Source organism: Tyto alba, unplaced genomic scaffold (assembly GCF_018691265.1).
Source record: "Tyto alba isolate M040663 unplaced genomic scaffold, T.alba_DEE_v4.0 Super-Scaffold_2, whole genome shotgun sequence".
Taxonomy (NCBI): domain Eukaryota; kingdom Metazoa; phylum Chordata; class Aves; order Strigiformes; family Tytonidae; genus Tyto; species Tyto alba.
The window spans coordinates 41133542-41205630 of NW_024881282.1; the positions used below are offsets into that span (position 1 = coordinate 41133542).

A 72089-nucleotide genomic window follows, 5' to 3' on the forward strand; every position below is an offset into this window, starting at 1 on the left:
AAAACACAGCTGAAGCACTATAGGGGAAACTCCAGACAACAGATGCTAATTTGTGAGCGTGTAGAGCTCAGGTTTTGTTATCAAGAGGAAGTGGTGGTTCTGTATCTGCTTTTTGGTTTCTCTTCCAGTAAATCTGTACCATTTTATCAGAAAGCAATATGTGGTTCAAATATTTATGACATAAGTGTGTAATTAATTCATAAGAGTATCTTTTTTTTAAAAAAAAAAAAAAACAAACAAACAGAAATTATATTGTGGTAATGGAGAAATATTGGCAGGAAAGTATTTGAGAAAAATTGTTAGTAAAGATTTATCTGAAGTTTCTTTTTTCAATTTTTTTCAGATTAGGATAATTCTACATTTTTTTTTTCCTTCTGATTTTTATGTAGGGTTCAGAAAAAATTAGGTACATTAATTTGTACTGCACGTTCTCTCCAGTTCGTTTTGCTACCAAGTGCTAGAGCTGAGTTGGGTAATACATTTATTATTACCCTGGCAGAGGCTGGGAACAGGAAATGAATGTCTGCTGTCAGGGGAGGAATGGTTCAAAGCCCTGCGAGGTCAACAGACGATTTTCCATTTACTGCAGTGGGTTTGGTTCAGTCTGTTTATCTCTGGTAATACATTATGGTTTCAAGTGAGGCAAAAGGGCTGCAGAATCAAATCCATGTATGTGTGACTATGGGAAGACAGTTCGCAGTGTTTAATATACTATATTCAAAAAGCATCTGGGTGCTTTTCTTATCAAAGCATGTGACAATGTTCATGGTAGACATTAGAGAACGAAGTATCACCAAGGAGGAGGGATTTTAATGCAGTAATAAAGAGAAGCAAATAAACTGTATAATCAAATCAGAACTATAAATTGTTAAGGAAAATGGGATTGCGTTTATTATATTCTGGCAGTAAATTCTTTCTTTGATTTATAATGCCAACTGCTACATTTGCAAAATACTGAGTTATATTACTATATCTTTTGGGGAAAATTACTTCACATTGTATGATTCTCTACCTATTGAAACTATAAGCCTAATTAAAATAACATCTTGGAGAGGAGAATAAAATCCTATGTACCTTATTCTTCAAATCTGCAGTATTTGATAGCACTCATAAAAATACTATAATCAGTGCTGCTTTTATTTATTTCATTCACTTTTTCACACTTTTAAAAAAATGCTGACTGTTTATGAGCTAGAATCCCCCTTCCATTGCTTATCTCCGTAAAGAGGTTTTATTTACTTAAAACATACCTTCTGTGCTAAAAATCATTTTTTCCTAATCAAAATTATTTCTACTTTGTAAAGCAAATCTACTGTTAACCAACTCGTCCTGGAGAAAAATGGCTTTAATCTCAGAGACTGCATTAAACTTCAGAAGAAACTGAATCAATAAAGGTGAAGGTCATGGAAACAGATGATTAGAGCAAACAACAGGCTGCCTACTGTACAATAGGGTTATAAAATAAACTGAAACAAAAGACTATCAGAATACATCAAGAATGAACTTTATGAATAGGTTGGTCTTCAGAATGCTGAATGGTCGGATTTATCTCCCACAGGTTTTTTTTTCCTCCTTCTCTGCCTCCCTTACCCCCCAGCTCTCTTCTTGTTTCCTGCTACGTTATAGACTAAATTACCCTGTGGAAAGATCGGCGATCCTTGATTAACTAATGTGTCAGGTTTTCAATGCCCACAAATACCTTGTGCTGACATGTGTGTGATGTGAAATGAATATTGCTCTGAAGGAGGTGAAAAATGGACCATTTTGTTATCTGTGTAGCTGGCCTCTATCTCTCTACACACATGTAATACAAATTCCCACATGCAATTTTTAGCTGATTTTTTGAGTGGGAGTCAGGGAGGAGATTGGGGGATGGGTCTATAAACAGGAGTGAATAGCAGCCACAGTGATGGAGGACTTGGTTTAGATCCTAGAGCTTAATAACAGTTAGGGTTAATAGCTTGAGGTGATTAACTGTTTCCAACCAGTCATTAATCTGCAGGAGGTGTCTTTAGTCTTGTTCATTATTGGTAAGAAATGACACCCTAACATTTTGCTTGAACTTTGTTCTTTTGTTGTTGACAAATGAGTCTGAAAACAAATGTAGTGGAATCAAAACCTACAGCATGATGTCACTTTTCTGGTGCTTATATCAAGGGCTGCCCCGGAGCTGGGGTGGAGCTCCAATCTGACCATAATGGCAAAAATTTGGCTCCTGGTTTTGTACCTCAGTGTCTGTTTTTCTTTCCTTTTCTCCCTCAGTGTACTGCACATCTAGTAATACCTACTACTATTGAAAATTGGGATATTCACTTACCTAAATGTGGATTTGAGTCTTATCTTTGTATTTTAAAAGCAGGGATATTAAATTTTATCCAAAGCTAAATTTAGACTAGTGATATTATCTTTGCCCACTGCCAGCATATTTCACTCATAGTCTGGCAACACCGAAGGGAATTTGCAGGACCTGACTATAGGGGTTTTAATCTCCATTCCCTGCACTAGCCTAAGCCAAGTGAAAATCTTGACAATCCACTTCAGCAGGGATGACAAGAGCAATGCTGGAAATTTCACTGCAGCAGACCCAAAACTGTTGATAAAAACACACAAAATTATTAAGCTAAAGGTGGAGAAGACATCAATCATTTTGGAAAGAGACCGTTTGATTCTTTCCTCAAAGCACAATCTGACCTGACACCAGCCTGACAACATTCTTTTATTCTATACAGGCCCATCACTGTCTCATTCTACAATATTGTTAATAGGGCCAGAAAAAAAAAAAAAAAAATAAAAAAAATAAAGGAACAACAGTGTTAGGGTGTATGAAGGGAATGAGGGAAGGGGAAAATAGAAGAGGTTAAAGGTTTAAATGTACAGAAAGAAATTACCTTTTATATACTAATTTAAACTTGCTCTACTGTTGCAGGTCTGTTTGTCATGTCCACAGAGGCATGTGAACTGGCTCATGCAATTACACTAAGAGATAAAATACGTTAAAAAAAGTTAGCATTATTTTTTATTTGAAATATTAAATCTGCCCTTCCTCTCTCTTTTACATCAGAAAATAAGAGAAAATAAAATAAAAGAATAGAAAATAAAAGAAGAAAAGAAAAGAAAAGAAAAGAAAAGAAAAGAAAAGAAAAGAAAAGAAAAGAAAAGAAAAGAAAAGAAAAGAAAAGAAAAGAAAAGAAAAGAAAAGAAAAGAAAAGAAAAGAAAAGAAAAGAAAAGAAAAGAAAAGAAAAGAAAAGAAAAGAAAAGAAAAGAAAAGAAAAGAAAAGAAAAGAAAAGAAAAGAAAAGAAAAGAAAAGAAAAGAAAAGAAAAGAAAAGAAAAGAAAAGAAAAGAAAAGAAAAGAAAAAGACAGCTCATATTTATGACCAAAAGAAGAGGAATTCCAAGGAAACCTCAGTGCAAAGGAAACTTTGGTGATAACAACGGATGTGTTGTGGATAACGAACAGTAGCTGGTGAGAGATTATCCTGACTCTAGTATTAAATTAGACTTGGTGCAAAATATACCTATCTTTGATGTTGAATTTAAAGCTAGTGTGCTATCAAAATCCGGGTAGAGGCTCTGCTGTGTGTTGGGCTGTCACTGAAACTCAAGTGTCCTATTTGAATGACTGAACATTTTGCACACACAGTAGACTTCTTCCTGTGAGTTGAGGGCTTTGTAAAATTACATTACAAAATCAACATTGACTGTGACACACATTGAATCCCTCGTATGGTGAGCTGAACAGGATAGCATGATGTTGTTTTTCAGCTGCACACTTCAGAGAGATTGACATATAGGTAAGTTTTTACAGCAAATTCAAAAGCACTTAAATGACTGCTTTAGACCTGGTCTGCCTGCTGTTATGATTAAGGACTGTAGTGTAAATAACAGTTTAGTCCTAATGCAGAAGATGTCACAGAGGACAGTGGATAAAGACTGTTTGCACTAGTTCATATCCAGGCACAAGTGGTTCAGATTCACTAGTTTGATGTGGCACAAGTGCTGTTGTGAGTAGGAAACCTCATCACTCATCTTTCTCTAAGGGTGCAGAGACCTGTTGTGCCCAGGAGGTGTTTCTCCATAGTCTCTACAGCAGAGTTTTCAGGAGCACTTCTCTACTGGCTGTCCCCTATGACCACATAAGCACATAACAGCCAGTTAGAGAGGAATTTCAGACCTTTTCTGAGCAACGTAATAATGTATGTTCCTGGACCAGTGGTCTGTGTCTCTCAGCATGTTGTGGGAGGTGAAGCTAAAGCTTCTTGTACTGGACTTATCCTCGGCCCACTGCATTCCCATAGTAATGGCTTTAGCACCTCTGTACAAGTCCGTTTGCAACTTCTGGGCTGTGGCTCATGTCCAGAGGCTTTGGTGTCCTCACCATGTATGCTGAAGACAGAGAAGGAATTGCATGTGCATAGGCTGCTATGTGACAATTCACTGACAAATAAGAAGACATTGGCAGCATGGGAAATGGGGTGACCAGAGCTCTGGAATGCTCATGGCACACATACACATGGCAGGACACATTCCTGGTGGCCTGTTGCCTTGCCTGGCCATGTGTTTTTTGAAGGAAGAGCTACTGCACACTGAAATTTCAGCTATCAAATCAGCTGAAGGTAGCCTGAAGCTCTCCAGAGTGGTGGACACAACAGTGGTGACTTCTGTGGCTCTCCATGCATGAGGATGGAGGAGGTTAGAGTGAGATTTGAGGATAAAGGTACTTTTTAATCTAGTGTTCCTTTCACCATCTCTTATATCAGCTGCCCTCCTTTCCACCCCATTAACTGTATGAGCATACCCTTTTATCAGCTTAAAGGCCTTAAAATACACTATTTCAGATGTGGATTAAGGTCAATGTGCAGCTCTCAGTAACTCATACTGATGAATTCCTCTTTGGGGTGAAGTTGTAGAGGAGTGCTGCAAGGTTGCATAGCTTTTCTATGTCACTTACAGAAATATCAAATAAAAAGATGTAATTTGTCAAAACCTCAATTAGAGTAATACATTTGTGCCTGAAAACAATATTTCCCCTAGAGTTCAGATAAGTTTACTTAGAATTCAATATAAGAATACAGAAGGTATTTACTTTCAGTTTTATAACTAAATCCATGACAATTTATTTTGTATGAAGGTTAAATGACTTAATAATGGAATTCTCAGAATGTTTTCGTATTTCCTGGATGTTGGAAAAGGAGTGTGTTTTTTTTTTTTTTCTCCTAGGTAGAAAAAAAAGACATAATTATGTTCTTGCTTTAGCAATGTAAATGACTTTACTGATAAATGAAAACTGATATTTCAAAGCTGTAGTTTATTATAGCCTGATGGCATGTTAGCCCTTATCATTCAAGGCAGTATTTAACTCTGAATAATATATTATGCTAACTCTGAAACTGTTATGGTGAGATTTTTATGCACCATAAAACATGTCTTACGATCTTCAGCATGCTAAAATGTCAGTCTAACATATTAATCTAACATATATCTTGGAAAACAGTAGTTTTCAAAATCTGTCTTCATATATAGCATTTCTTGCATTTCTTAATGCATGGATTTATGTGTAAGTACAGGATTTTCAACTTCTGAATAAAATAATTATCTTTTTTTTCTGCATGTATAAAACCTAACACAATGAGGACTCAACCATAACTGAGGATCCTAGGTTCTGTCAAAAATTCTTTATTAAATGAACAGTGTTGTTGGCAAAGCAGCCGTGATACTGAAGCAATGTATTTGAATATATTATTGGGTTTGCTATTGGACGTTTCATGTTGTCCCTTTCTGATCTGAAAGTACTGGTCTTAGTTTAGATGTTACTATTTTATTTTGGCAATTCTGAGAAAAATGCATTAGCTAATCTTGAACTGGAGGATCATGGGGAAAAACAAGGACAGGGAAATAGTGTCTTCTGGGCTCAGACTCATGCAGCATGGAATTTATGCAGAGGATAGCAAAAAGAGGTTTATGAGACGCTGTCTCCAGTCAGGTGGGCCAAGTTTGTGTGTATTCACAATTCTGTCCATCCGGTCTCAGAGATACTCTGGCCCTTGTGAGGACCACTGCTGAAGGTGGACATATAATCAATTTGCTTCTCTCAAAACTAGATCTAAAAGATAGGCAGTGTTTCTGCTGACGCAAAGACGTTGGCTAACCATTAGATTCTACTGGGGCAAGCTGACATTGCCATCACACCACTCCTTTTTGTAATGGTCAGGGTGGAAAAAAGAAGCTGTCAGGGAGATGTTGCAACATCCAGGTATTCCTGTGGCAAGTAGAGGATTGATCTGCAAGGCTCACAGCTGGACTACTGCGAAGCAGTCAGTTCAACAGTGCATCCATGGACTACAGCTGGAGTGATCACTCCCGGGCTCTGTTCTGCTCAGATCTGACTTTAGCAAATGGAAGTCCTAAATTGAAGAGTTTTCTCTCATTTATGTCTGCATTAATCAAAATCTTGTAATTCTGGACTTTTGATTTGATGGGATTTGATAGGTCTCATATGAAGAATGGTTTAGAGGCGATCCTTATTTTTTTGTACAATTAATTTTTTTAGTGAGAATGGATAGTTCACAAAACAGATCAGACATATTTAAACTAAACCAAAAAGTCAATGTGCTGTTACATATGTTCTGCATTCTCTCCCTTAAGTACATAGAAAATGAGTAACTATAACCTATACCCTTTCACAATGTAACAGATATTTAAATGAAGAAAACTGCAAAAGGCAAAAACGTTCTTAGTTAGTTATACTAATTAATTAGGCAATGGGATTTGGTCCAGATAACTCTGTAAAGAAAGACAGATTTCATCTGAAGCTAAATGTTGCCCAGCTGCCATATCACATTCTTTCTTTACCTGTAGACTAGATGTAGTATCTTAGCACACTAAGTTCTTCTGAAATAAAAATATATCAACAGCTGTCTTTGAATATGAACTACGTTTTCTGGTTTTCAATCTAAATGGCTTGACTACTGCCATAGTTATCATTATAAGGATATATTATATTTTGTGTCTTACCTTGTTCTGAATGAGAGTTAAAAACATGAGGCCTGAAGGCTCTGTTGAGATCTATATTTACATAATTTGAAGACATGTGCTTAGAAACTTCTATCTAAACATGTTTGAAACTATCTAATCCAAGATTTTTACATTTAGGTGTTCTGAGTTTCTAAAATTTGCCTTTGTAGCTTACAGGAACTGCCTTTGATTATCCTGATTACATGTCTGCAATGATCAGAGACACTATTTTCTGATTTTGAAGAGGTAGCCAAGAGAAAAAAGGAGAAAAATAATGATCAGATACAAAGCTGAAGGTGCAATAATTGAACGGTAGAGCAGTAAAGCTGAAGGTGCAATAATTGAAAGGTAGAGCAGTATTTCTTAGTGTATTGCAAACTGAATGGAGGTTGTGCAGTTTAAAGGAGAGGTTAGAGGGTCTATTGCACAAGAAAATTTCAATTCAGGGCCAGCAGTGGCCACCTGTGGTAGGGAAGATGCAGGTGAAGAAGAGGAAACAAGAAGTGTGATGCATGGATAATAGGCCTCGTAAAGAGAGGATTCAATAAAGCAGCAGCTGGAGAGATGTCCTAGCACTACAGCAGTCTTTGTTAGGTATGCGCTGCTGTACACTGTTGCTCTCATTCCTGTTGAAAAAATCAACAAGAGACTAAGTAGTACTTAGGAAAATTAGATTGCATTTTCCATTTATTAGAGGAAATGTGCTTTTTTTGTTCAGTAGAAAATAACAGAAAAATCTATTTGTTGTTAAGGGGAGTTGTGCATATCTTTTTTTCATAAAACAAATCTCCGATGAGTCTTTCTCATACAGATTTTAGGGAAACAGTTGTCTGGTTATATCTAAGGGAAATTTCTGGATTGGTACTCGCAAAGAACTGTCAGGGGCAGACATAGGCTCCTCCAGTCCAAAGCAAAGATTTGTAATGTGTTCATAATGACTGACCTACAGGAGCTGGATATAAGCAGGCATAAAAATATTTATAGGCAAATGATTTATCCTGAATGTTATTGACACTAGCCAACTGCTGACAAATGGCAGTATGTGAAAATCTGTGAAGATCTAGTCATCACCAAGGAGCTCACTGTTAATTAGTTAATCCAAGCGGATGGTTCTTGAAATGAAGCATATAAAGCATTTGAAAATTTAGATCCTCAAAACTTGCAAAAAGTTGCACACACATATTTGCAAGGGGAGGGATTTCTGAGCTTGAATGCTTGGCATAACTACTGAAAGTGCAAGGATGCATCTGTACCAAGGTCCAAGCCAGGGGTGCACACTGAAATCATCCATGACACTGCAAGCTCTGGCTGACCTCAAGCGGAATATTTTAAATCATTGAACTTCATTCTTCTTCACTTCCTAGAACAGATCACATCATCTACTTCTAAGTGTAGTTTCAGTGTATTTCAGTGGCACAGTATCCAAAACCAAACCAGCCAACCAGCCCCTCTAAACAAACAAGGGAACTTTGTATCTTAAGGTAAAAGAGAGCAGGAAAATTATTCCCTGGGATGAGAACAAGGAAGAAATGAATCACAGAATATTTCCATCAAGAAGTTGTTGACAGTTTGAAGAAGGCAAATAATTCAATGACTAAGTGAGAAGTCTGTTATTTTTCTTTGTTGTATATTCTTTGGGAAGTGTGAATTTTATTTATATACTTTCTGAGTAATAGCAGAGGAGAAAGGATAACTAGCATAATAGAAAGGAAAATGTCTCTCAGCTAGACTTTGTACAGTGAAAGATGTGATCTCAGATAATGGATACTAATGAAGGAAATGGGAACACTTTAAGGGCAGGAAGAAAGAAAGAATGGATTTGTGTCACTGCATGAACAAATGCTTCTATAGCTTTTGTTTCAAGTGTGACCCTAGGGTAATCAATCACGATAAGACTGTCACCCATGCAAGTTTGAGTGTAAGATGAGGCAGCTCCTATATGTTTGGAGAAGGCCTGAAGATGGGAAGATATCCTCCATATGTACTTTGAAGAGGAGAAAAATATTTCAAAATTGAATTCAAATTAGATCATGTGAAGCTTAATTTTTTTTTTTTAATATTTTTTTTTTTTTTTGTGTATATGCATGGATAACGGACAGGAAACCTTATTTTGGATATGACCGTCCAACAAATTAGGTTCCCTGTGGCATAGATCATCATAGCTCTGTTGAAATCAGTGAAGTTATCGCAAGATACCACCAGTCATAGATTCAATCCATAATATAGAGTGACAACGCTTTCAACAGGCTGGAGGTGATATTTGCCATGACCCTCCTATACACAGCTGAACTAACATGAGCCAGCCCACATGTTGTGCCGTTCTTTTTTTTTTTTTGTTTTGCAAGCAAGAAAGAAAGGACAGCAAATATTATGGTCCTCACTTCATCCAGATGGCTGACAATAGAACAAGGTTTTAGCTTGTTTACAAAATGTTTTGGTCGGCTCTGACTAATACTTGGTCAGGGAAATTCTTCAGGGAAGTTTCTACATGGAACAGACACATCATGTAGATGACTAAGTTATTTAAATATCACTCTTCCTTTTCAGTGTGTTACTATGGACAAAGTCATTTGGATGACCCAAAAAGGGGAGATGTTAGAAAGACCAAGGCATCTTCATTTAGGGAAGAGGTGTTAGTTCTGGTATTCTGGCTTATTGAAGTCTGAGGTGCTAAATGTATTTTGAGATTTAAAATACATGATCAGTGTCTGTCATTTCATCTTCCTTTTCTCTCTTCTCTAGGGCAAACAGTTCTTGTTCTAAGATGTTTATGGTAGTTTTGTGTTGTGTTTCAGGTATGCCTCAGGATGCTTAAACCAGAAATTCTTAGTCATGAGCATGAATCTATTCAATTGCCAGTATTTATACATAACATACAGGCACGTGTGTCTGCGGTTATAACTCCTTATTTTCTTCACACACAAATGGAAACCAGATCCTAGCTCTTCTTAGCAACATCCATAGGTAGAAAATGTAGCTATATTCCTTTTTGAAATTTCAAAAATTTTTGTTTCTGTCATGTTTAACTTATGTTGGAGACCAGTTTGGAAAATACCAGTTTTAAAGTGAAAATATATGTTTGTATTTATTATTTAAGAAAAAATATTAATAACAGCTGATCAAGAACTCTTTCATTTTACTCATATGTTTAAAGCTTTTTTAAAACTATTGTTATGTTAGATATGCATTGAATCTTTCCCTATAAGTTAAGCATGACAAGCATAGAAATAATTTTTCTGGCTTAATGTAGCAAAAAATTGTTAAGATGTTACTGACCCTTCTAATTTAAAAACTTCTGCAGCAACTCCTCCTGCAAATAGTTTCATTACCTTAAATTACTTTCAGAAATTGGAGATAACTTGTGACCAAGAGTCTGTGAAGCTGAATTCAGGGCTTATTTTGCAACTAAAATATTAAGTTCTTTACAATATTACAGAGCTTAGACACAGCGATTACAGAAAGAGTGATTTTAACTCTCAAAGTGAGTGATGCATTGCAAATAATTTCAAAGGATGTATTTGCAGGGACCAACATTTTCCAAAAATCAGGATCAATTAAGATGTCTTAAACAGGGATTTCAAGACTCTTGGTTTATTGAAATCCAAGATATGGTGTTCCCAATGGTTTACACACTTTCTGCTCTGCTGTTCTAAATGGCCAACTGACCTTGCTTCTCAGTGCCCCGTTTTGTCAACTAGTAACATAACTACTAAAACTGTTGCAGTATTTTGGGAACAGTATCTTTGGGTTTTGACTTTGGGATGGTATTGATACTTCAAAATCTTGAATCATGACAAGATATATTTTTGATGGATGCTACTTTTTGGATATCCCTTTGTCTGTTTCTACAGTTTTTTGAAGGCCACAGGAGGATTTTTGCTAGGCACAAAACTAAAAAGTTCCTGTTTTGTTTTCCTACATAGTATTTCTTAGCATGGTATGAAACACAGTAAAACAAAGGGAGAGAAAATTCCTCAATGTATTTCTTTCTTGCAATTTCTCCAACAAAACTGATTCAGTACTCATAAACAATTAGGTAAATCTTTCTTATTTCTTGCCACCTAAAGGAATGATCTCCAAGCCCTGAGGCTGGCTTCTTCCTGCCCTAACAGGGTACAGACATCTGTCAGGGTAAATGTAAAACCTCAGAAAGTACGTGGGGAAAAGTTTCTTTCTCTCCAGAGTGGCTTTTACATTTAAGACTTATCCTCCTTAATTGCTAAAAGAAATCCCTACTTCTGAAGAATCCTAAGCAATAACCAGAACAGGGAAAAATTGTATATAAACATATCACCTAATACTTTTGTTAAATATGTCACTTAGGAGGAGGAAAAAAAAAAAAAAAATGGAGGAGAAAGAAATCTTTGGTAATTTCTTTTTTAGACATGTATTTGCACCAGGGAGGTCAACATCACATTCCTTTAGGTATGAAAACTGCTAGACTAAAGTCTGAGTGCTCCTCTCTCCTACAGTCAAACACAGCAGCTACATGAGCTGGAAAAGCATTGTGTAGGCCATAAAATGGGACATACAAATAATCACACTTTTCTTTCCAAAATCCTCTCTCCTCTACAACAAAGGTCAAGCAGAACACCTCTTTCATCTCCTGGTGTTCACAGCTGAGGACATGCATGGTAATCTTACTCAATACTGAGCAGTATTCCTAAGAACACATTATTCATATTTAAGCACTGGAGCCTTATAGAGCAGCTGCTCTGTAAATTCACCAGAGGAAGGTGAATAAGTCCTTGTATGGCCACTGTATGATATGTAGACCTCTTGGTGCTCTCTTGATGTGCTATTCTGAATTTGAGGTGTCAGTGATTAAAAGTCAGTGTGAGATGGCTATGTGCAGCTCAGCACTGATGTGATGCAGTAGTTAGTTCTAATGGCATTGAAAAGGTGCCAAAAGAACTGGGGGCCCTTTGGCATGTTCTTTACTCTGGTGTAAAATTGTATTTGTTTTCTTGTGCCTATTTTTGTACCCTCTCTGCCTTCTCACCTTCTAATATTTCTCTCCTTCCCTGGTTTTCCTGCCTCTTGATCTTGTTTCATTTCTTGTTTTGCTGTCTCAGACTTGTGCTGGTGATCCTTCTTCTTCTCTTTTTCTGTATTAGCTTTGTGCTCTCTTACTACTAAGGGATGCCTTGCAGTTGATATTAAAATGAGATTAGTAATACTCCCAAAACAGCATGGAGCATGCTACACTTAGCTAATCCAGCCCTTCCCCTGTGCTCTGTAGATGACAGCAGAACAGAGCAGAGAGGTGCTCCAATGACAGCAATGTAATAATCCACTGCCATAAGGGGTATAAAGTTTTTTTTTGTTTTGGTTTGGTTTGGTTTTGGTTGGTTGTTTTGTTTTGTTTTGCTTTGTTTTTTGCTTTGTCTTTTAAAGAGGGCTATTATTTTTCTGTTTTAATGTTTTTAGTGCTCCCTTTCCCATCCTACACTGCCACAAGGCACACAGATGCAGATGTGCCCTACGTTCTAGGGAGGGCGTGTTTTTACAGTCAAGGTGGACTTTAAAATTACCTCCACATTCCATTCCATCATTCTTGTAACATTGCACGAATGATATATGTATTTTATACACAGAGGTGGCAGTATTATTTTAATGTCATGATTTCCTTGGTGTCCTGTAACAGCTGTGTCAGGCAGCAACTGTCTTTACAAGGATGTCCCTTGAAAATGAGATCTTTAGGTCTCCTTTGCAAATAAAATCCCTTCGAGGGAAATACAAGCAAACCAATCTGCTGATCTCTTTGGCCAAAGATATGAAAGCTGAAAGGGTTGACTGGGCACAACTTTCTTAGCAAGCACAGGTTAAGCAGAATCTGAACTTAAACCTAACAATGAAAAAAATGTATGTACAAGGAAGAAGGGACTGAGGGAAGCTGAAAGCAAAGTAGTGACAGGCCAGATCGCCATTCAGGAAGAGAATAACAGCTTTTTCTTTGCATCTGTGCATGGTCTCACTCCTACACCTAAGGAGCTCATTACATCCTTTAGTAAGACTAATGTCATGGTACAGAAGGATCTATAGCTGAAGCTCAGATAAATTCCTTGTGTCTTCTGCCCTTATCTGTGCTCCCTGAAGTACCATGCTGCTATGCAACTGCTCTGCCACATTTCAATTTTTTAGATTCCTCCCAGAAGTAATTGCAGAAAAGCAGTTCCTCCACTTCCAGGTTTGAAGAAAATACAGATTCTTAAAGGGAACACGGTTTTATTTGACTTGATGAAGAAAAATTATATAAGTAAACCCAAATATGGAATCGCAAGCAAAACTGACCAATGCTGTGTTTTGGCCATACCTTAACATTTGAGTGACTTCAACTGCTTATCAGTAGCATTTATAACTTTGATAGATACATCTCTAATAGGAAATTGTTTTGTATGAAACAATTTACTTTCCCAATTTACATATCACACTGTAACTATTCAAGTTAATGACAACATATCTACAACAATGTATTTGGCCTGAGAGAGGAAAAAAGAATATGCAACACATGGAGTTACACATGGTCTGTGTTTCAATAATGTATGTAAGTTGAGAAGTGCCTCAGTTTCTGGGATCCAAAGTAAGTAATTTCTCTTAAGTAAGTAAGCTCAATCAGATCTTGATGTTTCTGAAAATGCAGAGACATCCCTCTGGAAAACAATTGATTGACTGTCACCAAACAACTTTGTTTTTTTTGGGGGGGGGAGGTGATGTTGGTGTTGTGCTGTATGTAACATATAATTGTATTCGTGCTGTTTAAAAATAGAAGTATTTGGCATATGCCTTTACCTGTGCTTACTTCATTATCTGTCTTGCCATTCGAGATAAGCTTCAAGTATTTACAATTGATGCTTCCATTTAAGAAGTAAGCTCTACAAACAAGTGTGGTTTTCCTGTATAATATTCCATAAAGGCTAAAGGTTAAATTGCCACAATAAAACACAAGACTGAGTGGTTTTCTTGACCATCTTCATTGCTGCTTTAGCATTCTCTAAAAAACCAGTCCTGCGTATAGGTGTGTTATGGAAGGAAGAACAAGCTTACCTGCCACACAGAATTCCTTGGGCCTCTGATTATCCATGTTATTTATTGAGCCTTATAAATTCTATGGGGTTTTGGGTACTTTACATTTATGTAACATTTTTGCAGTAGGCCATCTTATCTATTTCCCAGAAAATATTTTTTATGTTGTCTATCTCATTAAAGGGAAGGTTTGTTTTCTCATTAACTCCTAAAGAAGGCAGAACTAATCAACTGTGCTTTTTATCCCACTGATTAATGTCATCTATAAATTGTGTTGGAAGGCTAATTCCTTGTTTCTGCACTAGAGAACTAGAGAAATAATGCAGGTCAAGGACAAAGACATATCCTATGTAAGCAGATAGACTCCTGACAGCATAATCTGTAAGTGGAAAGTTAACACTTGGCTCTTTGAAATAAGTTTTAACCTGACAACAGCAATAAGCTTCTCAGAACTGGATCTGAGAGACTGAAGAGTCAAAAAATTAATTAGTGTTCTGCTCAGACAACATGATTTTGGTGCTATTGAGCACGCAGTCATTCTTCCCTGATCCTGCTCTGAAGTAATATGCCTAGAAAAGTTATATGAAATATGTGTCTCTACTAATCCTGAATAAACCATAGGAATGTTTATAACTATATAAAATCAGTCCTGGTACAAATTTAAGTCTTTTTAGCTTTATTTCTGCAGATAAAGACAGTATCTCTGAGTCTTTTGAAAATCAGACATACGTCTAAAACATTGGCCCTTTGGCCATAGATCTCCCAGCTGTGGTACCAGTACTAATGATTAAATGATTCCATGACTGACTAAGATCTGGTGGATAATGCCCTTCCAAATTTAAGGGGAATGGTCTCACAGTGATCTGTGAAGTGTAAGGACAAAAGGCTCACCCTAATACAAACACAGGAGGGAGCCCAGTTACCTCACCCCTCTTCCTCCTCCTCCCCCAACATCACCTAGAGCAGCTGTAAAGTGCATTCTTTTGATATGTTCTTATCCATCTGCCTTGTAGTGTTAGCCTGCTTTCTATCAACCCTGCAAGTGTGAGGGAACTTGTACAGCTCCTTGTCTGGAGGGGTGGTGCCTCTTGGGATAAGAAAAGCCATTGGACCTGCTGCTTGGGGGCTGGAAGTGTGATAGCAGCAGCATATTTAAACATGACTCTCCTGCAGGATGAATCACTTTATCAGCCTGTTTAGACGTGAGTCATGGAGGCTAGTGAAAGGGTTCCAATGGCTTGCTGCTTTAATAAATTGTCTTTTGTAAAGTAATTTATGTTCCTGGTTTGTACCTTTTTCACATTTCTCAGGAGAAATCTTAGCTAGTAAACACCCTGGACCAAGAAAAGGTTGTAACGTATCTCTTGGGTATGCACTTTTTGTTCCAGGGTCTTCAGGAATGGTTGATTTACAGTAGAGGAAGAAGTAAAGCTGGGGGATTTTGTCAGCCCTGTAAGAAATCTAGGTTTCTTTTTTGCTGTGGAATTATCCATGAAAGATTATGTGGCCCACGTTGGAAAGGTTATAAAGCAATGCTGATGGGACTGAGAGGAAACCAGGAAAAAAATGTTCAGGGTACAGGTGGTGATTGCACAGAATAAGTGTACAATTCTGCCTCTGCACAATGAACAAAATGGGGAAAACTGAGTGGAATGCCCCCTTCTTCTCTGATCTGGCCCCGTGGGAATTTCTTGAGGCAGTGCTCTGTGTGTGGCCCATAACTCTACCCAAGTGGACTCAGGGCTAGGCTGGAGCTGGAGGGCATGTGTGGCTTTGGGATCAGCCTTTTCATAGGTCTGCTCAGCAGGGAGGATTTGGCAATGGCAGGTAGCGCTGCACCAGGAGGCTGGGTGAAGCTTGGCAGCTGCCCTGCAGTCCTTCCTCTCCCATGGTAAATGCATCTTCCTGTTGGGATTCTTTCACTTGAGACCAACTGACAGGGCTTTTATGTATTTGTTGACTTTTGTGCTATTTGCATGAACACATGCTATGCCGTGCCATGCTGTGACTAATGCCCAGGGTATGTGATGTTCATAACTGGGTGTTTGTACAGGGCTGCTGCCCTTGAAGTGGCAGCTGGACAGCTCTGCTGCCTGAAAGCCTGCACAGAAAGGAGCCCTTTTTTGGGTACCTCAGATACAGGATCCACACCTCACACCCTACACTATCACGAGATAGTTTGCGATGATAAACCAAACCAGTGCCAAACACTGCTGTGTGAACGGGCAGGAGTGCACCTGCCTGGTGTGCACATGTTTGCGTCTTCTGTTTATGCAGGAATATGTGCTCGCAGAAGTGTCTGGGGTGCTTTCAGCCCTTTCTGCCAGCTGATGTGGGAACAATACTCTACGAACACCTGTGGGAGCAGAAAGTAAATAAGGAGTGCTTGCACGTGCTGCTGGCTGATGTGCATCCTCCGGCACTCAATGCAGTAAAGATTTACTCTGTGAATTTTGCAGTGTTGTAGCTGGGATGCTGTAATACAGCTTGTCATGTCTTTAATCAGCCAGTTATGAACAAGAAATAATTGGTGTTCCAAAAATGGTTTTGCTTATATTTTTTAGTTATTTGTTCAGCAAATGCTTTTATTTCCAGGGCCCTGCTAATTAATGAACCATCAATTTAACAACTGCTTTCCCCTTGTTATTTTAAGAAATACTTTTAAATGTGCTACCCATTTGCAGCTGTAAGCCATAAATATTTCCTTTAAAGGCTTGAACTGGAGAAGTCTGTACTTTAGGTTTCCTTTCCAAACTGAAGAAAATGCTTTAAATGTGTTTGCATTCCTTATTTGCTGTCTTATGAATTGCTCTCTATCACTAGATAAAGCTGGATGTTTCAGCACACTTCAGTCTTACTGCAGCTCAGGGCTGAAACCTTCTATCTAATTCAGGAACTTTTTATTTATTTCTTTTCCTCTATAGGGTTCACAGCTAAAGTGGTAAAGTCATCTGCAACTCTGGCAATAGCTGGGTTTGCCTGCTAGCCAGGGCCAAAGTCTGGATCCATTCAAGTCAGGTAAGCTCCACATTTTGTGCCCTTCTACCAAAACTGGACAAACTCCTGAACCACTCCTACCTCCCATCATGTAAGGCGATCAGAGACTATAAGCTTAATATCTAAAGGAGAGGGATTTGTTTTGTGCATGGGTCAGCTAAACATTATTTGCTTAGATGATGGTTACCCCAGTTATGGGTTTGCAAGTAGGCGTATTGCAGTTGGCTGCACTTTACCTGGAATAAAACCAGTTGGATCCCTAGCTGTGACAGTACCTGAGGATTAAAATGATGTCCTGTGGTTTTAGCATCTGTGCTCTGAAAAGAGATGCTGGAGCATATATTCTAAATGTATAATCAAGGAATGGGAAAAGATTAACAAGCAATATCTGTCTTCTGTAATCAGCTTTGGAAACAACAATAATAAATCTTACTTGCTTGATTATTTGATGAGGTCTAATAAATATTTGAACCAAATAGTAAGATGCATCTATAAACAACTGAAAATGCAAGACTTCAGATAATCTTATCTTCAAGAATTGATAGCAGCTAAACACTTCCTCTCATGCCTTTTCACCTTTTATTGACCCACTTTCCATCTGTGTACCACCTCTCTGCTGGCTGTCTCCTGACATAAATAATATCTTGCTGATGGGGCAAAATTAGGATTTTGTGAAGCTTTGTCTGGCTGACCTGAATGGGGCTATGCCTATGCTATCTGCTTTGTCAGATGGTAGGCTACTTAATGCTGTTTCCCTGGTCTAGACAACTGTCTCCTGAGGACTGGTTCTCCCTTAAAAATCCAAATATAGTGGGAAACAAATTCTCATTTATTGTCTCCATAACCGTCAGCAAGTATTTGAGAGCTATGGTAGCACAACTGCCACTTGGTTGTTTTTGCAGATGGAGGAAAAGGCTTCATGCTCACTTAGCAAGAGAAACACTTGAAATTGTCAGGGCCGTAATTAGGCCAATATAGTCACATAAAAGCTGAGTATTTTTCCCTTGATTTACTGGCCTAGTCCACTCTGCATTTGTAGTAGCTTTGAGTAGTTTTGTAATAGTCCTTAACAGTCCCATTTGGAGAAGATATAGAACACCAGTCAGTTAAGAACACAATTTAGTTCGTATCTTGCACACATGTGACAGCAGGACAATTTAATACATTTTTCCAAACTCTTTATGTAATCTAAATAATGGCAGTATTGTTCCATTCTTATGTTTTTGAAGATCAACATGCAAACCAAGAAAAATACTTTCCTATTTTAAAGAATATTGATGGGCAAAAAAAGTAATGGTGGTGTGCAAATGTGAACTCGTATATGCATGTTGTTCAGGGTTACCTCATTTTCCCCTTACCACATGTGAAACAAAAATGCAAGATTAATGCAGGAATTGAAGCAGTATCACCACCAGAACAAAATGGTTGGAAAAATGATTACTGTGATAAACACAATATTTAATGGCTGCCAAAATCACTTTCTCTGTCCTTCACCATGAATGGGAAGGAAATGAAATCTGGGTCTAGCGAGAAGCAGTATGTTCTTGGAGACTGACCCTGGGTCAGTTTTGGAGTCTTGATCTCAACATTTTTCAAAATCACTAGTCTTTACTTAGATTGTAAAGCCACAGTTTTCCCATCATTTGGTTATGAAATGGTTCACAAGAAGCATAGCTAAAATCCAGTTCAGAATCTTTGATAGCAGCATATGGACCTTACAGCATTCCCAGTCCAAATGCTGGTCATGGAAGAAATTCCAAACTGGGCATGGTTTTGGTTTCATTATGAAACCCTTTGAACAGTCTTACAACTCTATTTGGGTAATTTTTGCCCATGTTGAATAATTTCAGAACTATTTTTTTCCTGAAGATAATAATTTTTCTTACTGTGTTAAAACATCGAGAAAGTAACAGATGTACTTAAAGCATGTTTTGTTATTAGTACATAAACCAACAACCAAGTACTTTACTAACAACACAATTAAGTATTTTCCATTAAACATTTGAATCTCCTGTCCAGTAGTGTAGGCTGTTGACATAAAACACAACAAATGTGCTGGATATAAACTAAAGAAGTTGAAATTAACTCCCACTGAAACAGCATTCACTAGATCTGGCCATAGTATATGGGTTTCTGTGGGGGGGGAAGGAGGGAGGGAAGGTCAGTCAGTTGGTCTGTCCTCATCTTGGCTGCATATATTTTGAGCAAATTCAACATAAAATTCTTTCTTAAAACAGTAACTTGTGTTCTGATTCAAAAGCAAAAATTAGACTTGATGCCTTCACAGATATGCTTACAGTTAGGTAAACCTGTACACTTTGCAGAAACAAAAACCTGCAAAACAACCTTCAATTGATTATTAAAAAAATAGTCAACTAAAAAATTCACTTTGGTTTGTAACTTGGTTTTGAAATCATTTACAAAGCCATGGTTAAAGTCCTACTAGACAGGCTATAGAGCTCTGCACTATTAAATACACTTATTTTAAACTGGGTTAGTCTGTCCTTCGGGGCAATGCCACAATAGTTAAGGCAGTGCCAAAGAATCACACGGTTGCAGAATATTTACTTGGAAATAAGGTGTGTATTGAAAGCCAATGTCAGCGGTTTCAAGATCCTGTCTTCACCAACCCCGTGATTCCAGGCAATGGGAAGCACACCTGGACAGGTTTCCAGGGGCATAATGTGAGAGGCATTATGCAGGGGGTGGGAAAGGCTTAACCTCATATGGCTGCACAGTTCAAAAAGTGTGTAATACTTGCTTTTTTTCTTTCTTTCTTCTTTCTTTCTTCTTTTTTTTTTTTTTTTTTAAAAAAAGGGTTTAACTTTGTTGTGTGAACAGGCAATTGGATGCATCACAGGAACAGCTTGTTTCCTTTTAATGGAATGACACAGCACAGCAGTTCCCAGGCTGTAATATGTTGATTAGGTTTGTGTGTAAACTGCAATCAGGTGATAGCTGAACTGGTTTGAAAGTATAAAATCAGAGGAGGAATACATTTAAAATGCATAATTAAGAAAGCTGGTATAACCAGGTGTCTGAGCTTCCAGTGCAGTGTGTGCTGGGAATGATCTGAGAGCTGCTGATAAATTTAAGACTGGAGAAAAAGAGTCGAGTTGCTGCCTCCCTCCTTGGTTGTACAGTGCTGAGCACTGCATGTTATAAATAATAGATCTTTCTACAGAGAGTTAACTTATTCCTTAATCACCATGAGGGCTGCGGTTGTGTGCTTGAATCCCAGTTCAAGCATTTGCAGCTGCTCTGACATGTACTTTCTTTGTGCCCTTGGAAGCCAGCCACCCCCTCCCCAAAGAGCAGTCCTTATTTTTTCACTTCCCATGCTTTCCCTGTGCTTGGGCTCTGAGGGGAAAGTTTCAGTCTGGTTTAAGAAAAATCGCTACATTTGACTTGAAATATTCGTTCTGTCTTAGAGAACACGCTTTGTTACAAGAGCACTTGAGCACTAGGAAAATCTGCTAGTATTTAGAAAATTTACCTCTGCATATGAGAGAGTGTGTGTATGTGCATGCATGTGTTATTTCAAGATAACAAACCACGATCTAGAAAACTAAAGGGTCACTTGAAGCTTGTCTTCTTGTTAGCAGCAGTTGTTTTATTTTTCTTTAACTGAGCAATAGAAAATTTTTAAGAACATATATACTGGAAAGCAAACATGACTCTACCTCAGCCTTCCTTCTGTAAAAAAGTGTGAGCTGTTACCACCTCCTCCATGAAACATGTCTGTGCTAGTGTGCAGCTGGCTGACATTTGTGCTATCTATGCTGTTGTCATTTTTGATTGTTGGATTAAACTTTGGAAAAGGCGGGGGAGAGTGTTTTTGTATGCCATTTATATAGGTCAGAAATTGTTTTCTTTATGTGCTTAATATAAGTAAGAAAAGAATATGAAATTAATTTTGGCAAATACTGTATGGATGTCTAAATTCTTGTATAATCATTCAGTAACTTAAACACCCTGCAAAATAATAACATGTCATGGAACTAGTCAAATGCTTTATTTCTGAATTAAGTTCTGCCGTGCACACAGCTTTTTTACTTTTAGACCACTTCACGTGAAAGAGAAGAAAAAAAAAGTCCATGTAAATAGAGAAAGAACTTGTTTTAACTTCCTGTATTTTGGGCATGGGCATGCTGGTGTCTGCAAATATTTCAGTGATGTGGGCATATATTTGTTGCATGCAGTATCACTCAGTCACCCCAACTCGCACTGTGAGATACCTCCACAAAGTTCAGACAGGAAATAAGCAACTCAAACAAATTTGCAAAGAAAACCACTTCGACATTCATGAAGTAAGAGCTGGTATTGTTTTGCATGTGAATGTGTGCATACATATTTTATCTCAGACCATCAAGTCAGAGCTCTGACAACACTGAGGGTAAGAGGAAAGTACAGGTGTATTTTTGTTACTGAGGATGAGGCTGAGGGAAGACTTTGATTAATGCTCGTTTGGCTGGGAGAACACCTAAAGATACACTTCTAAAGATCTCGTTAACATGACCCAGTTGAGTTGCAATGCATCTAAGGAGTTTGACATTTAGATGTGCATGCAAGCATGTACAACCTCAATATGATACAAAACTGGTAGTCAAATCCACAAGGGTTAGGCTAGTTAACACCTACAATTTCCTTTAGGCCTCTGAGAGCAACTGTTTTTTTGTAAACAGAGTGAAAATAGTGTCTTCCTAAAGCTTCAGTGAATATGGTATTGTCTGCTTTCTGCTGCTAGGAACTGCATTATGTGAATGAGTTATAAATTGTTAATTTACTTTGTGCAATGTATGCAGTTATACAGGTTTTCCTGTGTTTCATCACAGAGTTGGTTTCTTTATAGAATACATCCTATCTGGAGCTGAAGCTGTTGCTTGTTGTCCCGATAATGTGCTTTCAGCTGTTCAGATGCAAAAGGTCTTGCTGAAAGAAGACGTAATTTTATTCGTGGTGTATCCCTGGAGTGTCCCCTCAGTGGAAGCATATGGCAGCTATTCAGATGTGAGAATAGCAGTTTTTTGCTTGGATCAGCTGGTGCTCATGACACGTCTGGACATCAGTTTCTGAGTAAATACTTTTTCCTGTTCCAAGAACACACTGGTATGGTTAAAGCGAGGGACTTAAGGCTGATATGTTCCTATCAGTGGGAGGAGTGCCTGTATTTGGGTTCTCTGATGACCCAGAATCTGTCTCAGTCTGGGACTGCAGATAGGACGATGGACTGGCTGATTTTCTCTGGAGATCTGGACAGTCATGTTAGGGGAGCTATAATGTACAGCAGTACATTATGGAACATAATGTTTGGAATGTATAGAATATAGAGAAACCTCTTTTCTCTGTAGTGTATAATGGAAAGATCCTGGTTTCTGCATTATTTCTGGAACTTGGAACTCCTCCCCAAGAAGATGTTTTCTCTCTTGATCTGAATCAGTGGGAAGGATCAGTTCTCCAGAAAAACTATCTCCATATGACTCTGTGATATAGGGGCCACACAACATTGTGGTGTACCCATATCTACTCGTGGACTCCTCCCAGGTTTTACAGCTACAAGAAGCTGAACTCAGTTCCCTCAGGACATACAAGGTGTAAACACCACTTTCTGACTTTCAACACTTTCTCAGTATTTCCACACCTGCAGAAGCTCCACCTAGAACTCAAGTCAGAATCACATGGGAGGATAAAATTATGTGTGGTACTGCAGAAGAAAATGGATCTGGGGAGGGAGGCAAGTATTTCTACTTCCCTCCTCTTGTATTTCCATGGTGTCACCTTCCCCTTGAAGCCTACCTGTGCCCAGGACCAGGCTGATCATCACTGGCAACTAAGTAGGTCCTGAATAAGTAAGGGCTCTCCCCGCCCCAGCAAATATCTGCTCTTTGCGCTGCCTGAGATGCCACCCAGTCAACACGCTGGTAAGAAACTCCCTCCTCCATCCGGCTCCAGCTCTTCCCTCCCTGTTCAGATGCCTCCTATGGCTCAGAAACAATAACTGGTTTAGCAATAAACTTTCACTGTTTGTAATTCAAATGATTTCAAAGGCTGCTTCATTGCCATAAAACAATTTGAACAAGCTTTTGAGCCTTTCAGGATATTCATACCCTTCTAGCAGCACTCAGCTCTGTTCTCCCAATTGCCTCGTTCCTTGCCGTTATTGAGGGACAAATGGTCAAGGCAGGGCTGTGAGCTGATAACTGCTCCCTCATCTAAAAGCACATCTCCTCTGTGTCCACAGCAACTGCACATGTAATGACAGCGACAGAGGGGTGACGGCTACTTAGTTCAAGCTTGGCTGGCTTTTCATTATTTTGAGCAGGAATCTCCTGGCTTATGCTGGAGATGAGTGGATGTTTTAATGCTTAAACAAAAGGCAGACTGCCTGATCTTCAATTTTCCTAGATTTGAAGTGAATTAGTTTCTCTTTCTCACTATTACTACCCCGCTAGTTTTTTAGTGTGTGAACTGTATTCATAGTAACCATGGATACATCTGTTAAAGGGTCTCAAATTTGGCACTCAGAGTCACCAGCCATTTCTGAATAATGCCATCAAAAATCCAAATTTTTCTTAACAAAGGGAAAACAACTCAGAATGTACTGTAGGTATCGTCTGATGACTATACATTAAACATGGGATACAATTTAAACTTTAATAATAAAAGAAGGAAACATTAAAGTATCAGGCTTTCCCTCCACATTTGTTCAACTAAATACAGTTAATAAAACTAAGTTGCTAGCTTTCTCTCCACTTTTGTTCAGCTAAATACAGTTAATAATAAAACTAAGTTGTTAATAAGGATTGGATGCAAAGCAATTTAATATTAAAAATGTTCTTCAATAGTAGATGATGCTTACGCATTCTTGCAAAACCAAATAATTCATATTTGATTCACAACTTACACCAACATTCATTAAACCTAAGTGTAATTTTAAAAAAGCATTCTTATGCTTTTTAGGTACTGTCAGTTGTCATCTTGTGCTTTTTTTGTGGTCCTAAACAAAGAGGCCATGTACACTTTTAGTGAGCAAAATGGATGATAGAAGTATGGCCTTTTATTTCAAAGCAAGGAAATGTATGCATATATGTAAAATGCAGAAGAGATGATTTCATGATAAGAAGCCCTATTTCTATTAATGCCTTGTCATAATTTTTTACTTTGTTTACTGAATCTAGCCAGCTCTATTGTTCCCTCTAAAAATGACAGAAAGCAGAATGTACAGTGAATGAACTGTGTGCTGCTCCCTGCATTGCCATATAACATGGTCTGTTTCTGAGCTCTCCAACATCTACTCCTTGAGTTGGATCCCAAATTTGTCAGGGGGTTTAAACACCTATTCCAGTCTGTATGCACCTTTTCCCCTCCCTTCCTTCAGAGAACAATATGCATAGGCATAAATGTATATAAAGTGCTCCCTATGTGGAAAATTGTTACATTTTTTTTTTTTTTTTTTTTTTAAATTGAGCTGGTATGTAGAACTGCTGTGCCAGAGTATCTGTGTCCTTTTACAGGGCTTCCCAGGGGCACAGTCAATAGCTCACAGTTCCATGCCATATGCTCTCCTCATTTGCCCATAGAAAGAGAGTCCCTACACTGGTCAATGCACTACAAATGGCTAAACAAATTAGGCAAATATAGAATAGAGCATATATTAAAGCAGCTTCGGGCAGCACTACAATATGTTAGTGGAATAACTGCACAGTACAGTGACCATGAAAAACAAGATTAATGAGGTCAGGCAGCATGGACATCCTAAGAAGGAGCAGTGACATCCAAGAGCCAGCTTTTTCACTAGAGGTGAAATATTTCCCATACAATGCTCCTGCAGGAGAAACTCATACAAGCTACAGGACTCACACTAGTTTCCTAAGAGGATCCTACCAAAATTGGATGTTGGGCATTTGCATGTATTACATAGGGAGAAGGTTCCTCCCTCCCACCTCACCCTTATTTCAAGATACTCTGTTACTCAAGAGTTTCTGTGAGAAGATGAAAAGCAAACCAGCTTGCCAATGTCTCATTGCCTTCAAGTTCATTCAGAGTTCCTCACTGGGAACTTTCTGATCGGTTTGATCCAAAGCAGTATTTGAGAGCTGCAAGTGAGAGCAGATAAAGCTATCTTCTCTTTTAAATCCCTGTTGCGAGAGAGGATCTGTATGTAGAGCAACAGCTGCTACCTGACTTCTCCTCTTAGGAGATGAGAATTTGATGACATTTTTAGTCCAGTCATCCCAATGCGTACAGCCAATATTGTCCATACTTTGCTTTTTTGGTCATTATTTAATTAAACAATGTGCCTGAGAAAAATATAGCTCCTCAGATATATATTGTCAATTATTTCAGGATAATTGCTTGATCATGGAATCCACTTCATGTATTTTCAGCAGATTTAGGTATTTTCATGGGTTTCAGGGCATAGGAATTTTTAGACATTTTTCTGAGTATTTTTAAATTTTATGCATTTTCTTTTTTTTCTTCTCTGTGTCAAAATAGTTATTTCTGAGTTCTTTTTGTTACCACATGAAAATGTGTCAGCATAAAAGTATTTATCATGACTGCATGTTTATTTTTTAATTCAGTGAAATATTTTTCTGCTTTCTTATTGCTTGTTTTCTGTTATTCACTCATTAAGGCTCAGGGGTCAGGCTGATGATGCTTCCCTTTGACTACATTAATGACTCCAAGCCTAAATTCCTTTTTCTTTAAAGTCACACATTTGGCAGCCAATACTTTTATCATACAAAAACTCCATATGTGACTGGGTCTTTACATGACCTCTCACACATCCTCAATACATGTCTGAAATCCTTAGACTATAATCTCAAATTCTATCTAAATCAATCCATTATTTGTGCTTTTGTTTTTCCCCTAGGCTCTGAAGGCAGGCAATGCAAGTAAAATGTATGCCATTTATCTCTTCAGATCACAGAAGGCCATTTAGAAAATATAAATATTCTTTGCACCTCCAGTGCCTAAATCCAATGGCCTATTTGAAATCAAAGACTGAAGAAAGTGAGTGAGGACTTCATCCATAATTTTGTCATCTACTAGGCAAACTACCCTCCTTCAGAAGGAGAATCTCATAACAAAACAGCTACTTGGATTGTTTAGATGTCATTAATTTTTTTGTCAGTTATATTATCAGTAGCAATAGTTTCTGACTCTTACTAGTTCTTTGCTTTAGCTTAGGGCCTTAATTGAATTAAAGAGTATGAACATGAAAGAAGTTTCAAGTCTCCCCTGTGTGTAACTTCTTCATAGTAAAATGGTGAACAATTAAAGGAATAAGTGTTTTGTTTGTTTTGTTTTTTGTTTTTTGTTTTTTGTTTTTTTTTTTCTGTTTGCAATTCCCAGTTGTATTTATTTGAAAAAGATAAGGCAACTTTTTTATCCTCTGGATGATAAAATCAGGGTTGATTTTGCTATACAAGCAAAGCAGGTCATTGCCTAGGGAAAAATACAGGAAGAATTGAATCTTTTATAATTATATTGGGGATTTCTGACAAAGAGCAAAGGGACTCCTGTTTGTCGAGGCAGCAATGCCTATAATTCAGCTCTGGACAGACAAGCAATTAGAACAGCTTTTCCAGCATCACAGGATCAGTTTCTGTCCCCTGAATTGTGCAAAACAGGTAACAGAGGCCCCTTTATAAGAAGAGGTGGCATTATAACAAAACAGGGTATCTTATGCATCATTGCTATAATGATGATAAAATGAAATGCTTAAATTTGAGCTTTTGCTTTTGCTTAAAGCTTTTGTTGATGCTTTATACACAAATTTTAGTGGTGTTTGTTGTTGTTGGTTGGTTTTTTGTTTTTTTTTTTTTTTTTTTTTTTTTGTTAAAAATGCAAAGCAGCACAATTAGAGGCATCTTAAACATTAAAGAGATGACCTCCTAATCATGTAGCCTGATCCACCCTAGTACAATTTATGGAGTTTAAGGAAGACCTCCTCAGAGAAGGGATTGCATGTGTTGTGATCCACTATTACGGACAGTGACCCAGTATATCTAAAACTTGCTCTAAAAAACAGTTTAGAAAAACAGGTCACAGAGTTCATGTTTGTGCTGTCATAAGGCCAACTGTTGTGCCTCAGATGGGAGATACAGAGCTGTGACTTTAATCTATGCAGGGCAGCCCTAATCACTGATATATTTAGACATTCACATTATCAGCTGCAAGGTGGACCTGATTGCTGCTAAGTCCCCAGATCCTCCATTACACCAGCGCTCTGCCTGGTGTAGCTGTCACAAGCAGGCTGCAAAAATATTCTGAGGTTACTGACATCTGTCTGGCCCGTCAGTCCTGGGGATCTCCAGGGTGCACCCCACACTTGGATCTCACTCCTACCACCACAGCGATGCCTTTCTCCATGCTCACAACGCGTAAGCGGCCTGATGCACGCCATCCTTGTCAAGGACCACGCACCAAATGTGCTCTATCCACTAATGCATGTACAGCTCATGGGACCAGGATAGAGGTGGTCACATATAGCCCACAGGACCAGGCTCCAGAAGCTGTATATTGTGTTTTTTAGGTCCTCAGCACCAAGAGTTTCACTCTATACATGTACAATAGAATGGGTTGGGTTGGAAGGGACCTTAAAGATCATCTGGTTTGCTTCTCTTGGGCCATGGCTCATGGGCACAGCTATTGTGTGGCCTCATGGACAAGACCATGTGTTGTAATTCAGGGTGAGGAAACACGTAACAGGCTAAAGGTTTGTTAGTTAATCAGGGGTTAAATGGGAATCATACAGGAACATGTCCTGGCTTTTCCTTTACAAGTGGGTACAGCTCGTGTTACCCAAGCCCTCTGCAGCTCCCCCAGAGGCAGTGGGGTGGGGGGTGTTAGTCATTAGTCCAATGTCCCCTCAACTCTGGGGGGAGCCAGTCAGAGTCAAGGCCAAGCAGAGGGGGTATAGGGGAGCCTGTACAAATTTGAGAGGATGAAAGGGCTGACTTTTTTTTTTTTCTTTCTTTTCATAAAAGGCTTTGCTAAGTGGTAAAAACAATTCCCCATCTTTTATGAGCTCTTGGATGTACAAATGACATACCTAAAGAAATTTGGAATGCTTCACTACTTACAGTTATACATTGTCTTTGCTTTCTGTCCTGGCAAATTGAAGAGTGTTTACAATTTACTTCTTTTGGGGGGAGACTTGATTCTCTTCAAAGTACTATCTGTGCATATGAAACTGAAGGTAGAAATTGATTTATTCCCCTTACGGAGTAGGATTTTAGTTCTGTTAATATAATGGTCCCAATTTAATAGTAAAACTTCAAAGTCTGTTAACTGTTAATTTTCAAACTTCTTTAGAATTTAATTCTCTGTTTGCACCTAAATTGCAAATGACTTGCTTAGGACAGTGTCTGTTGAACTGTGTTTTATCAGTGTTGTAATCTATGTGGTAAACTACCAGTTTTTAAAATCTAACATTTCTTGGCTTTTATAATGAAATATGCCATTCAAAACTTTCACTATTCTGGCCTCAATTTTTAAAAAATGGGGTTTAGTTCTTTAGTATTCATAGAGGGATTCAAATAATTCAAATTAGCAAAGGGATGACATTCATTGTTGTTTGTCTTGCTTGACTTGCAAGGGAGAAACAGTTCATTCAATCATCTTAGAAAGAAAAATAATTGATCTTAGTAATGTATATGCCTAACTCCCGTTGAACTGACCCTTCAGTATTCCAATAATTTTGATAGCTTTTAAAGCCGTTTGTCATGTGTGTGTGGTAAGCAAAGTTCTCCAGTCCAAGAACTTGGAGCTACGTGCTAGAGGGCTACTGAGAAAATATAGTTCCTAACAAGCATCCTCTGGACTCTGCCTCTCCACAATACCTGATCTCATACTCTGCTATTGGCAAGAAGGAACTCATCTATTTCCCAACATTTTAATGCTTTGTCAGTTAAAACTGAGAAAAACAACAAGCGTTAATGTCAGTCAATAGGTCAAAAGCCAGGTGAAGGAAAAGAAAATTGGTTTGGTAAATTTTAAAGGAAAGGTTTCTAAATCATTCCACACAGTGAAAAATGTTGTAAAATCTTACCTTCTTTCCACAGAAGTCCATGTCAAAACTCTTCTATTATCAGAAGAAATCCTGTTGAATTTGGAATGTGTACATATCAGCAAACAGCTGACATTAGTGCACAACAATGTGTTGACCTTATGCTTCCAGAACAGGAAGGTATGGATAAACTGGCTGGTCACCTTCTTTTCAAGGAGTTGATGCAATTGATATATAATCAATGAGGAAGTTAGTAATGATAACTATAAAAATACTTGGAGTGGACTCATGGCAGTTATAAAACAAAAATATTCCATTGCCTTTGTTTCATTTGCTTCAGAAATGAGTGAATGTAAAATTCTCCTCTACCCTCCATTAAACATCTGCTTGGTCTCCAATCTTTGGAGTTAATGAGCAACACTACTGCATTTTTATGCGACCATCCATACCTTTATTTACTACAGGTAATTTTATGTCTCTGTCTTCACAAAGAAGAGTGTTTACCTTTATCAGGAATAGTAAAACTGCTATTGTCTTTGTTTTAAAACCTCCACTGATGACATAAGCATTTCTGTGGTCAATGTAACTGTTTTATAACTAGAGTAGGGAAAGTAAAGCAAGCTTCTGGCATTTACTAACACAGGGTCAAAGTGATTTGAGATTCTTAGATTAAAAATGAAATGAGATCCACAATTATCAAATGCACTGTGAGCTGACAAAAGATGAAATTTCCATCTGCACCCCAAGAAAGTGGGATTCTTCACATCATCAAAGGTGCTCAAGGTATTGAGCCCTCATAGCTGTTGTGTTAGTCTGAGGGTTTTGACTTCTCTTCAAATCTCGAGTAACTGAAGTTCATCCTTATTATACTTTTGGCCATTGACTGAAATATTGAGGTTAAATCAACAAAGCAGAGAAATGAGGTTTGGTTCATCATTCTAAGTCATTTTTGTGTTGAAATCACTGCAGTAGTCTAGCAATTTAAAACATGTACAAGAAAAATCTGGGTTTCAATCACTATTTCTTACTGTACCTTTTACTACCTTAAGAAAGAAAAATATGACCAGTCTTCAGGAAATACCAGCTATTAGTAAGCCATCTTCATATAAACTAGTGAATTTGCCTTTGATATAAAGCAGGAAATTGCATAACTAATGTCCAGATAATTTCCTCTAGGACTGTAGGAACGGAAGGAGCTCTCATGATCACTCTTGGTCAGACTCAGTAACTTCTTTATACTGTGATATCAATACAGAAAATGCAGGGGGTATGCACCCACACTTGGATGCAGCTTTGAACAGATTTGGAATTTTCTGAGGGGGAAAAAATTGGCAGTTTTTTGTTGTTGTGTTTCGCTTTTTAAATTTTCTTATGGGAAACAGAAGTGTTTGGGTCCTGGCAACACCAGCTCCAGCATGACTCTACTGAAACCATGCTGCCTGGTAGATGAGACTAAACCTCTGAGGTGGTGGGAGGAGATGACTCTGCAGGAAATACCCTACAGCTCCACGGTAACAAAACTGAGTGGAAACAATGAAGGCATGTCTCTGAGGAGGAAAGGAATGTGCTGCAGACATTCCCTGCCTTGGCCTTGCACATGTGGGTTTCTTGGTATGAAGTAGTGCAGTTTCGGGGCCTGAGCCAGCTGCAACGACACAGCATCAGAGCAGGGCTGGGACAGCTGGTGGGGCTTCAACTGCTTATGGTGGGGCACAGCACTGTGCTCTTGTCCAGTAGAGAAAATATGCATGCCTTTAGCTCTCCCTTCTCCCCTGTTACTCTCTCAAATGAATTTCTGCTTTTTTCCCTCTGCTGAGTTGTGGGGCACAAAAACTCAAAGTAAAGAAAATGTTGCTGCAAAGACATTTTATGCAGAGCGTTAAGGGATGCTTTATGCGACTGTTATATCTCTTAAGTAATTTCTTATAAGCAGGCTTTCATGAAGCAGTGACTTTAAAAAAAAAATCTTGTTTGAAAAAACCCAGAGTCCTCCTAAATAATTTAAATGTGAATTAAGGTGAGAAAAAGAAAAGGAAATAAAAAGTTCTGAAACAGTAGGTTCATCCTCTGCAAGCTTGGGATCTTGTATTAATGCATTGTGTAGCTGTGAAGAAAATGGCTTTCTGTCTTTGCCTGTATGTTAGATCCTGCTGGAACACTCTGTTCCCTGCTCCCAGGAACACTTAATGCCGCTTGAAGCATGTGTACCCAGCGCTTCATGGAAGAATCGAGCAGCTCCTCCCACACAGCCAGGCACATCTCCTTTCCATTGTAAGAGGGGTATCAAGCAGCTTTTTGTTCCTGTCTCTGGAAATGCATCAGAGACAAACATGGGGGGAAAAATGATCACTGTTTGAAGGCAATGTTGGAAGCAGAAGACTAAAAGACTTAGATCACAAGGCTGTGATTTTTTATATTCAAAAATGCTATGCATCTCCCCCCCCCCCCTTTTTTTTTTTTTTTTTAATTAAAAAGCTGTGCTTTTCTTGTTTTTCAATGCAGGCTTCTCTGAGACATCTGGTTAATCTAAATAAGAACTAGTGGCCTAATTTTATAGAGGTGTATGTTTCTGCTGTCAAGATTTTTGTTTCTGTTTTAGTTAAGCTTTTCTGAGGTTCTTTAAAAACAATGGAGGAAAATATTTCTTTTTTTTTTTTTTTGTGAGATAAAAGTAGACTACTGCCTCTGCTTGTATTTAGGCCCCTCTCCCCCCTTTTCCAGTGTTATCAAGCGTCCTCATATAGGATATTTGTACTAACAGTCAGATAGGTCTTGTGTTCTGTAAAAACAGTACCATTAAAAACTAGGAACTTTTTTTTTCTTTTTTCTTTTCTCTTTTCTTTTTTCCTTTTTTGGTAGGAATTAGCAATTTATAGGCAATAGAGGACAAAGCAGGTTCCTCAGTTTATGGCACATCTCTCAGAAAGGAGAAAAAGCATGCCGTAGGAGCTCTGAGATGCAAAGTCTTGGGTTATTTTCCCTAAAATCATGATCCTGTTCATTTGCAATTATATGGATAATCTCATCAAAGTCAGGGAGATTACTCACATGAGTGAATTTAGGAAAGTAAGTTACTGAGTGTTCAGGTTTGTTCATTGCTTCTGGGGAAAGAGTTCAACTTGCATGGGGACTGGCCAAACAGATTAATTTTAGGCATGCGGCATCCAATACAGTCCCGTTAAAGGGATGAATGACCACATTTTCACGCGAGCATATCTGAAGTGTTCAAACATATATGCAGTTGAACAGCAATATATATATAGCTATACAGCCAAGTAAGAACAGTGTATCTGTGATTTTTTTACATTTTTTTTCCACCTGATTATATCCAGAAAATCTATCAGTACTCAAAGGTAATATATAGACTCTCAGTGTGATGTTCCCTCAACCTGTCAAATCTGTTCTAGAGAACTAATTATATTAATTTTATCCTGAGAATTCACAGGCTAAATTTCTGTCTGAGACTGATTAAAATGCCTGAGTTAATACCATTGTAAGGAGAAGAAAAAGCTGTAACAGGAGCAGTGCTATGACAATGGGAAAGGGAGTAAGTTGTGGTGTTGGCTAGGAAAAATGAAAGAAAATTATGAGTGCCTGTTTTTACTGCAGTGTATTAATTGCATTGATATGCAGGATTTAGATATGACAGACCACAGTGAAAGAATAAAAAAGCAGCTAATCTGAAAACATTTGTCCTCCAAAGCCAGACCCTGAACTGAATGAAACGTGCAAGAGCATCTGATTTACAATCAAAAACATCATGTCCAGCCTTGGCAGAGGGATGCTAGGAGTTTTAGTGGCGGGTGTGGATGTCTAGCTACATAGTATAGTCACTGTTTTACTGTTTCTTCTGTCTTAATAAGTGAATAGTGGGCAATCTCCTTTGTAGCCTGTGTAGGCCTAGACTAAAATCTCCAGTGTTACCATTACAATGTCTCTGTGTTTTGCTATTTTGAGGCATTTTTGAGACAGGCAGGTTTGCTGACGGTCTGTAGCTACTACTTAATAACTGATCCAAAGGAGCCATAAATTTGTAAGTCTACCTAGTTTCCAAATCACAAACCTAAATAAAGATGCTTAAGATATTTTTATGACTGCACTGGAAAGTAAATGAAAGGGTTTTTTCTCAGAAATTTTGAAGGTTTTTAAAAAATCTGTCTAGATTTTTTTAACTACATCATAACTCAAAGTACCCAAGCTGCAAATACTAAAGAAAAATGAATACTTGCAGGGCCAACATATTAGTTTCTTAAAATGTTTAATTATTTTAATGAAATTTGCACCTAAAATCTTCAGACGGTCACAGTTTTAATTCTAATGGACAGGAAATACTGCTATAAAAGTATCATTAAAATTCATTAGTTATGGCTAATATAGTTAGGCTGGCGGACTCCTCACTTCATGGAGCTCTGGTCTGGAAATATCTTTGTAAAAAATATGATTAAATGTGTTAAAATGGATCAGACGTTTAGATGTCTATTCTGTGGACAAACACTATGCGGACGGCCAAATGATATTCCATAATGATTTTTGCTGTCCTTAACGCAGTGGTTGATAAGCTTGTTCTAGCTGTAATCTTGTTTCCCTGCTGCTGATTTCATGCCTGCTCAACTACTAGCGTAAACACCAGAAGAAAACGACTCTTGATTGAGCTCAGGACACTACTTGTCATTGCTGTGACCTCTGCTGAGGGTGACAGCCCTGGTTTGGGAACCACTGCCTTCAAACCCGGAAACCAACCCTTCAAGAACACCATGTAAAGTGGGATTAAACATGGGACTAAATGTTAGGCCTCCCCTTGCTTCTTCAAGCTGCTTCAGTATCACAAAGAAATGCCTAAGTGGGTGTTGGAATATTCTTCTTCCAGCAGGTTGCCTCTGATGGTTCCCTCTGTCTGACTCTGGGGGGACCAACAGCCCTGTGCTGACTGACACGGGCTGTTCTGGCTGTCACCAGTCAGTGCAAGAGCCCAGATACAGCCACTACGGACCAGGGAGTTCTAAAACGATTTCAGGCCTCCCTAGAGCTATACTGCAAGCCAGAAGAGAAGCTCTGGGAAGCAGAGAACTATAAACCTCCTTATCACCCCTCCCATTCCAGCTGCAGTATGAAAAACTACAGGAGAAGTAAAAATTTGGAAATTGAGATGACATAATTTGAATCCAGAAGATGACAACAAATGGTTAAATCACTTTTTTTCACTTACAAGCCCCTTTCACTTTAATATTATTGTTATTAACTTTCCCATGCAGGACTGCAATGTCTGATTGTTTATCTCATCTATATTAGCCTCTCCTGTTTTATTCATAAGTGCATACAAATGAAAAAATGGATGTGTAATAATGGTTATGTATAACTCTGTGTTGTGAGGAGCTCTCCGCTGACAAGCTTGCAGATAACCTGCTTCTATTGTCTTCTTAAATTTTTGCTGTTACTGGATCCAAACTGTGATTGCTTTGTTAAAAACAAGCGCCCCGTGTGCTGCCACACCTGCTGCTATCCCGCTTCAAAAAAAAAAAAAAATATATATATTCATGTTTAGAACAAAAACAGAATACTATTTACTGAATTTGCTTTTTATCTGCTACATGTGCATGCTGTCACATGTTGTTTTCTGAAATCAAAGAAACAGCATAGGAAAAGCTGTCTGTTGAATCTGTCCCGGCCAGATTCTGGTTTCTGCCACCTGAGGCTCATGCCACAAGGAATATCTCCTCTCTCCTCTGTGAGTAGTCCCTTTGAAATCAAACTTATTCCCCACAGAGCAAGCCTTGTCATTTTAGGATGCCATGAGTGGGTTTTCCTGAAATTACTTCTGGAGAATGTGCCATAGTTATAACCATTGCTGACAGCTTCCTCTTGCCCCTCCGAGTCTTTCCACCTTCCCTCAAGCTTTCTGCAGTGGCAGAAATGTTTGTTATCTATTGCTGGACTGCAGAATGGGACTCTGGCTTATGGAACTTGTCTCACTTGCTTAAACAGGACTCGTGTGAGGAATGGTTTAAGGAATTCATTGCCTGATAGACCAGTCTACAAATGCAGAGTGTGTGCGTGTGTGTGCATGCATGAGCACGTTGAAGGAAGAGGGGAGTTCCCAGTGTGGTCACAAATCAGACTTTTGCCCTTTCTCTGACTCATACCAGTCTATCTTATGCTTTCAAAAGCAAGACTTCTCCATTTTGGAAGAATATGTGACTGACTTCTTCACCCCCACACTTCTTCAGGATAAGACACTCATTGCTACAACACTGAGGTTACTTTCGGTGTCGTAATGCTGGGTTGAGAGAAAGCCTTACAATCAGAGCTGAAGAGCCCTTATCCCTGCCTCACTGTGGAGTGCCGCTTTACAAGAGGGCTGGACCCGTAAGACATTTCTGAGCCCGAGCTGAAGTCCAAACATGTCTTGTGGCAACATAATGTGAATGGCAGCCTGTTCTCAAGGACTGGCTTTCAGGAAAGAAATTAGGCCCAAGATACCCCATGACAGGCACTGAAGGGCACTCACTCTGCAGTGAGGGGGGATACCCGCTTCTGTCTCCATCTTAATCCATGTTGTGTGGCCAAAGTTTTTCCGAGACGGATGCTAGTATCACCGCTGTAGCTTGAGAGGTGCCTGCTTGACAACTTTAGAGAACAAAGTGGCAACTCACAACCAGGCCGTGGGGTCCTGTGGGCAGAAGCGTGGACATGCAGGGCTGGCTACAGACTCTCTGGGTTACATCTGCCCCCTGGAATAGCAAATTAATGTCTCTACAGCTGTAACTACATATTCAAAGCAAAGCCTAAAGAGAGTAAAAACATTAATAAATGTTTTATGCATCCCATGGTAAGCTTTCCTCTGCAAAAACAAAAAAATAAGGAAGCAACCTCTTGTTATACACTTTCAAATGCTTGCTAAGTGACAAAAATAATGTGGTATATTAATAACATCAACCTACACTAAAAATAAACACTACATAGAATGGATTGTTGTTTTATTTTATATATTGCAAACAGTACTCTTCAGCTAAAAGGTGAGAAAAAGCTTATGCCAATCTAAGGCACATATAAAGCTTTTTGGAAACAAATATCAACTATTTTGCAACTGTTACTTCTTTATTAGGTCAATGCCAAACAGTGCAAAATCATAGCTAGAACTGACTGGAATAGGAAGAGAACAGACCTAATGCTTTTCTACACTGAAAGGCTTTAACAAGATACTGCATAAAAAGCCAATAACACCTTCACACTTTCCTGCATTTCCTTATTCTGTCAGGAATAATTTGCCAAACAGGAAAAAAAAATACATCCATGTTGTACATGTAGTATATTTATTTTTGTGAATAAATAGATATTAATTCACATTCCAGGACCAGAACAAATTTTTAAAAAACAATTCTTCTCCTTTGAACTCTTGAATCTTCCTACCTACCATAAAGAACACTCAGTAGCTTCCTTCAGAAAAAGCTGGGAAATGAGCATGTTGCAATAGTTGCAGGGTGTGTATGTGTGTGTGGCACAGATAAAAGTAGTTGTATTTCTATTACTTATTTCCATTATGACAGAACTCATGAAGTGCTAGGCTCTCTCCAAACCAATGGCGAGAAACAGTTCCTGCCAAAACAACATGAAAGAAATGTTGTAAAGGTTGCATTGTATTGCTTAAAAGTTAGGAAATATCAGAAGCTGGGTTGCCAGTATAACCTTAACTCAACCCTTCTGTGCATATTCATTATGATCCAGTCTTTAATTATACGATCACATACTCTTTTTCTTTATTTTCTCTCCCTAGGGCCTCTGCTTCACTTAAAGTATCAGACGGGCTGAATAAGGCAGTTGTTAAATGTTTACATTTATCTTCTTCAGCACCCTGCTGTTAACGTATCAGTGAGTATCCTGCACTATTGACCAGGCAAACTGCCTCCTCCGGGTCTGGAGCTGCCGAGACAGGAGTACACAGCTGGGACCTGGCCAGAGAAAGTCATATATCTTCATATATCCTGAAATGTACAGGCGTCAAAGAAGTTCGGAGCAAAACAGTAGATCAGTGAAACATGCTGCCATACTGGCAGGAAGCTAACGTGCAAACCAGCAACAGGCTAAGGCACGGCCAGTTTCTCTGATGTTCCCCACTGAAATCCTATAAAGGAAAGCTGACTTTCCCTGATCCCATGAGCTGTATGCCAAAGTCTTCATCATCTCAAGAGCTGGCATACTTTAAAGATATAGACCTTTGGGAGCATTTCACAGGCAGGAAATGGCAGCAGCTCCTTTGCTATCCCACCACAGCACTGAGATGGAGGCGGACCTGCCTGGACTGGGAAAACAAGATGGTTCTCTGCATCTGCAGCTCCTGTTACCTTGCTCCCTCCCACAGCTAGGAATGAGGTCCTGCTGGCAGGCATCTCGCAGAGCCTTGGCCTCAAAGTTACACTTGAACTGTTTGCTGGCTGCACACTAAGAGCACCAAGGTATTTCATAGTAGGCTGAATCTGTAGGCACAGCCATTTACCCTTTCCAGAGACAAGACCCTCTTTACATGCAGTAACTGTTTGGAAGCAATAGGATCTATCAAAACTTCTTGCTTTCTAAAATGCTCTGTATTTACTGGCTTTGCAGGACATTTGAAGGAAATCCTTTGACGGTCTAGCAAGCTTTTTAAAAAAAAAAAAAATTAAAAAAAACCTTTCCAATTTCTTTCCCTCTCGCAGTGTGTCATGAGGTGCACGCTGCCACACTATGTTCGCAAAAGCACAATTCAAGGGGGTTGATTCAAATCTGAACTGAACAGCCTTACTGTCCTTAACAGTTACTGCTGAAGCAAGCAGAGAGCATTTTAAACCTCATGCTTTGGGGTGCTACTACGTAAGACCATATCTACTTTGGAGTTCCTAAAACCCCTTCTGAACATTTGATTCTGGCTGGAACTGAATAGGAGAGATGAAAAACTGGCCCAGATAAAGCTCAGGCTCAAGCAAAGTTAGCAAACATTATATCCTATTTTGTTGAAGTATTTCCAGTAGTTATTTTGATGTAGTTGTGATGCTCTGAGAATAATGTCAAATTTGCACAAGAAAAATATTTTCCTGTAGGATGACGGACCCCTTGCTGTGAAGGAGAAGAGAAGCATCTGCTCCTTCGAGGTTTGAAAGAGAACAGCAAATTCCAACCTATGAACAGAGCAGAAATGGCAGCTCTGGACATACCCCACATATGTTGCGGAAGCACGGAGAAGGACAGACGGCTGGCACCTATGGTGCAGCAAGAGGAGTGTCCAGGTTGGCAGCTCCTCCCTTCTCACGGGACAGAGGGACAGCTGATGATCACTAATGTAATATTCAGAGGTTAATGGGAGCAAAATAAATGAGACTGTGCTCTAAAATCCAGACCAACATTTTTAGTATGCAGGAAAGCTGTGAGTTTAAGCTCTCAGAATTATCTTTTGAAGGTGTTTTGCAGCCCTCCCTTGTGTATAGAGTCAGAGTCCCTTGAGGTTGAGAGTCTAAGATTGCACAGATCCTGAGTGCAGAAAAAAAGACCAAAAGCACTATTCAGGTACATCTCTAACACCAGACAAGCAAAAATGGTGTACTTTCATCTTTTATTTGAATTCACACGTGTATTTTTATATATTTCACTACTGAATTATTTTTACTGAAAAAACAATCTTATGATTTAATTGTGTGTTATTATTGTACCTTTAATGGCCTGATTTTTGATCTTTGACTGGAAGAAGTGTACATGTAAATACCAGGCTGCGTTTCATTTGCAGCTTGGCATAGGGGCAGGGCAGACCCCCGACGGGAAGAATGAGCTTTCTATCAAAGTAGCTACACTTTGCTTTTTAACAAAAAACAAAAAAAAAAAAAAACAAAAAAAAAAAAAAAAAAAAAAAGGACTTCTGCTGCTTCTTTCATCTGCCCTTTGGTTTTACAGAAAGGGAGACGGCTTGAGGCTTTACGCTTTTCTTGGCCATCGCTGAGCAACACGTATCAGTCCCCCTGTCCACCCAGGGGTTTTCCCTTCGAGTGGCAGAAACGCCGGGATAACTGCACGGTCCCAAGGGAGAATACGCCACCGAGCAGCGTGCGCGACGTGCGCGGAAGACCGTATGTGCTGTTTCTGGGGTGTCGCCGAAGAAGAGGTGCTGAGGCTCGGCCAGCGAGAAGACACTGGCCCCGCTGACTTGCGTGCCCTTCCCTTTGCTTGCGCCCACGGGGCCCACCAGCCGCCCAGAGGCAGGGCTTTCGCTCCGCGTGGAGGGCCCTGCCAGGAGAACCCCCCCACGGGAACACGGGCCTAAAGCCCACGGTAAAGAGGCGTGAGGACAAAGCCGCGCTCGGGACCCCCGGGGTGCGGGGTACAGGAGGGTCCCCACGGGCGCGCCGAGAGAAGGCAAGGGGGGAAAAACTCACGTCGCCTCCCGCGGCCACGGGGACAAGTAAACACCCCGCGGATGCTCGCGCAGCCCCGCCGTGCCGGGCTCAGCGTGGGGCGACACGCATGAGCGCGCCCCACGGGCGGAGGAGAGGGGTGGCGGGGGGGGGGTTGCAGCGACACCAGCGCGCGAGTACGCGCTCCCGCGGTCCCGCGCCCGCCCCCGCCGCTGACGTGGCTCCGCTCTCCCCAGAGACAGCGCGCGCCGCCGTGCCCACGCGGCCGCGGGAACGCGGCAGCCGCGCCCGCTCACGCGGACGGGACGGCCTCGGCGCCGCGCGCACCCCCCCCCCCCCCCCCACCCCGGTGCCGTTCTCCCTCGGGCGGGGCCGCGCTGCAGCGAACCGGCGCCCTCTCCGCTCCCTTCCACGCCGCGCACACAGATAGATTTTTTTGGGGGGGGGGGTGTGGGGTGGGGGTGTAGCCCCCTCAACGCGAAACACAGCACGTCCCCGCACCCCTCGGCGCGCCCCGGCTCTATTTGTTTACAACCGATTACGTCACCCACCCACCCCACCCCCCTCCGCCGGCCCCGCCCCCGCCGCCCGCCGTCACAATGGTGCGATCGCCCGATTGGCGGCGGCGCGCCCCCGGCGCCCTGACGCCACTTCCGCCCGCGGGCGGCTATAAGAGGCGGCGGGCGGCGGGCAGCTCCCTTCGCCCCTCGCAGCAGGAGATGCGGGGTGCGCTGCCGCGGCCGCCGCTGCTGCCGCCGCCGCCCCCCTGCCGCAGGAAAAGGAGGCGGAGGCTGCCGCCCCCGGGATGTGAGCTGGGCTCTGCCGCCCGCTCCTCGCCCAGTTAGAGCCGCGTCGCGCCCCCCGCCCCGCTCCGCTCGCCCCGCTCCCCCCCCCCCGTCCCGTCCCAGCGCCGGCCGCCCCGGAGAGCTGGCTGCCGCCCGCTGCCGCCTCCATGCATCCCGCCCTGTACACCCGGGCCAGCATGATACGCGAGATCGCCGCGGCCGTGGGCTTCATCTCCAAGTTCTTGCGGACCAAGGGGCTGATGAACGAGCGGCAGCTGCAGACCTTCAGCCAGAGCCTGCAGGAGCTGCTGGCAGGTGAGGGCGGCGGCGCGGGCGCGGCGGGAGCCGCTCCCCCGTCCTTCGGCACCGGCCGCGGCAGCGCCGCGCCCCGACGGTGGCCGGAGAGCGGGGAGGAGCGGCCCCTCCGAGGGGCTGGAGCCGTCGCGGGGGGGTCAGCGGGGCTGGGCGGCCGTGGCTCGTTGCTTTGGGGGACACCCCACCCTCCCCCCCCGTAACGAGCCGCCCCCCGGCGGGTGGGGGGGGCGGCGGGAGCGGGCTGTAAACAAAAGGGGTCGGGCGTCGTGCAGGCAGCTCCCCTTCACCCCCCTCCCCTCCCCCGGGCTCCGTAGACAAAGCGCTCGGAGCAGCCCGGACTTGGGCTCCGCTCCAAGGGTTCAAACCGCCCGGTTTCCAGAAGGAAAAATGCTCCGAAGTTGCTTTGTTTTTGTTAAAATTCAGCGGTGGATGATGAGGCTCAGTTCCCCTTTCTTCTGGAAACATCTCATAGCCACCCGACAAACCCCGGTTAGGTTCAAATGCCGAGGGTTTCTTCACTGCCCTGTGGGCTTTGTAATGCTGAGCCTCTGTCCCAGTCTGCCTGATAGTGGCTACAAGTAGCCTCAAACCGATAGATAGGCTTTTGGGTGGGATAAAACTCCCAAGGTAAGTGTAGTCATTGGTATCTTGCCCTGGAAAACAGGAAGGGAAGAGCAGTGGTGAAGTATAGCTTACTGAGTCAGTTGGTAAATGCTGTCCAGCTTCTTCCTTAGTTATTTTTGGGTGTTCTTAAAACGTGAGAAACCAACCATGGGTGTGATTTCAAGAGGGTGCTGGAAAGCTGCTTTTTTCCTTCTTGGTTTGTGGAGTTTTGAAGCCCTTGAGTCTTTCTGCTGTGTACGTAATCACTTCTGTATTTTTATGTTTGTTTTTATGAATGCCAGGAAGTTGCATTCCACTCCTTTCAGATGGCAAACATTGTTCTTTGTGTATGGTAGCATGAAACAGTAACACTGTAGAGGAGTACTTCCGAAAGGACACTGCACTTAGGTAAATCATCAGCAAAAATAAAGGCTATAATGATTTTTCAGGTCGCACGATGCTAAAAAAATAAGCTTTTCAACATCTTGAGGTGTGAAACTTGTAAGAGAGCAATGATCACTGTACATATTTTTGAATACAGAATTAAGGAGGATAATATTTTTTTTTTGTTTTTATAGAACATTATAAACACCACTGGTTCCCAGAAAAGCCATGCAAGGGATCAGGTTACCGATGTATCCGGATCAACCATAAAATGGATCCTCTCATTGGACAGGCAGCACAGCGGATTGGATTGAGCAGTCAGGAACTGTTCCAGCTTCTTCCGAGCGAACTCACTCTATGGGTTGACCCGTATGAAGTGTCCTATCGTATTGGAGAGGATGGCTCAATCTGTGTGCTGTATGAAGCTGCACCAGCAGGAGGTAGCCAAAATAACACCAACATGCAAATGGTAGACAGCAGAATAAGCTGTAAGGAGGAACTTCTCTTGGGCAGAACTAGCCCTTCCAAAAGCTACAATATGATGACTGTATCAGGTTAAGATATAGTCTGTGGATGGATCACCTTTAAAATGGATGGATAAATTTGGTTTTTACTTTGGGTGGGCACCTCTGGGGATGGATTATGGAATTAAAACCATGTCACAGCTGTGAAGATCTGGCACACGTTAGAGTGGTATACTTTAAAGTGACAGTGCCATAGTTTGGACAGTACCTTTCAGTGATTTAATAGCCTGTGAGTCAAAATGTTGCAACTTGCTAGGGAGTGAAGAAGATCTAGGAAGGGTCAGTTTCTCCAAGACATCTTACTTAATCTCTACGCCAATTTTCAACCCCAGTCTGTATTTATAAAAGTGATTCTCTGCAGTAGGTCTTGCAGAGTAAATTTGCACTATTACATTTATTAATTGTTAGCATTTTTGGCAGCTCAGTAACAAGACTTACTGTTATGAACACCATAGTACTGGAAATTTTATTTTTCAGACTTTTACCTAGCACTTACAAGTATGTATAAATGTACATAAGATAAACTAGTAAGTATGACCTGGGGAAATGGTCAGATCTTTACATTGGCCTCAAAAGTAGCAAGTGATCAGAATCTGCCATGGCAACAGGCTTTAAAAAGACCATATAAAGACACTGTCTGAACTGTGGTGTTAGCACCAGCCAGCTATCTGTACATTTGCTAGCTTGTAGTTTTCTAAGACTGAGTAAACTTCTTATTTTTAGAGAGTGGAGGTCTGGTTTGTAATTTCCTTGTTCTTAATTGGGTAAAAGTCTTTTCCACAAACCACCATCTATTTTGTGAACTTTGTTAGTCATCTTTTATTTGGTAAATTATGAACTGGTGTAAATTTGTACAGTTCATGTATATTGATTGTGGCAAAGTTGTACAGATTTCTATATTTTGGATGAGAAATTTTTCTTCTCTCTATAATAAATTGTTTCCTATCTTGGCATTTTAATTAATCTCTTGTCGTGATTACATAGGATCAGCTAAACTATTTTTGTCTCACAGTAGAAATGAAATAGGTACTATAAAGGCTTAAGAACATCAATGCCACGCTGATGCTAGGGAGCACTTGGTACAGACATGGATTAACGAAGACCTCGTATACAAATGCTTGGGAAGTTTAGGGAAACATGATGTACATGTCACTTTAAACCTTTTAAAATCAGTCAGTGTGGAAATAACTCCAGGGCCAATAATTTGAGGATATGAGAAAAAGGTACAGAAATAACATCCACCAAAGATGCCTTGAATAAATCCAGAGGATTAAAATTTACTTGGCTTCCTGATGAAGGATATAGCAAACCTAAATGTCCATTTTGACCTACTTGCTCACAAGTTCTCAGTTCTTCCCTGATGGATTCCCTGCTCAATAAGAGTTTCTGGGACAAGTGTCCCTTAGCCTTAAGAGCAGGTTAACCACTCTACAGAAAGGTTGGTCGCCTTTTGCTTTCTTCAGATGCAAGACTTTCACTTTAGAAATCATTAAGATGGGATTCAACAAAAGGTATGTAGATCTTTTTTCCCAAACTTAAAAGGTTGGTTAAGGCAAAGTAGAGAAGCCCATACTTATATGTGTATTCAAAGTTAATGAGTGATGTGGAGATGTGATTCACTTAAGCACCACACTAAATGCCATATATATACAGCACAGTGGTTAGTTACACTTGAGATGAATTCCTTACCCCTTTATTTACACTTGTTAAAAGTGCTGGAGTAAAACTCAAGAACTTTCTGTTCCTTATCTCCTGTGTACTTTGTTCTGTGAGTGTTTAATAAAAGGCCTACCCAACTTGGTCACTACAGTTATGAGATCTGCTGCTCTTACTCTGGAGGAAAACAATCATTACTTGCCAACTAAGCTTCCTAGCTATGGATAGAACTGAGCTTCAGACTTGCCACCCACTGTGGCAGCTCCTGCTCAACAATAAGCCTTTACAGTGTAGGCGATAGTAATGTGTTGTATATCCAAATCTTTGTCTTCTGATCTGTAATATAAATGATTATATATAAGCAAAATATAAGACTGACCTGTCTAGCTTTTTACCCACTGTTTTTTTGAAAGTTCAGGTTTACAAATACTGTTTTTACCATGATTGGCTTATGTATGCCAACATTCAGCACTTTAAAGTGTTTCTAGGGCTTCTCCAGTACTAGGACTTCCTGGCATAGACTGGTAGAAGTGCTCCTGAAGCAGTATACTTTAAAGAGCTTGATCAGTATCTGGATCTGGCAATAATCTATTACCAAAGCTTCAGAATGAGCTTGCTTTAACGTACAGTTGTGTTACGCCTAGTATCAAAGTTTAGGTTCACATTTTGATACCTTCAAAATTCTACTCCTTTTAATATGCTTTCAAGCTAAGCAAGATTCAAGCAGTAGGAGTACTCAAAGACATTTCTGTTGTGTTGCATGTCTGCAGACAGCATAAGTGTGGCCAAATAGAAAGAAAAACATTGAGCTTGGCTTCCTGTAAAGGTACATTAAACTTTCATGAAGCTTTCTGCTGGCTGAGCTGTGCTTGGTATATCATGGTGCTGCCTATAGGCTTCCGTGCCGCACAGCAAGAACAGCATCAGGGTAGCTGTATTTTGAAATATATATTTTATTTGCTCAGGTCTTTGACATGAGCAAATGAAAATTTCACATTATGAAAGCATCAGCTGTTGGTGCTTTCTTTCTGATAAGCATAGCTTTGCAAGGCAGCAAGTATCTCCTCTGTGAGGCTGGCATATGACACTGAACCAAGAATGAGCTTGCTCACTTAGATGGTTAAGGCTTTAGTCCTTTTCATTCAAGGCATAATTTTTAACTGCAGCTGTAACTAGTAATTGGTACAACCTGTGTCCTCAGAGTTGTTGGGATTTCTTCCAGCTGGAATTTAAATATACCCCAATGTGCACACAATGTGCCCTTGTCTGATTTTGAAAGTACTTAGCATACTGTGGCAGCAGGGCATAGGAGGGACTCATGAGAGAAGCGGAGTATGTCTAAGAGGAGGCTGTTGCCAGCCCTCTATTTTGGTGCAGGTAGAACAAACAGTGTGCTAAGCCAAATGCTTGTCACTTTTGAATTTCATTTAAGGTGCCATTATGAAACCAGCAAGGCTTTTATTTTAATGCAAATATTAGAGATGAGACAGCAAGATTCAAGACCTGCTTGCCCAGTGCATGTTAGTTAAATTAGTTGGACTTGCCTTGTGAAGCACTGAATAATCCTGTTGTTCTGTTGATGTTCTGAGGGCAGGCTCAGCTGTACGTGGCTTTAATGTTACAGCCCTTCTTAGACTGACGGACCAGTCTGCTAAGACTTGTTGGCCATTCAGTGAATGTCTTTATGAAGTGTACAGTTGCCTTCTAGTTTATGCCAGGTGAGCAAATGTTTCTTTTTCTCACAGCACGTCCCCCCAGTGTGCTGTGTGTGGTGTCAGATCCTATGCACTCGAGTTTACTTTTGTATTTCATGGTCAGTAACAATGCTTCTCCTATAGATAGTTGTATTATATGTATCCTGTAAGAATCTCTGTTCTTCTGTTCTCTTTGCAGTTGTGTGGGTTTTTTTCCTGCTTATTCTGGAGATGGACATCTGGTTTAAGCAGTCATTTGGACCATGCCCTTTTTCTTCCTGTAGATCTTAGGGTTATTCTTTGGTCTGAATAGAGATGTGAGGACTTTCATTCAATTACTAATAATGCAGATTTTTGTTTTCTGCTTTTCTGCTGACTCTGCAAAGATCTTCTGGTAGATCTGTATGACAGGCCTCATTGTGCCATGGGATTTTCTTATTATTGGTTTGTTCTATCAGTCTACGTGAGAATTTGGAAATAACCTACATAAGGCACTTTTCTGATGTGAAAATACCATCACCGGCTTCTACTTTTGTTGTTACTCTCGTACTGAACCAATTCATGGGATAAGAAAATCTCTCTTATTCATCACTAAAAAGAATCTTCTTGGATCAGAAGATCAAGTTGTGCTGTCTCATGTCATAGCTATCGATGATAATTCTGAAGGCTAAATGTTGTTAAGCCTGTATGCTCTCGACTGCCTTCAATTTAAATTGTAAAAGAGTAGCTTGAGAGATGATTTAGAAGCAGAGAGAACTGTACTGCAGCAGTAGGACCTTACAAAACAGTTTATTGATGTGCAAACCATAAAGAATCCAGTTAATGCTCCTGGAGTGGTTGGTTTGTGCTGATGCTTGTAAACATTTCTGTCACCAAATTAAGCAGATGTCTCTGAACATGAACACTAAATCTGCATAAGGTGTCCTTCTAATTAACCTTGCTTACTTATGCTGGGAGAATATGATCTCTTGTTATTGTGCAGGTTAGCAATGAATAAAATGAAGAACATTGCTGCTTTTCTTTTTTGTGTATCTATGTAAAGCTTATTTCTGAATTTCCATAAATCAAGTAGCACTCTACATTTTCCAAAGTTTCCTCTACTTGATGCCATAATTTTTAGGGAAAATAGTTTGTATTGGCAAAAGCTGCCACTTGACTGAAGAACATTAAAGCTGTTTTTAGTTTAAAGAGCGAAGCATGTATAGACTGGAGATAAATAGCTCTCCTAAAAAGGAATGTATATTTACACATTCTTGGTGTAATAGCAGAGGTTATTTTTACATGTTTCAGATTTACATTCCAATGTGGCATAAAGTGAACATTGTGAAGCAGGATGTTAGTTCAGTGGCTTTCAAGGGTTGGTAGAGCAAGCTGGGCTTAGACAGTAAATGCTGTATTAATGGTTAGCAGTGACAATTTCATCAACATAGGAATTGCAGGGTATAATTAACATCAGTTGCTTTGACACTGCTGTTAATGTATGGTTTCAACCTTTCTTTCAGTAGCAGTTGGAGAATGCACAGTGACAAATTGTTGCTGATGCAAAGTAGGTCAACAGTAAAATGGCTGACTTACCATAAATGAACAGATCTAAGTAATTGTAAGTTAATGTCCAGTGGCATTTTCTTAGTGGCTGAGGCTTCTGTGCCCTTGTATTTCTCAAGGATGAACCTTGTATACAGCTTTTCCTAACTCCTTATTTCCTAACCGTTTGATATTTTTGTCTAAACAAGAACATTTTCTCCCAGCTGCTGGGAAGAAATCCACACGAACGCTAACGTGTCTGCATGCGTGACAGCAGATATTTGCCCTTGTAGTATTGCAATTCTGTGACTGCAAAGCTGGCAAGGAGAAATGACTTCCAACTAAGGAAAACAAATAAAAAGCCACCTCCTCAAGTTTTGAGGTTTTCTTCGTTGAAAGTGACCCATGGCAACACACAAGGAAGGGAAATAGGACTGTGATGATACTGGATGAGAAAAATCCTAGGCTGAGGGAATGTTGAGCATGTTTTTGCAGAGGGAAGTCTTTTTACCTTGTGGTTCATGTGATATCAGCATCTCATCATGGCTTGCAACAACCTTTTAAAGTTTTTTTTGAGAGGTGTAGCATTATTTGATGCTTTTACCTCTGGATGTCAGGAAATGGCCTCTAGCTTTGCAGCTTCTTTGGGGCATTGTAAAATCCAGCGTGATTTTTTATCTGCCGATTATATAACTGAATAAAATGATAAACAAATGAATTGTTAGCATTGTAAGGACATAAGGGAGACGAACTTCAGTGTTCTTGGCGCAGCCATAAATATATGCAAAGAGCAGCAGTGTCTGAAATGCCCAACGACAGGGGCAGGGCTGGGGATGCTGCCCAGTTTTCATGGTTGGGTTACACACACGCTTACCTAAGGTAAGCTATAACGTGGAACTAAGGCATGTGTACAGCTTCCCACTCCAAGATCAGCTTAAAGACAGATTTTCTAGTTCCAACAACATCATCTGCTGACATTGGCTGCAACTAAGAAATTCTAACAATGTGCCCTTGCTTTCCTGTGTTCTATAAAATTCAATTATTTTTGCTTTTTTTAATCTAAGAACATGTAATAATTGGTGTCTTTGGAGTTCTGCTGGTAACATATTAATTAACAAGTTTCTTGTACTTTAGGAAGAATATTGAAAGAGAGCATTCCTTCCATACATTGAAGTTTAAACTGAGTTTTATTTGTATATACACAAGGGCACATATGTAAATTTCCTGTATAAATATATATATACATATACATATTTAATTATTAGTCTTTATTAGTGGGTCATCCTGAAGTCCCTGCTTGCTGTGATTTAATTCACAGGTCACTGCAGGTGTTCTTTAAATTGTAAATCCACATAGATGGGGGGAAAATGATCCTCGTTCACTTTTTATGCCTTATTATGTTGGTATTAATAGAAACATGTATTCCTATTTTTCTCTTTTCAGTTTTCTGAATGTGAATTTGCAGCTCTACTCAATTTGATCAGATTTTCAAGATTTCCTGTAGAGTCTTAAAACAAATTGCAGTTTTCTAAATGAATGTTTGCAACATTTTAATCAATTTAATACTAGGCTGAAATGAAATAAAGTTAGGATACTTTTAGAATCTTAATTGTATATTCATACTAATGCAGTGTAACATAGGAGAGAGATTTCTATGGCTTCTGGTAAGCAGTTGTCTGAACGGTCAGAAAAAGATCCAATTTCAGTTGAGCCTAACACCCTTCCCTAGGTGGGTCCACCAGAACGGTTGCTCGTGTCTGGTAACATTCAAGTTCCATAGTGTATAAATTATAAATTTGTTAGTGTGAAAGGCTCTGTGTCATAACTGCAAAATAAAATAAAGATACCCATGTGGTACACCTAGTGCTATAAATTTATATTACTGATATTAACCAATCTTTGCAATTCCACCTCTGAATTTAGCTTGTATTATAATAATCTCTTTTTTAGCCCCTAACTGCTTGCTTCCTTTGTCATTCACAGCCTCTCATCTAACTCCCCAGTTTGCAGTCAGTATAAGGTTGTTCTGTTTGTAGACTTCAGATCAGTAGGGAAAAAATAAGGCAGTGGAAATGGCAGTATCAGTCTGAATCATGATGACATTAAAGCAAATGATAAATTTAGTTCCGTATTTGTAAAAGATCTGTTTCTGTGTGGTGAAGGTACCAGACTCTAAATTTTGATGATATTTATCATACTTTATTTGTTGTCTGGATGTATTTAACATGGGTGAAGCTTTTGTAATATTATTGAGAAAAACCATGTTGCAAATATGTAAGTACTTTTCAGAAGGACAGCTGAACAAATATATCTGCTTGCTTGTTTATCCAAATGTTCCTTTGACTATCTTCAAAGCTTGTTGCCTGCAGATTTGACAAGTCCTGCATCATGAACAGCAGAACACTGACTCTGAATACTGAAAGTGATAGTTTCTGCAATTATTCAGTATCAAAATATGTGCACGTCATTCAAATTTGAAATCACTATTCGTAGAGTTTACTGAAGTTGAAGTTAATTCCAAGACAAGCTGATATATGTACAAAATGCTTCCTGAATTATCAAACTGATGTAACCCCATGACTAAATCTGCAGTACAAATATGTTGATTTCCCTTTCTTGCCTCTTTTGGTATACCCCCCTATCTATAGGAGCATCCCTTTGTAAGCAGTTTACAATCAAATAAAGGAAGATGGGCGTTCCAGTGTGATATCTGCCCTTTTAAAATCTAAGACCCCAGCCTTTGCACTCTCCTAATTTTACTGTTATGAGTACCATGAAGCCTTTTGACTTATTTATGTGAATACATCATATGCCCTTCAGTATTTTATGAGATCAAGTATGTGTCAAAAGCTTTCTCAGTGAAGCAGAAATGTGTTTTTTATTATTTCCATAGGCACTGGAAAGCACGTTAAAATCTTTATTATTGACTGAAGAGAAACTTTCTTCTTTATTACTGTAGAATAGAGATAGTGAATAGGCTAGAAAGAGAATGCTGCACACCTACTGCATCATGATCTCACTCTCAACATGATTGCCTTGGTGCTTGCCAGTTCCAATGTTCATGAGTCACACTCCAGTATGTGATTTGCTTAAAAGCAATAAATGTCAGCACTTTTATTTACAATCCGCCTTTGAAGATTTGGAAGTCATAACTTCAACACATTTTTTCTACGACTGTGAAGGCTAGGAACTAGCTTTACCTTTTTCTTTTAAATGAAAGATGACAGCTTTGACTAATGTACTGCTAACTCTGACCTAGCTGCAGCGGGTTAAGATGTGTTAACTATCCAAACCCACTCCTTCCTCCACTTTGCCAGAAATTACCATCCTGGTAGGTGGGGCGGCAGAAATGGCTCTTCTGACTCTCTCTCAAAATTAGCCGAAGTTGTTAGGATTGGTAGATCTGTGTCACGTCAGACCGCAGTGCCCGAGACGCGGAGGGGGAGCCGGGTGCTGCTGTCACACCCGCTGGGGAGCTGGCAGCCTCTGGCAGGCAGCTGCGGGTGTTGGAGACGTGGTGAGCCCAGCGCCTGTACGTGTGAGCCCCGCAGACTGCTGTTGTCACCCGGCTGCAAGTGCTGGGGTGTGAGAAGCAAACACACTCATGTTGAAATTTTGGGAAGGGGTCATGTATGATCTGTGGTGAGGGGAGTGGAGAGCACAAAAGACCAGACAAATAATCCATATGGTGAGTCAGTGGGAAAGAGCTGAATATAATTCTAGCCTAATAATGACTCATAGTCCCATTGTTTATAGGTTTTGAGAGAGTGTCTGATCACATGGGCTATAGCGTACACATTTATGTGCTGTCCTTGAGGACAAACGAGGGAATTTACAGGGTGAAAAAAACCCAACAAGCTTTTAATTTTAGCTTACCTCTCTTGTGTGTATTTGAAAGTTTCCGTTTATTCTAAATCTCATTGCCCCAGGCTCTTGTGCTAATAAGCCTGGCAAATCTTGCTTGTGAACTAAGTGTACTTGCTAGAAACCTTACAAGCATTGTATGGCTGCTTTTAAGACACCTGCAGGAACGTGGGGCAGCACTCTGCAGCATTCATGTTACCTACTCGTTAGGTAGCATGGCAGTGGTACTTTGGGAAACTGACTTTCCACATTCACAATTCAGTGGATAATCCTACCCTTCATCTTCATGGTCCTTGAGTTTGGTATGCGTTTGACTGCATCCACTGTTACTATATATTGCTCAAGTCCAAGATAAATGACAGTGCTGATTTGCTGGAATTAGGTTCTCAAGTGATTATTTTCTCTGCAGCCCGCTTTCCAGATGTAGCTGAAGGCAGTGTGGATCCAGTCTGGGCTGCACATAACATAAGGTCAGTGGCCAGGGGAGCTGCAGGGATGTAGAAGGCACTCTATCGATGGTGAGATGTAATATAAACTTCAAAAAGGCCTTTTTGGCTAATGATTTCTAAAGAACCTCTTTCAGTGGAAATTATTCAGAGAGAGGTAATTGTGGCTGGTTGGCTGTTCCCATGGTGGGTCTGCACACTGCCTTTACCTTCTCAAGAATGATCATGTTACTTCAAATGTTTTACAGTTCGGTTACTTACATGCTGCATATAAGTAGAGGTACATCCCTGCAAATACACCAGAACCTAAATTATTGCTATGAAAGAAGAGATTGGAGTGTATAAAAAGAGAGAAGCTTCTGCAAATACCTCAGTATGATTAAACAATTATTATTGCATAATATTTATGCAAAAAGTAGTGGACACAACCAAAGGCAAGAAAGCACCCAGTGTCCTTCTCTCTGGAAACATGGGGAGAATTCTTATACTTAGGCTTTTTATCTGAAGTTCTGCCCTTTCTCCAAATGGCAATGAGAGGAAGGAACTGGAGAAACTGGAGGATGGAAAGTCAAATGAAAGTCTGAAGTTAGGGCATGTTAAATCTCATTGCAAAATGCTCAAGCCATGAACAAATGTCCTTTTGTGAACTAACGGTGACATAGGTGTCATCAGTTTGAGTTGAAATTAATTTGGTTGATTTTTGCCAGGAGTTGGAGAGACTGATCCACAGGTGGAGAAAATACTTGCAGAGGGGCTTGTCACCTCTTTTACTAGTGCCTTGAATCTAGCTGGGAATGCCTCTCTGTGACCTGTTGGCTTCTCTCTTCCAGTCATTTCCATGCCTGAGTCTGAGACCTATTTCCTAGGCTCTCCTGATAGTCGGTGAAGAAAAACAGACCCTTCATGGGAAAATCCTCAGACTGATTTCCGTGTCCTAGGCTAAGAAGGGATGCACTCTAGAATAAGCATTGGGTTTTTTTTTCATATAAAGAGAGGGAGAGCTTGCTTAGATATCACTGAGCCCCTCAAGTTAGCTGAGACAGCCTCTCCTCCTGAATGGTCCTACATGTGATAGTTTAATGTGCTTTGACTTGCAGTTTATTGATTAGATACCTATAACTATTTTATTAACTTTTATTGCCCCAAATGAAGAATAGTTTACTCTGCTCACAAGTTCATTTTGAAATCCACTGGAATTCCAGTACCTTAGAGGAAATCATTAGCAATATGTTTCCTTAATTTCAGGAACATGTGCTTGAGTAGCTGGAATGATGGAAATTTATTTCTGAGAAGTTGCAGGGTTTGGCTCATCCCATGGCAGCTTCCCGCACTCTGTGCCTAAGGGCATACACATTTTTCCCCAGGGAATTTTGTACTGCGTGCTAATTTATATGTATTATTTTCCTGATGTAAAGAAGAAATCAGTATTTATTTCAGTCCTCATCTCATACTTCTCTCACTTTCCAAAAGTCAGTTCCCAAATACTAGAGGCCAAATTCTGCTGTTTGGTATCAAAGTAAAATGGGTCATTTTGAAATCATTGGATTCATTTTGGATTGACGTCAGTGTAATCGCTAATCAAGTTAAGATCACTAAGCATAAAACTGGACATTTTAAGTGCAGCTCCCTTGAGAAAAGAGTACTCGGACAGGACCTAAACACACTTGTGTTTTGTATTAGTTACACTGAGTTTACATGGAAAAGACACTGGAGTGGTCTGGCTTTGTTCCAGTTGCCAGGCAGTGGCCCCATGTTGTGTGGGGAACCCGGCTCAACTCCTGCTCTTGGTCAGTAGCTGTTGAGGGGGTGTAGCTCTGCCAGATGAGCACAGTTTTGCTGGGTTTGGACAGGAGGATCAATCTGGAAATAAACAGTTTGAGGAATCACAAAGTAGGAAAGGGTCTTTCTGCTTCTTTCAGGTGGTGTTGCAGGCCCAGAGGTATAGAAAAGCATTGTCTGATAGTGGCTACCAAAGTTGAAGGGACATGCTCTCATTGCATCCCAGGAAGTGCTTGGTGAAGGGAGTCTGACAGTTTAATGATTGTTTTTCTGAGTCAAACCCCGCTGGGTGATAGATGCTGCCTGTAGCACTCTGCAGTCTTGCAAAGGCTGCGTGTGCCATTTGAGTCTTTTTCCCAGTGCTGCTGCTGGCTGTTTGGGAGATCTTAAGGGACTAACATGACGTTACTTTTATGTAGTAGCTAGAGATTGCATACCTGTTTACTTTTTGTAACCCACTGGTGAAGGTGTCAATAGTTAACCATAAGGAGCCAGAAAAAGATTAAAGTTTTTGTTTTACACAGTTCTAGATTATTGCTATCTTTATCTTCTCAGATATCCATTTTTGCACAAGGGGGGGTATGCTGCTGCCGAGCTTTGGGGCTCTAAAATCCAGAGGGGCAGCTGGGGAGCCAGGGCATCTCTAACATCATTGCCATGAAATGGTGAAATAAGTTTTGGAAGTGACAGGGGCTGTCCACATGTTCTCTTATTTTAGGAGGCTGCTAACACTCTCCTAAAGTGCTTGTTTTCTTTTTGCTCCGTGCGACCAGGAGGATGGTCGTATTGTATCGGCATCTTGAGAAACAGGGCTGCCTCATGGCACGGAAGGTGCTTACTCATGACAGGGAAGGGCAGCCAGGGCCACTAAAAGAGCAGAGAGCAATAGATAGACTCTTTGAGGTGTCCCTGTTTTAGGTGATGCACTGAACTCCTCCTTATCTTTCATTTAATGTGTTGTAAATAAGGCTGCCTCCTACTCCTATTTATCTGTCCAGCTAAAACGTCTAAAATCAGTGATGGTGAAAAGGACCAGGCAGTGCGTCCATCTTCATAGTAGCCCATCGACTTCCATTGTTTCTCACAAGTTCTTCACTTGTGTTTCCTTTAAATGGCAGGAGGAGGTCTGCTTGTTTTTATATTGAGCTGTGTATTTTATTGCACAATGATATTTAAACATCACCTTTCAGCTGAATGTTTGGATATTCAGTGACTGCACAAAATATGATCATGGAGTGAATTTATCCCACTTGTAAATTAATACACTTATAAATAAATAATAGTAGGTTATTTGGGTTTGCTTTGTTTTGTTTTTCAAAGTTGCTCTTCAGTCTTGGCTTGATGTCTATACTTGTGAATGCTAATGTATCGTTTTAGTTAAATCCACTAAAAACTTCCTCAGTTGACTAATGTAATTTTGTTACCTTAGATTAGAGGGAAAGATGCTGTTGATTGCTACAAATTAATTTTCTCTGTGCATGTGGCAGTATAGGGGTGAGTTGTGGTTTAATTTTTTTAGATTGAGTCTGCTCCTGCTCTCAACAAAGAACATTCCCAGGCTCTACTTGATTTTAGAGAGAAGAGGATTTGTCCCTTGGTGCTCTAACATACAGAGCTTTCATTTGTTTGGATATTTTTTCCAGTCATAATAGCTTTGTTAAGAACTGTGTAATGTATCATAGAACACAATAAATGGAGTAGAACTGGCTGCTCTCACAAAGACTGTCAATGGAGACTCATCACTGAATGGAAATGTTTCCAGTCAAGTTCTGCAGGGACCTGTGCTGTAAAACCACTGCTAAAGATTTTCATTAGTGTTTTGAAAATTCATATAAAATCTCTGCTCTTAAAATGCCTGTATGCCACAGTTTGGAGGAACATAAACCAAGGAAAATAAAGTGATGATACTGAGTGATCTATATTGCTTGATAAGCAGTCCATTTATGTTATATTTGACATTATCGAAACATATTCAAAGTTACTCATTCACTTAGAAGTAAGAAATACAGGTCCTCTGTCTATATAATGGGAAACTATGTCCAGTGTCTGGAATGAATTTGCAGCTCAGCAGATGAGGAAGAGTAGCAGCTAACAGCACAATGTTAGGGCATAAAGTGAGACCCTTAGGTGTATAACAGCCGGGGGAAGAAAAGGTGTGATTTTACTTTGAAATGGGGCACGATGTGTGTTAGGAAACTGATTATCGTGTTGGTGTCAATGTTGGTGTAAGGACTTCAGAAACTGGGGAGAGGGCAGAGCAGTGCCACCACAATGAATGACATCAGGGTTCAAAGAGTTCCTAGCAGTTGGACCTTAGCTCTCTATCCTGGTTAGCATATCAAAAGGACAGGACTGAGAAGCCGTTTAACAGCCTGAAATGACCTTCCCAGGATCAAATACTCGGTGACCAAGAATCCTGTCTTATGGAGAAGGGGGATAATGAGAAGTTTGGGAAATGCCTGAATCCAGGCATTTTTTGGAAGTAGATTACACATTTTTCACAAAGAGGGTTTAATCCTTTGAGCAACCCACCAAAGGAACCAAGGGCCCTGTTTCCTGATGTCTGCAAATCAAGATCATGTTACTTTCTGGAAGATATATTTAAGTTAAACATAAGTTAGTAGGTTTGTTATTAGAAAAACTGGATGAAATATGGAGGCCTATGATACATAAGAAATTGAAAAAATAGAACAATTAATAAAATAGTAGATCATTAGGCCTTTTTTTTTGTCCTTAAATTCTGAGTTTGCAAATAAGCTTCTATTTTTTGAGCATTTTCTCAAATTTTCTCTGCATTGCCTGAGCAGCAACTGATCACACCATGCTGTCTTGGTAGTCATTCTTTGTATATGGGTCTAAGGTTCATACAGGTGTGCAGATTTTTTATACCTTCTTCCCAAGCTGTGCCTTATGCAGCTGTCCTGACCAAATGAAAAAAAAAAAAAAAAAAAAAAAAGGTCTTAAATGTTTTATAAGAATATTTAGGGATCAACCTTTTCTTAGAGAAGAAGAATCCTCTTTCCATTAACATTAACTATGCATACACATTTAGAGACACTTTCTTTGTTTTCAAGGATCACTAAGTAGTTTTCAGCTCTGATTCTTTAAAAAAGTTGCACGATTAAACAATATATATATATATATACTTATAAATGATGCCTTTTAAAATGCTTGGTGTTACTGCACTTTTCTGAGTGTAGGCAACCCCTCTATTCCTATGGAAGTGAAGGAATGTAAGAAAACTTCTGCTCTGGGCAGACATATAGTAGCATAAGATACTGTGAAAATGAAGCCTCTTCTACATTCACCTGAACTGGCATAGGAAGCCTGGAGGAAGGGGAGAGGTGCTCAAGGAATCTGAAAGGCAAAGGTGCTTTTCCTGCTTATTTGATACTGTTGAAATTGTTACCTTTCAAAAATAACGTTTTCATTGCTTTGATGCCTGTTTTTTGCTTAGGTTATGTTATCATTTTTTGCTCACGGTTTAGTGAATAAAGGATAAGGGTAAATACAAAAGGGAAACGAAAAACATGCCCAGAGTTTATATAAGGAAACTGACTGAATGTTTACAAATGACAGTTGTTTCAATTCATGTTTAGATACATATTAGAGTCCCAAATTCATCTCACCAGTGCAGGGCATCAGTTGCCACTTCATTGTGGCAAATTAGTTATCTGCATCAAACTCCTTATGGCTTTTGGACCTCTCTGTGTTAAGTACAATATTTCAGAATGGACCACAGTATTAACTGATCTTGTCTTTTATTTTCATAAGTACATCAGTGACTAGAAATGAAAACAAAGGTTGGGCTCTAGCTTCTAGAAGGGAGTCCCCTAAATAAGGAATATGTAAGCTCAATAGATGTGATTGAAAAGCATTAACATTTTGCATATGTTGACCAAAACACGGTAGTATGGTCTGCTGTAGGAGGGGAACACAGGTTACCCGGCTGTCTTAACTGCGGTGTGTTTTGTTTATTTCAGCAGTTACATAACTCATTTCACTTATTTTTGCTTAAATGCAAATTCACACAAGAAGCCTAAATGAATTAGAAGCTTTTGTCTTCTACCTGGACCAGCCATGTTTTCACACTTCATCAACTGCTGTTGAACAACTACAAGTTCTGGTAACCTGGGCATTTTTGTGAGCCAGTCAGATCCATGGAAGTGATCCCTGCATTCAGTCCTGCAGATGTTGCATTAATATGCATAAGATGGTTCTCCCTGCATTTTATTATCATGATTGGGAAGCAGTTAATTTTGGAAGCTTACAGCTGCGTTTGAGTTTAATGTCAACATTTTGTTTAGGCCTTTTTGTGGCTCAGAAATCACCTTATTTTCATTGCCAGGAGTATTACTTTTCATTATTTTTCTTAAATAAAAGATCTGTAGAGATTTCCATCAGTTTTTATGAAAGATGCTGCAACACAGTGAGGGAAAGGGAGCTGAAGTAAAGGCCCTGGACATTCTTTCCTGTCCATGCTGCTTCATACAAGATAGTCATCTTTGCCCATGTTGGTTCATGTCTGTCCTGCAGCTATAACGGTGGAAGTAGCTATTTTAAAAAATGGGCTTAAACTGCAATACTGAAGGAGTTTGGTGTGCTTGACTACAGGGACTTCAGGGACCTGAAAGCTTGCGGACTGCCATGTTGGTGGTAAAAGAAACAGCTTTGTCCTCTTTGAAGCCACAATCCTGTGCCTTTATGTAGCTCTTCTCGCAGAAATGTGCCTTGAGAGCAGCCCTGGGGAGCAACACCACAAACATTACACCAGATTTGCATCATCAGAGAGCCCAGGATTATTAGAAAGCTCCTTCTATGGAAAGCTTTATATTTTTGCACTGCTTTTGGGTAGCAATGAGGAACTACCGAGAGAGCTGTGAATGCCAGAGAGAGCAACCAGCTTTGTACATTTTTCTCCTGCATTAGGTTCACAGTATACAAGGGTTTGCTGGTTTCTCAAAGTTACACAAGTGTTATGTTATAATAAATAATCTAAAGAATCAATGTTATGGAAATGATACATTTAGGGGTCAAACCACACAGTGGAAAAAAGTGTTCAAATTGCCCAAAAGGAAAATCCACTAAAATTCTTGCTGCTTGTAAAAAGCTTTAGCAGCTTTCTGAATGAAAACGTCCTAAAATCAGAAAACTACATGGTTTGACTAGCAAATGTGGAAGGCAAAGGTTTCTGTTTCTGACTTTTTTCCTCATTTCAGCCTGTCAAATTCATTCACTCAATTTAATCCAAATTTGCAAAGCTTTTGGTATCTCTGAAAGAGGTTTTTAAGCAGTTTATTTTTATTTTTGCAAAGGGGAAAAAGATCTCAACAACAAAACTTCAGTTGTAATTTCACCTGTGTGCTCATGATTTTCTCTAAATCCCTAAAGAGAATGAAAATCTACTTCATGTACTTCATAGTTCTTATAACCTGAAGATCGATTCAGTAAAGCTTATGATAGTTCCATCACTGACTTTCAGAGAGACTATTTTCACTCTACAGAGTTTAGTGTTAAAAGCTAATGAGAATTTCACTTAATAGTAAGTGATTTGTTTCTGTCAGTACTAAAAGGGCAGTCTTAAGGTTAATATAGCTGCACACCTTGTATAACTAAATAAAGGCGCTGCCTGTTAGCTTGTATCTGAGTATATTGTCACAAATGTTAAGCCAAGGTCAAAACCTTAGTTTCAAGATTTAACATGCTTCCATTTGCCTTGTTCAAACACTATATATAGGTGTATATCCTGCAAGTGGTGGTATGAGGCTCATCCAAGGGTCGGTCCTGATAAGTGAGTTAGGACTCAGGTCCACAAGAAGGTAACCCTTGCTCCAACTGGCACAGGAGGATTGAGCAAAAATCTGGAGTCCTGGCAAAGTTTTCCTAGTTTGCTTCATGTCTGTTCCTGATATCAGGTGGCCAGGGCACCACTGATCAACCATTCCCAGTTGGAAATAGGAAAAAAGAAATAACAAAGAAATAACATGATGGGCAGGGCAGGCTCTGGGGACTGGCAGGCTTTCTGGGTGGCTCTGGTGTGAACTTAAACCCATTGCAAACACAACCACGCCGAGCTGTGACACAGTGTGGGCTGTGGGGGCGTATCTTAAAGGTAATATTTTAAATTCCTGAGGATATAATTAATCTGTAGGTACTGCCACATCACATATGTTAAGTTTTTTGCTTAATTTTAGAAATGTTAGTGCACACAGATGGACAGCCTGAAAAATATATTGACAATAAAGCACATGACATACAGTGGTAAACAGAGGTAATCTCTTAACAAGGCTTAGGTTTTGTAGCAATATGTAAAAGATATGAGAAGCAAAAAATGCACTGTGTAGGAATAGTTATGTTCCCTTAGAAGAGGGTGTATCTGTGTGTGCAGCAGCCAGATAGCTATCCTGCAAAACACTCTGCAAAGGGCAGTGCTGGTATCTAACTGCCAGATCAGCAGCTCTGCTTCCTCCTAAGGGTGCATCATCCTGTAGTCTACCACCCGCCAAGGGCTTACTTTTTTTGGGGGGGTTTTTTGTTGGTTATTTGGGTTTTTCTTTTGAGAGGAGGATTTTGTTGACGTCTTATTCAACAAGTAAGTCAAGATCATCTGGCATTAACACTTGGAAGAATATTTGAAAAATATCACCTCAAAAATTCAGTCCTCCTGACACTGAAGCTGTGGGGCACATGTACACTGGGTATAAATAAACCAGGACAGTTGATAGCCTGGTGATGAGGCATTCAATGGGAGGCAGAAGACTTAAGCTGAAGCCCTTCTTCCATTAACCTGATGCCACCAGTCTGTCTTCTAGGGCTGTGTGAAAATTGCCTGAGTATGAAATATTAATTGGGAAATACTCACACTGTACATGGAGATTCAAACTATGAAGTTATTTTAGGGACCTCTCTCATTCATTTTGAATCAAAATTTTATTCTGGCCTTGAGAAACCAGTTCTTTCTTAACATTTTATCAAAAGTGAGCCATTCCTCTGAAAGTTTCCATTTCTATAAATTTACATTTTTTCCAGTGTGGAATGAACTTCCATTTTGCACTGTTTTGTAGAATTATGCAGATCTTTTCCATAGAGAGGTCTTTGTCAGCTAGAGTCCCAGTCTAGTGTTGAGGGACATGACACATTCTTGTTGATATAGTATTTGCACTCAGAAAGTTTTGGTCTACAAAGCATTTCTTTCATTTTCTGGCTGCTAAGGGACTGGGGCCAGTTCACTTCCCTTGTCCTGATATCCTGATTTCCATCTAAAAATGAGAATATTGGTACTGTTCTCATTCATACCATGCTTCAGTATCTACAGATGGAAATGCTACAGGTGCATTTTATCTATATGATTTATGCATATTCTAAGACAATATTTTGTATCAACAAGATTCAAAGATTGGGCTTTTCTAAACATTTAATTTTATTAGCACTCTTAAATAATTGAACTGTGTAGAAGAGGTACGTTATGTTATCTTCTTGTTGGAAACAAGAACGTGATCCATAGGACTGCATCCCCTATGGGTCCTTTGCTTTTTGCTTAAAAAATGGCATAGTTTATCCCCAAACCAGTCCTGCATTACTGAGTAGGCATCTGTTTTGAGACAACTCTGTTGACTGATGTGCCCTCTAGGTTCACAGAAGAGTGGTATGTCCGGTCCATGAATATGGTCAGATTACTCTGATTTCACTCATAGTTTTGTAGTCGTATCTGTTTGCTGCTGTGAAATGCAGCTTTGGCTGCTGCGAAGGTAGTGGGGAGCAGGGAGTGTCCTGTCAGTTTACATCAGCTGATGATTTTGCCTAATGATTTCCCTCTCCCTACTTTTGTCTCTTGGGGTGATATCTTATGGGTGATGTTGACTCCAGAGCAGTAGACCCGTGTTAATGTATAGGGCTTTATGCAGCCATTGGGCACTGAAGTATGCTATCACTGAATGCTCTTTGAATATATAGTGATGTTTAACCTATTTATCTCTCTCCCTGAAATTGTGAGCATGTCCATCTATCTCATAAAAATCCACAAATGTAGCTCTTTCATATCCTGACAAAAAGCTTTTTGATTAATCTATGTTAAAGTAATATAATTTAGTTTATTGTAAACGGGTAAAAAACATGGTGGTTTTTTGTATTTTTTTTTCTTCATGTTGACATCTAAATCGATGTTTTGTCTCTCATTATCATTTGTGTTTGTGTTTGTTCTCTCCAGACACAAGTACTGTAGTTTTTAGATATCGATTAATCTTTCTTACTCTCTCACAAAAAATCATGTTAATATGATATCCTGCAGCTCTCTGTTGTTTACATAGTATTAGCACAGGGAAATACTACTTTCAGTTTGATACATAAAGCCCTCCTTGTCTCTTGTGCCTTTTGTCTGTAGGCTATTATGCATGTGACCAAAACCATGCATGACTTGAGCAAATGTTTGAATAGGGTTCTTGTGCAGTAGGACTGTATAAGCCATTAGGCATACTCTCTTTAACTTGGTGATGAAAACATTGTGGTACATTTGGTGTCACAAAGTAGAGTAAAATTGCTTTTGTGGCAGCAGAATAAATAGCATTCTAATTTGGTTTTGTTATTGTGCACGTGTGTGTGCTGCATACTTCTGGCAAAATTGCCAAGAAGGGCCAAGCAGGAAAAATGTTAAGGTTATTGCAGTTGTGGTGTGAAAGCTGATCTGAAAAGAGAAAAAAAAATATTGCTTTTTTCATTCTGAAATTTGAAATCAATAGTAGTCTGTCATTTTTGTTATCTGAGCCTTGAAATCTATTAATTGACAGGTGAGGCTGTTGCTAACCATCTTTTATGTTTATAAAGCCTTTTGTAAGAGCATTGTTTTTCTTTCCTCTCTGTATGTGACAAATACTATGATAGGGACTTGAATTTTTGCTGTGGGAATGTGAAAAACATGGGAAGCTGTTCTCTGCCAAGCTATTTCCTTAAGGATCCGCTTTACATACTACCAAATCAATGACCTGTCAGGTGTAGTTATGTGCCATAGCAATGATATGAGGTCAGTCAGATGAAACTAAGGTATGTATTCCCAGCAGATCCCAGCTATCTATTTAACATTGTCAAACTAAATTTTCTTTGGTACAGAGCATCCTCTTTCAGTTTCATTTGTCTCTGGATTTGATTAACTCTGAATTTGCATCTTTTTTTTTTTTTGAATTCTAACAATGGAAGAAAATATTTATTTGCTTTGTCTTGAAATGCTATACTATATATTTGCTATTTTGTCTTTCAACACAAAGCCATGCTTGTTATATTTATTTGCAACTTTTCCTTGTCTAGACAGTGCGTATTTCATGTAATAAACCAAGTTTTTTCTTTGCTGTAGTGGCGAAGTGACTGTTAATTAATCTATCCTAAAGTGACATAAATTTAGTGTCTCTAAAGCACATAAGTATTTTCTTAGAATGCCATCTTACAGATATAACACATTTATTTTGCCTTGCAAGTCCGTATTTGTGAAGCAAGAGCAAAAAAAATGGGTCTGTAAATCAGTATTTTTACGTGGAGTCACTTCTCATTGTGTCCTGGAAAACCTGCATCTTATTACTGTTTCAAACCTTTTGACACCAGAGGAGGAACTCTTGTCTTAAAATGGATTCACAATTTTTTCTTTTTTTTTTTTTTTTCTAAACAAAATGAAAAAAAATAAGTTATGTTACCCTAATGACTGAGAACTGTTAAGCATTACAAATGGTACACTGTGTACTTCATCCACTATATCAGTGCTACAGCAATTTTAGTTACTGTATGTATGTTATTGAAAACAGAAGACATTAATGATAACATAGAAACTAAACAACTGGATTAAAAATACATTTCTTAAGTTACAAAAAAATGGAAGAGGAAAGTAGTTTTTTTTAGGAAAAAAAAAAGAGACAATGATGTAACAGGAAACTAAAGCCAGAACTTTTAAAAATATATGTTAAAAATATCTCATTCAGAAATACAGACATCCTGACTGAAAGCTGCTGCAAGATTCTGTATGAAAAATCTGTTTTGTTATCAAGATTCATCTTTAATTTGTTGTCTTGCTAAATATAGTCCAAGCACTATCATTTGAGCATAAGTTAGTGTAAGTCTGCATTGTGATTTCTTTTTTTCAGATATTTTGAAGTCATCTGTTGCTTTTCTGTGCTGCAAGACCAGTGCTGAATCATTTCAACAACTGTACTATATGTTTCAAAAATATGTAGAAAAATTACAATTCTTCAAACAGAAGAAGCAGAGTTCTGGTTCCATGATGGAGTGCTGGAAAAAGAAGACAAAGGTGGGATGTAAGACGATACCCTCATCCTTTCATGGAGGATAATTTGTAGCTAATTTATAAAGCTGATATACACAATTTAAGGAAACAAGTGTCCCACCCATTTTTCTTTGTGTGCTCAATAGAATTCACATCCTTCCATTTTTGTTTTTTGTTTCCTTGAATTGTGCCTTATAACTTACTGTCATTGCTCGTTAGCTGTTGATGTGTTAGGAGGGTTGTCCAGACAGTGACACTGCATGGAAATAGATGAGTAGTTCAGAAGAGAGATTCATAATTCACAGTGACCTTTAATGAAACGCAAAGCTAAAGAAAGCTGCTTTTAGCTTACCACATCTGAAACAAAGTGAGAACTATCATTATCTTTAGTCTTTGCTGTCATGATATTTAAAGATACTCTAATGCAGAGGAAATGTATCTTCACATGGAAGCCTACCTTTATCATTGCTTTGGTGAATGGGATGCTGCATTTGAACTCTCTTTTCCCTCTGACTGTCACATTTAGGACCTGGCTGGCCAGCTCGCAGCCAGGGCTGTTACATGGTTTGAGAGGCAATCCTGAGAGCCGCGGCGTGTTTGCACCTCACCCCTTTCTCCTGCAAGGGAAGAGTTACATGTAATTCTAAATGCAGCACAGTTTGCATTTTCCCTTCCTAATTCCTTCCTCTTTTCCCGACAGCAGCAAGGAAATACCAGATCCAGTCTCCTTTCTCCTTCCTACCATGCCAGAGCCGTGCCACAGTAGCAGTTTGGGTTGCTCCAAACCAGCTGGCAAAGAAAAGCATCCATATGACGGCCGTGCGGGATGGCAAGGGGGTGGTGGGGGCTGGCGAGGACCACACTCTCCGGGGTAGCTGCTTTTGGGCAAGCTGCAATCTGGCCCTCAGCGTGCACCTGCCCGCAGCGAGGGTCTGACAGCATCGCTGCCAGGGGGGAGCCCGCAGGAGGGCAGAAGGCACTGGGGGCCACGTCCTCAGCTGCTGCTCCTCTCCAGCGGGACAATGAAAGCCAGTCCTGCTTTCATCAGGTGAGGAACAGAGCCTGAAGGCTAACTCAGTGAATTTTTCCCTAATCCAGTTTATCAGAGGGTGAAATTAGCCTCTCCCCCTAGACAAACGTGCTGCCAAGGCTGAGCACTTGCTTCTCTGGAGCACAAGCCCCTCTGGACCTTTTCCCTCCACTCCCTGGGCTGCTCAGTGCGCTGCACCCTGCAGCTTTGTGCTCCTCAGCTGTGTTTTCCTCCTCCAAACCCCTGAAGAAAGGGGTCATGCTGTCTGCCAATCTCTCTCCAGAAGATGCTGCACACTGTCTCCCTGGGGCTGGGTTTTGTCCAGGTGCCATAGCCCAAACGACAGCTTGTAGGGCCACTGGGGTAAAATGCTGCCCATCCAGCCTATCGAGGGACCCTGTTTTACACATTTGGTCCTGCATGGGGTATAAATGCTCATCGAAATGACAAAAGAGGTGCTATCCTATTGCCTTACGCAGATGGGAAACCTACTTCATTGCCCATACTTCTTTTGAGCGATTCACCTAGTTCATCCGCATAAAAATGTATGTCCCATGAACCTTAGGTCTCCTGTGGGCAGCTCACTGGGGACACTTCACAAATCTGTCTGGTGGAGACTTACTGGATACATCTGGCTTGCTCCTGTTTCTAAAACTGAGCAAAGGTTTTCTTGATTTGTGACTGTTCCCTCTATTTGCATGGCACAGGGTTGGTTACCCAAGAAGCGATGCCTGCCGTGCTCTAAAATGGGGAAGATTATCTGTGTGCAGCTTGAAAATGAAGCTGTGTCACAGCACCTGTTCAATCCCATTACAAACAAAGCCAGGATGGCAGGGGTAGAGACAGAGCAGCGCGTACAAGATGCAGCTTTATTTTAAGTGACATTTAAAACCTACTACTAGAAATAAATGCTTTCTTCACAATGCTGTAACAAGGAAGGGAGAACACATTTTCTAAGCAAATTGCAGAAGTTCAGGAAATTCTTGGCTCACTATTTGTTCCAAGTGATACAAAAGAGAAGGAAGAGACTCTATCCAGCATAAATCATATTTTTAAGAATTTCCCAATATTGCTTCCTGTCTTTGTGCTTGGGCAGCAGATTGTATACAGAAATAAAACAAATTTGCTTTATCTTTTCAGAAGAAAGTGTCTGCTATATCATTTGCTGGCTCTCGTTCGTTCATTCATTCAAAAACAGAAGGAAAAGGGCTTTTGTGTTAAGAACAGTCAAGGTCAGGGATTTTTGGTTTTGATGTTGGCTGCCAGTAGCTTGACTTTTCTGACTACTATTTCCATGTCAGTCTCAGATAGCAAGCTAATTGCTGGCTTATAGGGGGATGTTTCACAGCTACAGGTTAGTTGCAGTGAGCACAGAACAGAAAGAGATTTCAGGACAAAATTAAGTCTTGTACTGTCTCAGCCCCTATTCATGCCAATCTCAAATTAGTTAATCAAGCTTACTGAAGGGCTGCCAGATTTGACCCTGATGCTGCAAATTCTTTTTCATGCACACTCAGCTTTGGAATCTCTATGAGTAAAAGCTTTGCCAGTGTGACTTGGTTTACAGAATCAGGGCCTTAACACCAGGATTCACCATACCAATATTTATTTTCATAGCAAGCAATCAAAAATATAAAACAATGTTGTAATTTTGTAAAAAAAAAAAAGAACCAATGTTCTGCAAGAGATCACCCGCATGTCTGGGGCATTTCTGAAGCCATACTACCTTGACATTGTCCAGTCAATTGCCCTGTCTCATTCACAGTCAAACTACTTTATTTTTAAAATCCCAAGTTAATGGCTAAATGAAAGTAAATTAAATCATTAGCCAAAATATATATGCCATAAAATGTCGGTATGGAATTATGAGCATTTCTTGTTGAACTTATTTTTCTGGGAACAGGGTATTTTGGTGAGAGGCAGGCACAGCAGAGGTAAGGATGTGTTGTAGTTTATTCCCTGGTCTGTAAAACCAAGCCACCGTGTACGACTGCACCTTAATCATACATCCACTGACAACTTCTGTGTAAGCCTCTCATTAGCAGTCTGTGGCACACAGAGAGATTTCTCTTTTTTTTCATCTTTTAATGTAATTCTCAAGATTTTATGAATGTATCAATTAGAGATTTCCGGTAATGGAAAGCAGGTTTCAAACTCTGGAGAAGTACAATAAATCACCAACCATATGGGCTTTTGTCATTAAAAGAAAGCCATAATAAGACAAAAGCTGAAGTAAGTTACAACAGCTGAACAGTGATCTGAGGCGGTCTTATGCAAAACCCACTACCTTGGCTTGTTCACAGGCAGCTTCTTTAGAAGACTGAAAAAAATGCTTTTTCAACTCTTTATTTCTTGGCTACTTCAGAAAGAAAGCAAAGAAAAAGCCATCTCAGTGCCTCTTTTCATGCTCTGCTTACTTTGTTTTCACATGAGATCCTGTGCGCTACCTTTGTTTTTTTCCCTTTGCTTTTTAGAGGGGTCCTTGTGCAAAACAATAGAGAGTCCCAAAAACAACAGGCAGTTGCTCCAAGGCCTAGTTGTTCAGCAGGATTCACTCCAAGAAACCGAGAGGGGTGTGTTGAGTCTTTTTTCCATCACCAGCCTTTACAGTTAGTGGGCCAGATGGCATGAGATGGGTGCAAAAAAATAATGACAATAAATAATACTGCGACTTGCAACGTGGACCGAGCTCAGTTACTTCCACTTCATCACACTGTTTGGAAGTGCCTTTGATGTATAAAAGCACCCCCTAAGATAATGAAATGCGGTGGCAGCTGGCTAATGGGTGGGAAAGTGCAAACCCTGCATTGAACTCTTCCCACCAGGCTATTCAGCACCAAGGCAATGTCAGTCTCAAGGAGACAAGGAGACGGGGAAGAAATGGAGGCTTGTTGCTGTGCAGCCTTTAGGCTTCTGGGCAGGCTGCTGTAGGTGGGGTATTATTTGCCTTGCTGAATAGAAGTGATGTGCCTGAGGCAAAGGGAAAGTTTTTACTGTCTTAACACATTAACCTTGCAGACTCTGTCCTAGAAATGTTAAATGAAGCCACAGGGTCACACTGCTTGAAGAGACACTGCTCTTGGGTAAACTTTAAAATGAGCTATATTTTTTTTTACTACAATCCTGTCAGTCATGCAATCAGGGTTAGTTTCCTTTTGGGGAGGACTATCTTGTGGCTCGGCTCCATGGGAAATAAAAAATAAACACATCCAGACTTTTCTTTCAGCTGTTCCAGGCCAAATGTGGGGCAGGGTAAATGATAAAGATCCAAAATAGACAGCGGACACAGACAAATATGAAAACCCTATTTGTTCAGGAACTTTGAAACAGTAGGGGATTTATTCCTTGAACACAAAGAAAAGCTTCTGGTCTCTTCGTTAAATGATCCTGTGTTAATAATATTGTACTGGGGTCTGACCCTGCAAATATTTGATTAGACGTGCACTTATCTTCATGCACGTTGTTAGTTCTGCTAACCCCAGTGCCATGGTTTGTCACCAGAAAGTTCAGAATATGCACAGACTTTGCAGGGTTCAGGCTTGCCACTGCCAAATGCGGCAACAGCCTGTCTCAGCAGAGAAGGTGCATTGCGAGATTTGAAATGACGTCTCATCATAAAAAAAGTGGTGAAAGTCAAATTTACCAGAATAAATATTTTGGGGAAATAGAGATCAGCTCTGTCTTTTATAATTTGCAGAAAGTGATTATTTTTTGATACTTAATTTCAGGAATATTAATGCACAATTATAAAATTCAGCTTGCCAACTGCCTAGAATCAAGAGCTGACTTATTCTGAAATATTACTGCCCTGGGTATTATGATCTTGCAGGCAAGGACAGGGTCACGTATGACCAAATGCTCATGTTGTGACACTTTTATGCCCAGAATGGAAGTCCATGATTGCCCGAGAGCTGTGGTAGCCTCCAAATCTCATCAATTCAGGAGGGGACAGAAGATTAAAAAGGGGGGACATTTTGTATACTTTGCCTCAAATTGGTACGCAGATCCATACTCAGGGCAGGGCTGCTGAATCTCAGTGTATATTTTCATTGACTGTACGCCAAAAGTGTATTGATTATTGTCACGAAGGCTAATGTGTACTGCAGCCTACAGTACAGCTCTAATATATTTCTTAAGAGTAAGCATAAGTCAACGTCACCAAAATTTTCAGTGCCAAGTGGGAATAGCTCTCTAATACTAAGATTATGGCAGCAAACTTCTGATCTGTTCTTTATGATCTCTTATCCTCACAATGTGTAGTTGCTTTTTAGGAAAGGTCTTTTAGTTTCACTAGGTTGACATTCACTAAGAAATCCCAGCCCAGGTGGATATATTGCCTCTGTCAGTCAGCCTTCGACCATTTCTCCCACAAAGCATGTTTTCTAAATCTGGTTTTGAGAGCTGTTTGCTTGACAGACTGCTTTGCAGACTTACAATTGTTTGTTTCTGACTCTTTTTGATTGCTCTGCTAATCTCTAGACTTTAGCCTTGAGGCTATTATTTATATTGCACTTTTATTGGTGTTTGTTATTTGAAACTTTGTTTTCAGTAGATTTGTGGCTCCTTTCTAAACTGCTTTTCTGATTAAATTTTGTTGAAGTGGTTGGGTGGATTGCTTTACCTTTTTTTTTCCCCTGTTTGTCCTCCTCCTAATCGTTCAGTTGAGAACTCACCTGCCTTTTGTTTGTGCCTGCCTTTGTGATTTGTTCTTAGATTAGAAGGGGCAGCTGCACAGCTTTTACTTTTATTAGTTCTTAGCAATGGGTCAGGTGAAATATTAACCACTCATGTACTACTTTCCCAAAACCTCAAGTGAATTACAATAGATCTCTTTCCTCCACAGTTCAGAAAAAAAGATTTTATTTCTAAGAATGATACCTCATGCAGGTTTGGGTTTTTTGTGTGTGTCTAGATGTGTCTGCTATAAGGATAGAATGATCTTGAGTATCAGAACATATAAAACTAGCCCAACCTTTCCAACAATTTGTCTAAACTTATTTTTGCAAGAGTTAGAGTGTGAAATTCAAATCCAAATTTAGGCCTCAGCCCTGCAATGCCAGGAGCTCAGTGGGATAAATGCATGCATCCAGTATTTCCCAAGCATACAGCTTTCCAAGGAATTGTGGTTCTTAGTTCTCTGATTCTTTTAGTTTTATCTACAACAAAATGTAGTTTTGTCCTTTTTACATCTGCTAATAAAATGGCTTCTGTTTAGATTTGGGTGATGTACAAAGTTTTACTTTTTCAGTTATTGAGCACTCCGCCTGTTTACATTTGCTGCTGATGGCTTGGTCAATGCCTTATCCTTAATGGAGAACCAGCTCTCCTACAATTTACTTACAGTAATCTCTGATGTGGGACTTCCTTCCTACTAATACTTTTCAAAAATATGTTTTGTTTTTCCTTTGGGATCAGGGGCAGGTAGGGAGGAGGGATAAGAGGTAGAATATGCCGTAGACTAAGCTAACCTCTCCAAAGACCGATTATTCATACCAAACTTCAGTTCTTTTACAAATTTTAGGTTACTAAGTTTCAATTTTGCAAACTTGAGGCTCCAAGACATTGGCTGAGCAAGAAGCTGAATGGCCACAGTGACAGCTAAAGTCATTGGTCTCTGCAAGCACTTCAGTTTTTCAGGAATTGGACAGGATGTTCAGAACAGGAGCTTCAGTGGGGAGAGAGTTAAGCACAGAACACTGCTGACAGTAAATGCTTAAGTGCCTAATATTTGGGATCCCAAATTAACTGATGAACAATTAATGGGCTATTTTGAAAATGTATTTCTCGGCAAAGAATGATAACAGTGTAATATGCTAACCAATGCTGAATTTGTCCATGCCCGAGTCTGTGTTTCTACATGATGGGTCCTGAGGCTGATAAAGTAGATAGATAAACTGGTTTTCTTATTAACCGTTGCTATTTCTTTGTATACTGTGCTGAATGAGTATGTACCACCTAGTGGGTTGCTGATTATTGAATTCTGGTTTTCTAATTATGACATGTTTTGTAACAGACGGTGTATGTCTGTGGTGATTGGGATGCGTCCATCTCCTGAGCGATCCCACTCCTGATATGCTAAACCAAGTCACAATTTCCCTTATTTCTTCACATTTCAGCTATCAGCAGTGGATTTGCTTTGTTCCTTCTTTTTAGACTGAACACTTAGATTGTTCCCTCAGCTATACACTGGCTCATTTAACCTCATTTCTGTCCAGTTCTGGTTAAGTATTTGCCTCACATTTTTCAAAGGCGCATTAGCATTCATCACTCTCCTGACTCATGCTTTCTAACCTCCTGGCTGAATGGTTTTCTGGGTTTGTTTCCATTGCTCATACTTTGTGAATTTTTGGCTATTTCAATTTACATTTTTATCAGTCCTCTCAATCATCCGTTTTTAGCTTTTATAATGTGTTAAGTGATTCTTTTGACACCTCGGGTTGCTGAAGTGACACACAGGATGGGTCCCACTCTCTTTTCAGGCTGATGCGGTGATGGTCTCTTGAGGTGCTTTTAGTGAAACCTTCTCCACTTTCTGGACTGCAGCCTGAGCTCATTCCAAGTTCCATTTCATTCCACTGCAGGTTCCACTAGTGCAGTGTTTCTTTGAACCACTGAAGTCGCTATATTAATAATTGCATTATAAGCATAGTGAGTTGTTTAATCCTTCATGCACTTTTGATGTTAATTCTACTTTAGCATTTTGTTTTGTGTTTAATACAAATACCTTAAATGTAGTTAGTTTCCTAAGATAAGCACAGCTTTGTTTCAGTGGATCAGGCCCTATTCTCTACGTTCATTTTGAGTTTTGTCTCCAAGCCAGAGTCTGTCAGAAGTACATGGCATTAAATAGATATTTTCTCTCTCAGGAGTGAGATTCAAGAGCTGATGTAGGACTGACTTCAGAGGGTTTCTCCCAGTGCAACGTCTGTGGAAATTTAACCTACTTACACCAGCAAATCTATGAGTGACTATATTACAGTGTCTTATCTGCTGGAGCCCACAAAGCATTTGATAGACTTCTTCAAAAGCAATGCATTTAGGTGGCTCATTTCCAAATAAAAAAAAGTCAGAAAAGCATAATTTATAGAGTTCAGTAAACAAACAAACAAGCAAACAAACAAACAAAACCAAACAGAATGTTTTGTGGATTTTTTTTTTTTTTTAATATATTAGCCTGGATGCCTTTTCTCACCAGTGTGATAGTGTACCTTTGCACCACTAGGTTAGAGTTTCTCCTGGAAATATGAGATGAATGCCTTTGAGCTGTACGTGCTCCAGAGCAGACCTGCCCTCTCCAGAAGTCTTCAAGGGTATTTCCATTGCTCCATCCACTCAAAGTATGTTGCTGGAAATCTCTGGAGCTGCTGTCAGAAGAAATGGGATTGATTGGAAGATACTCTGTGCTGCAAGAAACTCCAAGCAGAATTCTTTGAGAGGATTTATTACCAGTAAAATGTAGGTACTCTCAAAGTGAGAACAAAGTAAAACTACTAGCTGTCAGCTACAAGAAGGAAGAAAGAAATGAAAAATCTTAGTGTGTAGTTGATTAATCTGTAAGGTGTTGCAAACTGCACTTAGCCTTTGTAGTATCTGGAGAGAAAAAGATGCTGTCCACGATCACATATATTCCCCTGTACTTCCACCAGAAGGTTGTTTAGGCCATACCTCTTCAAAGATTTGTGCACATATTTAATCTTACTGACTTTTCAAATGGTAAAATTAAGCATATAGGCCAATCTTTGCAGGAACAAGAAGTGCACTTTTTTTCCTAAAGTGCATGTCAGCCAAACTAAACTGT

At 39.8% G+C, this 72089-nt stretch overlaps 1 protein-coding gene and 2 long non-coding RNA genes across 3 annotated transcripts; all 3 read left to right on the forward strand.

Moving 5' to 3' along the window:
• Positions 1-3290: 3290 nt before the first annotated feature.
• LOC116965717 lies at positions 3291-36987 on the forward strand. Its single transcript, XR_004409586.2, has 3 exons — positions 3291-3794; positions 16965-17058; positions 36825-36987. It is a non-coding gene; the product is annotated as an uncharacterized LOC116965717 (long non-coding RNA).
• A 3118-nt stretch (positions 36988-40105) lies between these two features.
• Positions 40106-42996, forward strand: BTG1 (BTG anti-proliferation factor 1). Its single transcript, XM_033010192.2, has 2 exons — positions 40106-40526; positions 41708-42996. The coding sequence occupies exons 1-2, from the start codon at positions 40379-40381 to the stop codon at positions 42070-42072; spliced, it is 513 nt and encodes a 170-aa protein (XP_032866083.2). The 5' UTR covers positions 40106-40378; the 3' UTR covers positions 42073-42996.
• Positions 42997-63129: 20133 nt separating this feature from the next.
• Positions 63130-65433, forward strand: LOC116965715. The gene is made up of 2 exons (XR_004409583.2): positions 63130-63285; positions 63965-65433. It is a non-coding gene; the product is annotated as an uncharacterized LOC116965715 (long non-coding RNA).
• The last annotated feature ends 6656 nt before the right edge of the window (positions 65434-72089 follow it).

Coding starts and splice junctions, on each gene's coding strand:
- BTG1 (XM_033010192.2), top strand. CDS start 40,379: ATGCATCCCGCCCTGTACACCCGGGCCAGCATGATACGCGAGATCGCC. Junction 40,527..41,707: donor CCTGCAGGAGCTGCTGGCAG/GTGAGGGCGGCG, acceptor TTGTTTTTATAG/AACATTATAAACACCACTGG.